The following is a 72,089-nucleotide window of genomic DNA, read 5'->3' on the forward strand; positions in this document are numbered from 1 at the left end:
TCGGCGGTGAGAGTGTAAGAAATCAAGTTCTTGATGTTGGAGAGAATGAACTTTAGTGTCGGCGGGATGATGAGCTCCGGCGTGACTGTTGGCGCAGTGGTGGTGGAAGCGGGTTGGATGTGGGAGGTAGATTCTTGATCTTCCATCCTAGCAATCTGATACCATGTGAGAGTAGTGGCGAGAGAGAGAGTAGAGACGACGAACAGTAAGGTAGAAAAGAAATGTAGTCATTATGCTGTCTTTATGAAGGCTTATTACAAGTATATATATAAGTAATGGTAAGAGAGATATAAACAGTCGATACATGTGGGACTAAACTATAGCTGCTTATGCTTATATTAAATCCCTTGATTTTAAAGCTAAAATGATCATGAATCCAGAGGTTTTTTCGAGAAGATATATACTGAACAGATCTAGCTTGGCCTCTCTAAAACAATTATGATAGTTCATTACATTATACAAGTAATTACTACATTTAACTCTAATTTATTTCAATTAATTTTTGGCTCAAAAAGAAATCACAGTGTAGATAGATAAATTTGGGGCTTTAATAGATAACATCGTAAATAAAGAGAGAGAATTGCTAAGTAGCAATTAAACCGAAGTACTATACTTCATATAAATTAATTGCCCAATACATATGAGCAATTAGACCGTCTCCGACGGAAAATCACATTTTTCACTCCAAAATATCGTGAAATCTAAAAAGTGCCGTAATTCATCTTCGATCAAACTCCATTTTGGGAAGGAAACGGTATTTCTTTTCTTTTCCTCTGTTTCTTGGCAAGTTCGGTAGAGTCATAAAAATAGCGATGATGAACAGTGCAACGTCAATATTGGCGTCACACTGTTCACCCGCAAGGAAATAGCAGAAATTTTACGGTTCCACTAGAGCTCCGAGGTGACGGCATTCAAGCGCTTAAAGTTCCGTTGGAGAGATGCTCTTAGCGAGCTTTGAGAGCGGCAAACTCATTATATAAATAAATAATTCAAAATCTTATATTTCATTATAAAATATTATTTGAGCAATCTTATAAAATTTTCAACTTATTTATTATTTTTTTGATAATGTTTATTAACTACTTTCAAATATGTTTTACAAATTCTATCCCTCACGTTGATTTCATAAATCCAAATCGAAGGTAGAAGTTCAGGTTCAACACAGGAAGGCTGTCAATGTAAATTTCTACTGTTCTCTTCTCTTCAAATATAGATCAATTTATTAGACCTTAAATAAATAAAAAATTCTGATGTTAATGTAAATAATTGGGAATCCGTAATCAAACATCTATATCATAAACATTAATGCCAACTTAGCTAAAAAAGAAAAAGAAAAAAAGATTAAAAATAAAGAGCAAGAAATTATGAATAATTTTAGATAGATAAATTGATGTTAGAACTAAAAAAAATTCCTACGTCAACAAACACTGATAAATATTTATCTTAACTTTTTGTTATTGTTTAAACACAATTTATTTTCTCGATATTTTTTTTAAGGAATTATTTATAACTTTGTACTTTATTAAAAATAAGTTAAAAGTTAATAAGTAAAAAAATATTTTCCTTATATACTTTCACCTCAAAAGTATACTTTCACATTTTCTATGTAGAGCGAAAAAATCTTGATAAAATTATAATTTTCTCAAAAAGGTTAGAGCTTTTATTTAGGGACAAAATTAGCTAAAAAAACTATTATTTATTATTAAAATTATAATTTTATTCCTCACCCTCAGCCCATGTGATCACGTAAAATATAACTCACAAATGTTTAATTTTTTTTATATAGGGTTTAAATAGGGTTATTCAAAGACTTAATAGCCATTATTTAAAAAAAAAACTAATTCTATTTATGTGCATTCAATTTTGTACATTACATACATGTTAAATTGTTAATGATGCAAATTAAATATGTATAACTTTTATAATATATTTATATCAACAAATACTTGTCAGGCATAAATGTACTATAAGCATGATGATTAGTATTATATATTTATTTGAAATGATGTAAAATAAAAATTAATATTTGTAAACTTAGGATCTATTTGTAGTTTTCTCACTGATTTGTATTTGTAGGCGGTAATCATACTTCTATTTGACTACCATTTTATTTCTACTTTTTTGTTGTTAATTTTCTAGAAATTTTTATGGTGGGAAATTTCTTCTTAAAATCAAATTTACTAATGGGTAGTGGCTTTAAGAAAGCTATTATTTGATTTTTTAAGAAAATAATGTTAGGATTTAATGGAGACAAAAAGTAATTTGATCGTCTCCGAAAGACATGCCAAATCATCGAGAAAAAAATATCATAAGCATACTCGAATCCATTGAAATGCGGAATCAATGTCTTGCGATCTTCCATGTTTAAAGCGGCGCCAAGAGAGCGAGAGACTCATTATTTTCACTCAAGATGAGAAATAAGGAAAATGAGAACTTCTACGCTTAAATTGGATACCATAACCTTTTTATTATTTCAGTCGATCATTAAAATAAAAATAAATATTTGATCTCTACACAAATAATTAATTCCATACAAATTTAAATGAGATGCCACATACGACAAATAATAACTTAATTCATAAATAGATTCCAAATTCAATTGCCTCAATTTTAGATAGCGTTTAATGTATAATATTTTATTTATATGTATAAATATGTAGGCACAAATATAGAAATTTCCCAACAAAGAATATTATAATTATAATAAATAAATAACTTTCTCCATATAAACTTTATAATTATATTTATAAAATGCTACAGCAATCTCAAATACTCCCTTAAATTTATAATTTTTTATGAAATAACATTACTTCATAAGCAGGTCACAATCACCCGTGCCCTCTCCTTGTTTCGTTATTTTCTCTTAGAACCTAACTCCAACGCACACACTCATTCACATTAGAAACCTCATCGCCAATAGGAGATCTCATCCCCTCACACGTTCAAAATTGACCTTTAGATTTACACACATCTATTTCTCCAGTAATTATCCTAACAACATCATGGAGTTCCCTTGCAACTTCTTAGAACTGCAACCAAGTTCTATTATAACATTCTCCAAATGCTCTATATAAGAAAGCAAGGCATCGCTTCTTAAGCATAGATCGATACACCCACTCGAACTGTTCGTAGTTAACTGAGATCATCAATCAATGGCTTCTTCAAGGATTGCTCTTTACATGATGCTTGCAGCTGTCTTCTTCATTATCTTCTTTGTCCAGGCCGAAGGCCGCCGGTTTCTACCGACGGTACCTGCGACGGGTTTGGCGGAGAATTCGCAGCCAACTACAATGAAGTCAGGAGAAGTATTCGAGATGAAACCCAAAATACATCCACCGGGTGGGTCGACGCACTCGGACTGCCACCACGGGCCGGGTTGGGGCAACGGGCCATGCCCGCCGCATTAAGAAGGTTCAAATAATATTTATCGTATGATATTTTTTGTGTTTGGAGATGAATTGGGCACTTGTAAGAAAATAGCATAGATAATGCTAGTAAATTTAAAAACAAAAGAAAATAGAATTAAAAAAAATTATGATAAGCAGATAAGTTATTGTTATTTTCCATTAGTATTTTAGAAAAAAATCCTCCTAGACAATCTTTGTTTATTTATTTATTTGTTATAAAGATACTTGTTTCGATATTTATCAGGAGAATTGTCACTAGCCCGTCTGTTGACTTTGAAACATCAAAATGCTCATAACCATAGCTCTCATCCACAAAAGGCTTATATGAAAAGTAAAATAATCAAATATTTACATACTAATCAAATGAGCAGATCATGATGAATTATCTAATTAAAAAACTTCAATTAGTAAATGATGAATATAATCAATATAAAATACTTTTTTTATTAATAATTTAATGATATATAATTATTTATTACTAATTTAAAATAATTTTAAATTTATGATTATATTAATTAAACTAAATATAATATCTACAATAATGTTATGTATTAATTATTAATTTTTTTAAATTTTATTATATTATTTTTCGTTATATGTGATAACATATAGAGAGGCGGTCTTATGTGAAGAAAACGTGAAGTCTGAATTGATGTATCATTATTTGGCAAACGTGAAGAATTTTTTTGGTGGAAGGCGTATCGAGCTAGAAGATTGGCAATTTTTTTTTTTTTTTTTTGGCTAGAGAGTCTGTAACAGGTTTAGATAAAGATTATTATTATTTTTTTTTTTCATTCTACCATATTTGAATTCTTTGTTTAGTGCCACTTTTATTTTATATTTTTTTTCGTGAATGAGTTTGTTTGATAGCTCAAAAACACTCACCAGATATATTCGTGAATGAGCTTATCACATAGATCGAAAATACTCGCCAGATATATTTGATAACAGACTTCTTTGAAAGTTTGAAAACTCTCACTAGATATGTTTGTAAAAATATCTTCATTTGGTAGATGTAAAACACCCGCTTGATATGTTCATAAACATGTTTGCTTGGTAGTTTAAAAATGCTCGCTAGATATGTTCACGGCAGGGGCGGAATCACATTGGCATTGGCCCCCCGATTTTTTTTTTTTTAATTATAAGGGATGTGTATTTAAGTAATTTGCCCCCCTAAACCTCTTATTCTGCCCCTTTTTGCCCTAACCGCCCGTAATCCCCCTCACACAGCCGCAAAAACTTCACCCGCTTCACTCGCAAAAGATGAATGCGACGTAAGTACTTCGCCTCCCTCCCATGGCCTCATTCTCCTCCCTCCAATCCACACCTCTCCCACCTCCTGAGCGTTCCACTGATGGGTCCGCTTCCTCCGCGTTCCACTTACCACTCGATAGAAGTCCAAAGCGACTGTTTCCGACATCACGATCAAAGTCTTTCCCGAGTGGAGAAGAGCCATCACCGGAGGAATTTTGATCTGGACTGGGATAGGGATCTGAATCTCATTGTAAAATAGAATTTTTGCTGTTCAAGGTAATGCAGAGGCCTGATATTGTAAGGATCTAGTTTTTCTGCCCTTGCTTCGGCAATGTTTGTGCTAATCTTATATAATCATGTGATTTCTGTCATGTGTTCTTGCAAATCTCCCTTCTGTGCATGTGATCCGGGATTTATCTCTCTCTTACCTAGAATGCCTTGGAACCTCCCTCTTGTTCTCTTTCCTGTTCACTGTTCTTTCGTTAACATTACCATTTATTTTAACTTCTTTCGCCGATTTTGAGTTGATGGGCTGTAAGCCATTTATGATGTTGGGCAGAAGAAAAATTCTATAGTTCTGAGATTTTTTCATATACTTTTAAGCTAATACACTCAATAGAAGCATCATCTTCTCATTCTTAGTGGGAAAAGTTTTTGTTACTGAATTTATTTACTTTACAAAGGCTTATCATTTTAAAAACATTCATTAAACTCGTCTCCATAAAGAATATACATTAAAGTTTTTGAAAAGTTGAGCTTTGTGTATCAAATATATTTATATAGGTTTTTGTTGTTGAATCTAGTTTATCTGTAGAAGATTGAAACTAATATGTCTTTTGAGTTGATTTTTCTTTTCGATCTTTATTTTTCATCGTTTGGGAGGTAATTACATCCAATGCATCGTTCACATCTCTAATTTTAGTTGCTTTGTTTATTGTTTACTTGTAGTAACTTTTAATCTATCTATTATAATGAAATACGTACAAGATTTTGCTTTAAACTATGTTTTCATTTTATTTTATTTTATTTTATTAATTATCCATTTATATAAAAATTTTGCCCCCCCCCCCCCTAAAACGGAAGGCTGGTTCCGCCCCTGGTTCACGGACAAACATATAAATAATTAAGAATTAATCAATGTGAATTTAATTATTACGAAGGTTTGTTAGGGCTGGCTAGATATTTTATAATTGTGATTGTGAAGCTGTTGTAAGAATTTTTAAAATTTAATGTGGATATATAGTATAAATTTTACTAAACAATCTATCAACTATTTTCTTAAAGTTAATACCTGTCCCGATTTTTTAAAACCGGCCAATTCAAATTTCCCGAATAAATCTAATCATCATGCATATAGTTCATTACGAGTTATGCTTGTACTCCTTTCTAAGAAGCGCTTGTTGATATACATATATTAAAATGTCATGCGTATTTAGACTTACATCTGGGTCGGTTTTTTTATTGTTTCTTAAAGAAGCTTTTTTAGTACGAAAAATTTAATATCGGCTTTAAAAAACATTAAAAAAATGTCGCAAATGAACACTTAATTGCCACCATTTACATGCTATGCTTGGGTTGGAGGTGAGCTGAGTGTGTTGCTTTTTGTGGATGGTCGGTTGGCTTTGTTCCTGTTAGTTGGTTGGTTTTTTTTTCATATATTAAAATGTCATGCGTGTTTAGACTTACATCTGGGACGGTTTTTTTATTGTTTCTTAAAGAAGCTTTTTAGTACAAAAAATTTAATATCGGCTTTAAAAAACATTAAAAAAATGTCGCAAATGAACACTTAATTGCCACCATTTACATGCTATGCTTGGGTTGGAGGTGAGCTGAGTGTGTTGCTTTTTGTGGGTGGTCGGTTGGCTTTGTTCCTGTTAGTTGGTTGGTTTTTTTTTCCATTGCAGGTTATATGATGATTGATGCTTCTCTGGGACCTCTCGTGGTGTTAGTCTTATCGTTCTTCAGGTTTCCCTCTTGGGTCTATCTGTTGCTTCCCTTTATTTATGTTTGATCATTATAATTGATACGTAATAAAAAAATTATCTTTGATCGGGCACGAATATCAATGCAAAATCAAGTTGGAAACTTCTAAAATTAAAATTGGGATCATCCAAACTTTGATTTTAGCAAACTTATAGTCAAACTGAACGTCTCGGAAATACGAACCCAATGACACCAAATTCGACTCAATCTGAGCACAAATAAGTCCAAATCAAAGACCCGAAGCGTTGTTGGAAGGTTCAAACCACAATTTGGATTACCAAACGGGTTTCAAATGTGACGTGCTTATAGTCGAATCGAGCGGCTCGACAAGACAAATCCAACAAGCCAAAAATCACTGAATTCTGACATCATTAAGACATTTAAATGTCCATCAAACGGTCCATGATCAAGGGATTCAACATCGGTTGTCCATCCAACCACTCCCCATTTACCCTTGATCTCTCACCTATTTACGGGCCATGCCACTCCAAAAATCTATAAATAAACCCCTCATTTCTCTTGAAAGGGGATCCAAGCTAGAAGAGAAGAAAAGAAGAAAAGGAAGAGAAGGAAGAAGCTCATCCTTGACCACTGCAAGAGTTTTGCCGGACCACCACTTGAGGCCCTCACTTCCGCCGGACCACTGCCTGACTTCGTTGCTCTGCCGGACCACCACTTGAGGCCCTCACCTCTGTCGGACCACCGCCTGACTTCGTTGCTCTACCGGACCACCACTTGAGGCCCTCACCTCTGTCGGACCACCGCCTGACATCATTGCTCCGCTGGACCACCACTTGAGGCCCTCACCTCCGCCGGACCACTGCTTGACGTCGTTGCTCCCCCGGGCCACCACTTGAGGCCCTGTGCTCCACTAGGCCACCACTTGAGGCCCTCACCTCAGTCGGACCACCGCCTGACAACGTTGCTTCGTCGGACCACCACTTGAGGCACTCACCTCAGCCAGACCACCGCCTAATATCGTTGCTCCGCTGGACCACCACTTGAGGCCCTCACCTTTTCCGCACCACTGCTTGACGTTGTTGCTCTATCGGGCCCCCACTTGAGGCTCAGTGCTCCATTAGGCCACCACTTGAGGCCCTCACCTCCGTCGAACCACAGCCTGATGTCGTTGCTCCGCCGGACCACCACTTGAGGCCCTCAACTCTGTCGGACCACCGCCTGACGTCGTTGCTCCGCCAGACCACCACTTGAGACCTTGTGCTCCACCAGGCCACAACTTGTAGCCCGAAATTCTGTCGGACCATCGTCTGACGTCGTTGCTTCGCAGGACCACCACTTGAGTCCCGAACTTCCACCAGACCATCTTTTGAGGCCCGGACTTCCGTCGGATAACCACCTGATGCCCGGACTTCCATCAGACCACCATCTAACGCCTGGACTTTTGCCAGACAACCACCTGAGGCCTTGACTTCTAACAGGCCATCACCTGAGGCCCGATCTTCTGTCAAGACACCATTTGATGCCCAGAGTTCTACTAGAGTACCACCCTACTACAACGATCTTTCTGACCCTCGTCTCTTGCAGACTACGGTCCTTCTCACCTCTATTGCCTACTATGGTCCTTCCGACCTCCATCACCAGACAACAGTTTTTCTGACCACAGTCTCCTACCAACTACAGTCTTTCGGACCTCTCCCTCTATTGCTGACTATGTTTCTTTTGACCTATGTTGCCTACTATGGTCCTTCCGACCTCAATCACTTACTATGGTCTTTCTGACCTCCATCACTAGACAGCGATCTTTCTGACCTCTATCCTATCGACTATGGTTGTGTCAACCAAACAAACATGTATATATTGTTTCTCCCACCATGTAATGTGCTGTATATGATGTACATTTGTACCATCAAGTCAAGGCCTTCTCCCAAAGAAGGGCCTTATTTATAATCGACTGTAAATACTAGTGAATTTATTTAAATTGGGTCAGACCCTGTGGTTTTTCCCCATTTTCAGGAGTGTCCACATAAAAATTCTGGTGTCTCTTATGAACACTACACCCTCTCTCCTATCTGCTTGTGTGCTGGATCTTCGTACAACGCTAAGGCATTAAACCATATATTACTCTACCGCCACGAATATTCCAGGACGCGACAATAATAGGTTGGAAAAAATAGCTCTTAGATTTTATTTCAAACGCTTTATTTTAGAGAACTTATGTTACATTAAGGACATTAATCTGTTTTTCGTATCAACACATAAACTCCTATGTGAGTTTTAACAACAAAACAATGTGCTAAACTGAGTTCACATAAATAGAAAGGGTTATTTTTTAAAATAATGATTATTAATATTTTGAATAACCCAATTTAAACCTATATAAAATAATAGGAGACATTTATGAGTTATATTTTGTTTATGTTTTCATGAGTATAGACCAATTTATATGAAGTATAGTACTTCAGTGTGCTCCTCGCGATTTTTTTCTCTCTTTATTTATAAAGTTATCTATTAATTACAAATTTATCAGTATACACTATCAATTCTTTTTTCGATCCAAAATAAACTGAAATAAATCAGAGTAAAATAGGAGTAATTAGTTCAATTAATTATCATAATTGTTGGAGAGAGGCCAAACTATATCTGAAATTAATTAAATTGAGAAAATATAATAGATATTTAATAATAATAATTTTTAAAACTCTTATCACTCAATGCTACTATATACTATGTTTTTTATAAAAAGAATTCAAATATATTAATTGAAAAAATAAAAATTAAACTAAAAAGAAAATAAAGATAGAGAGTAATATAACAGGTAAAAAAGGGACGGAATTTTTGTAGGGCGAATTTTTTGCTGAAATTTTTGATGAATTTCCATCTGAGAAATTTCAACAAAATTTCATCCAATCAAAGTTTTCATTTTTTTTTATCAAAACAAATTTATATTAAACCCAAAAACAAATACAAGAAGCAATGTAGCTAAAGACAAAAATAAAAGAATATATAAAAAGAACTAATATGAATGGCTCAGTAAATGGCCGAGGCTCCAGCTTCCCCGAAGCCAAGCACAAACCCTACAATTTGGTGAAGGTAGACACGAAGAAATCAAACCAACCGAGCAAGAGACCAACACCAAAGGTTGCCATGAGCCAAGACGACGAGGAAACGAGCCACAGCCACATCATCGCCAGCACATCCACGGCCTACAAAAAATTCGATGCACCACCCTATCATAGTTAATGTCATTAGATAGCTTGATCAAGACATTAGACTGGTCCAAAAGAGTAACAGAGAACTCACAAGATAATTTGAGGTTGAAAAAAAACCTTCGAATCGAGTCCAAAGACGGCCTCCTCAATGGAAATTTTCCACTGAAGCGAAATTGAAGGGTTTAGCGAGATGCAGGATTTCATCCTCTGAGATCCACAAAGCCGTCATACCCCGAATCGTAAAAACTTGAAGATCCAAAAAAGCCTTAGAAGCAACAGAGCAGACAAAACCTCCTTGAAGGATTTGGAACGCTTACCCTCAAGAAAATCCGGATCAATCTGTTTATTTGTCATAAGGAGGACGGAGAAGACTGAGAGAGGCGGAGACGGCTAGGGCAAAAGTCCTAGAAGAGCGGCTTCTCCCAAATCGCAAGCATAGGAAAAAAGTTTTTTGATATTAAGAGGAGATACTACACGAACAAAATTCTTGAAATTGAAAATCCATGTGTCCAATCAAAGTTTTCATGGCATGCTATGACGGTGAGAGTTCCTGTAGCGATAGGATGGTTGACATTTGGCAATTGTCAAAATTGAAAGGTAGTGGGGCCAATGCGAATTTCTACTTCGATGCTTCCAAAGAGCAGCACGCACAGCTTTGAATTTGAAAGGCTAAGTAGAGGACTAAATGAGTCAAGTTGACTTGTGAACCGACTTGATCTTGACACCATAAATAACTAGTGAGTCAAATTTGATAAGCTAACGATCTAAATTTGAGGCAATCTCGAGTCATCTTGTTAGCATTTTTACAATGTTATTATAATAATTATTTAAATTATAATAATCTTTAGTATTTCATAATAACCACCAGGCTCCTGCGCCGACTCAAATTTATAGAATGAAGCTCGAACTCGATTAAACCCCTAAGCTCAACACTATTATTGCTTGAGTTCCCTAAGATATTATAAAATAAAAAAAGAAAGAAATCGGAACGTCGGGTTATGAAGAAATTATTCTGTGCAGACACCGGATGGTCTGGAGACCAACCAGAACGCGCCATGTCACCCGGTACACAGCGGTATCGAGCACCGGTACCGAGCAAAAAAATGAAGTGGCGCGTTATGATTGGTCTCTGAGATAGTTTAATTATAAGTAGATAATGTATTTATTATACATATTTTTGCATGAATGGGATCATCAGTCAATAGTTTGAGTTACTATCATCCCTTGTTAAGCATAAATGATACATTTTTTATTGGACAGTCAATAATATAGAAATACAATATTGGACTAAATTACTATTGATGCTAATTGCTAATTATTCGATGTAATAGCTTATTATCCAAACCCATCTCTTAATTGAGCCATTCCAAAAATTTAGCTAGTAGTATAGCTCGTTGTACTCAATCGGAGATTAATTCAACAATCTTCAATAATCGAGCAATAGTTAGTGCTTTCTATATAATATAATAAATTAGTATAAATACTGATGATTTTTCTTCTTAAATATAAACCCTGTGGCATGAGCATGGTTGACATTTTTTAGAATTTTAAGTCAAAAAGTGGGGCCAGCGAACAATTTCTCCTTAAATTTGTCAAAATTACAAAATATATTATAACAAAAAAATAAAAAAACAGATTGCCAGAGGATTTTTTTTTTCTAAAATACATAGAAAGGAACAATATATACTTAATTATCTGCTTATCATTTTTTTTTTTTTGGTTCTTAAATCTACTATATATAATCATCCTGACTTATTTTTTACAAGTGCACAATCTATCTCCGAACATAAAAACTATCTTACGATAATGATTATTTGAACCTTCTTAATAGTGACGGGCATGTCTCGTTGCCCCAACACCCGGCCCATGGTGGAAGTTGGAGTGCCCACTCGATCCCGGTGGATGTATTTTGGGTTTCATCTCGAATACTTCTCCTGACTTCATTGTAGTTGGCTGTGAATTCTCCGCCAAACCCGTCGCAGGTACCGTCGGTTGAAACCGGCGGCCTTCAGCCTGGACAAAGAAGATAATGAAGAAGACAGCTGCAAGCATCATGTAAAGAGCATACCTTGAAGAAGCCATTGATTGATGATCTCAGTTAACTAAGAACAATTCGAGTGGGTGTATCGATCTATGCTTAAGAAGCGATGCTTTGCTTTCTTATATAGAGCATTTGGAGAATGTTATAGTAGAACTTAATTGGTTGCAGTTCTAAGAAGTTGCAAGGGAACTCCATGATGTTGTTAGATAATTACTGAAGAAATAGATGTGTGTAAATCTAAAGGTCAATTTTGAACGTGTGAGGGGATGAGATCACCTAATTGCTCATTGCTAACTGAAATTTCTTTGGCGATGAGGTTTCTAATGTGAATGGGGGTGTGCGTTGGAGTTAGGTTCTAAGAGAAAATAACGAAACAAGGAGAGGGCACGGGTGATTGTGACCTGCTTATGAAGTAATGTTATTTCATAAAAAATTATAAATTTAAGGGCAAAGTTATTAATAACCCCTTAAAAATAAAAAAAGAGAGACAATAAATTGAGATAAATTTATCTATATAAAATTATTCATAATTTCTTGCGCTTTTTTTTTTTCTTTTTAAGCTCAGTTGGCATTAATGTTTATGCTATAGATATTTGATTACGGATTCACAATTTCTCACGTTAACATCAGAATTTTTTTGTATTTAAGATTTAGTAAATTGATCGATAATTAAAGAGAAGAGAAAGAGTAGAAATTTACATTGACAACTTTCCTGTGCTGAACCAGGACTTCCACCTTCGATTTGGATTTATGATATCAACGTGAGAGATAGAATTTGTAAAACATATTTGAAAGTAATTATTAAACATTATCAAAAAATAATAAATAAGTTGAAAAGTTTGTAAATATTGTCCAATTCATTGATTATAATGAAATATTAAATTTTGAATTATGTCCTATATATATAAATATACTATCATAATTGTTTTAGAGAGGCCAAGCTAGATCTGATCAGTATCCTCTAGGAAAAACCTCAGGATTCATAATCATTTTAGCTTTAAAATCATGGGATTTTACCGCTTCAATTTTCAGACAGAATAAGCATTCTAACCCCCAACAATTACCTCAAAGGTGATCAGTTTGGAACGAGAGATCATAATGTACGGAGCCCAGATCCGGACGTAGAAAATCATTTGATTTTATAACTGTGAATAGTAAAAGTGGTGAACAGTAACTGGGCTTTTATTGTTCGTAATAATAAAACCGAACGATTCTCTGCATTCGGACTCCGCACGTAATAATCTCTTTTTTGGAATAGCTGTAAGCTTTTATAATATTAATTATAAAATTTTTATATGAAAAGAAAACTAACTTCTTAGTACATAAATTTTTTAAGCAGCAATAAATTTTTGCAAGGGCGAATTTTGGCCAAAAATTTTGATGAATTTCCGTCCAGAAATTTCATTGAAATTTCATCCGATCTAAGCTTCCATGGCCTGCTATGGTGATGAGGATTGCTGTAAGATGGGTATGGTTGACATTTCGCCATTGTCAAAATCGAAATTAAGGTGGTGGGGCCGATGAGAATTTCTTCTTCGATGCTTCCATGGCTTGAGCAGCACGCACCGTCTTAGTTAGTTTGAAAGGCTCAACACTGTTTGGGCTTGACTTCCCATTATATATTATAAAATAATAATAATAATAATAATAAAATCGGAACGTCAGGTTATTGGCTGTTCACTAGTACTGCATGGCTCATTTCCTTAAAGAATAAAAAGAAATATGAACGCAGCATTGGAATAAAAATAGAAGCGCTTGTTTTTTTTCTTCTGTTTTTTTTTGTGAATGTGAGGTTATATTTGATTCGGAACATTGGCGACGATTTCTATGAATTTTCTCAACCAAGTTAACTGGCACCTCTATGCTTTTCTTTTCCTTTTTTTCTGAATGTTATGTGATATTTGATTCCGAATATTACTGATGATTTCTATGCACTTTCTCTATCAAGTGCATTGACACTCTATGATTAACTACACAAAATTTAATGCTTCCGCTGAAGTTCATAGTGACGACGGTTTGTAAATCTTTGCTATAGATAGGTATAGGCAGCTGCTAAATATATTACTAAAAATTAATATTATTCGAATCCTTAAATAACAATATTTTCAAAACTGCTATAAAAACTATTTTAAAAATACCTTATTTTAATATCTCATGATTTATCCTCCTCTTCCTCCCATGCCCTAGCACCCGCTTGGACGTTGTCTCGCAGGCGCACCTCATTCTCCTTCCTGTGCTCTAACTCCCACTCCTCCGACAGCGAAATCGCTCTCAAAGGCAAAATCCAATGTAAGGTAATTTACTTGGTAAAAATTTTAAAATGTTTTGTCCCCTCTAACATTTGAATTTTGAGATATTTTATATTAATGAAATGTGTAGTGTTAAATAATGTATGATGTACCCATTCACATTAGAAAGCTCATCGCCAAAGAAAATTAGGAGATCTCATCCCCTCACACGTTCAAAATTGACCTTCAGATTTACAAATCTATTTCTTTATTAATCGCATCCTTGTAATTATCCTAACAACATGCATCATGGAGTTCCCTTGCAACTTCTTGGAACTGCAACCAAGTTTCTCTATAACATTCTCCAAATGCTCCATATAAGAAAGCAAGGCATCGCTTCCTAAGCATAGATAGATACACCCACTCGAACTGTTCGTAGTTAACTGAGATCATCAATCAATGGCTTCTTCAAGGAATGCTCTTTACACGATGTTTGCAGCTGTCTTCTTCATTATCTTCTTTATCCAGGCCGAAGGCCGCCGGTTTCCACCGACGGTACCTACGACGGGTTTGGCAGAGAATTCGCAGACAACTAAAATGAAGTCGGGAGAAGTATTCGAGATGAAACCCAAAATACATCCAGCGGATGGGTCGACGCACTCGGACTGCCACCACGGGCCGGGTTGGGGCAACGGGCCATGCCCACCGCCATTAAGAAGGTTCAAATAATCATTATCCTAAGATAGTTTTTGTGTTCGGAAATAGATTGTGCACTTGTAAAGAATAAAGTTGGATGATTATAGTAGATTTAAAAACTAAAAAATAAATAAAAAATTATGATAAGCAGATAACTAAGTATTGTTCTTTTCTATGTATTTTAGGAAAAAAAAAATCCTGTGGCAATCTGTTTTTAATTTTTTTATTATAATATATTTTGTAATTTTGACAAATTTCAGGAGAAATTGTTCGCTGGCCCCACCTTTTGACTTAAAATTCTCAAAAATGTCAAGCATAAAGTATATTTTAAATTTAAAGTATATAAAGGAACCCTAAACTAAATATTTTAAAAGTGATACATAATAAAGAAATTAATCAAAATTATTTTTTATTTACATATTGTAATATATTGATTTATAATAAAATTTTACAAGTAAAAACATTGGATAATATATGCCTTTTCTCTATGATATGCTAATTTATAAGTAACACGTGTAGATTCTTTTCATCAAAATTAATAAGAGAATTAAAGTTGTTACATATAAAAAAACACAAATTAATATTTTTTAAGAGATACCAATTTTCTCTGAATTTTTTGTTATTTGAAAGCGAGGCAGAAAGTGAATAAAAATAAATAAGCATGAGATTAGATACAAACTTTATTTCACATAGGCAGATAATATATACTAAATTTTAAAAAAAAATCCCTATATCTTATTTGGGATATGAAGGAAAAAAAAATTAATTTTTGATAAGAAATCATCCACCACTAAAGCTTCGTTTGGGACTGCTTTCTTATTGCTTCTTAAAGCAAATTTTTAGTATAAAAATTTTAATTTTTGTACTAAGAAGTTGCTTTAATTAGGAAGCAGAAAGAAAACAATCTCAAACGAAGCCTAAGACTTTTTCAAATGGATTGGTCTTAAAACCTATAAAATTGGAAAGCCAAAACATTGCGATTAATTGAAACTTCCAATATCTTAAGACAAAAAGGAAGGAGGTGAGGCTTTTTCTCCTACATAGAGAACTTAGAAAAAAAAAATAAGTTTTTTAATTTTTCATTTAAAAAAAGTGAGGAGATTGGTCCTCCATCCCATAACGAGTTTAATTGGGCCTTCCATCACATAGGGAGTTTAATGAATTTATCTATTAGGGTTTTGGCAATAAAATGGATGCCCAATAAGTGAAGGGAGCCAAGAAAGTTTTCTCTATAGCTTTGCCAAACATCAATGACAATAAGCGGTAAGATAGTCACAAGGAGATTCCATTGGGATCCCATTGGGGATGGAAATCAACAAAAATAGTGGTGGCACCCTATGATGAAAAGATATGAGGAAATTATAAAGGGATCTCGCTGGGAAAGAATATGTGGACTGTGTGAAGGACATGAGCAATTCATGTATGTGATAAAAAATTTAACAGATGAGAGAGCGAAATTAGTATTTTTAATTTCAGATATTGGACGTGTAAATAAAGATTTTTATATGCTAGGTATATAAGCCTGAAAATATCATATAAATGTACTTGTCAAGATCTTTGCAAATAAACAAATTAGTAGACCATATTCTTTCTAGCTAATTGGTTCATTGCAAAGATCTTGATTGACATAATTAAGTGGGGATTTATATAGCAAGCATGAATTATTCTATAATTTTGGGAATTCTTCACAGTTGTCTATTGTAATTGGACCTCATGTATTCGGTTTTTGGCCAATTTTTCATATCCATTTTTTTGTTGTTTGAGGTTTTTGGACGTGTAATCCTTGGAATCAATCTTCGGTTGCATTAAATCTTAACTATTAGACAATGATGAGACTCACACACCCTTATTGGATATCTCTTCTAGTAACCAATGCGTGAGATTTTATTTTATTTTATTCCTGTAATTAATTTTTTTCTTAAGGATTTTATCCATAAATAAAAAGGGAGTACAAACATAGGCCAAAAGAGGCCACATCACGACAATACAAGGCTAAAATAACCACAAATAATGATAGATTAGAAATCCAAAAACAAAGAGAAAGAAAATAAGGCCCTGAATGCATTCAGACTCAGAAAAGCCACTCGGTCATGCTTGGATCATTCATTTGAGACAGAGAAAAAGCAATAAGAAATATCAAACACCCACCATAAACCAATCAGAGGAATCAACCACCAAGGTTTCCAACAAGCCAATGCCATCCAAGGAGAAGCAGAAAACCTTCCACATCATTCCTGTAATCAACTATGTATAATTGTACATATTCATTTAGGCTTTTCAAAGGTACCTAATATGTTTAGATTAGGGATCAATTAAGACAATTGTCACAACTCAACTTGAAACGATCCACAGATACATATCATACCTTGTTGGATGATCACAAAATATATCAAATTTTTCATTCGAAGAAATATCATATTTCTTTTCGATGACAAACATAGAAGTTTCTAAAAAATTTCACTATACATAAATTTAATCATCCTCAAGAATTATTTCTTTTCTTTTATCCACAAAAGCATACAGCATAGATTCTTACTATAATACTCCCTAAGAACATATAAACACAAGGCAAGAAATATAGAAATTTTAGGGTTGTCCAAACATCTAAACGAAAATGAAAAATGTACCTACATATCAGACAGACTAAGAAAATTAGCCTCAGCTACTCAATCAACTCTAACCTGAAAATAAAATACAAAGCACAAAATGAGCTAACACATTTCAATAAATTATATTACCCAAATCATTTATTGATAATTGCAAAACTAGTAACTTAAAATAAAATAATTATTCAAATCTTGCTGCTTACATTATAGTGGTGTCAGAATAATACAATATTTTGCAGATAACAAATTAGGTTACAGATTTCAGAGCACAATATGCTGAATAGAATGTAAATAAACACAATGCAAAGTAGAAAGTAATAGAACTTCATCTCTTATGTCTCTCATTTAGAACTCCAGACCCGTATGCCTTCCGTCCATAACTCCCGACTCTTAGGCCTCTGATTACATTCAACTCATTCAAAAATTTCACAACAGAACTCTACATATATATAATAGAACTTCCCTAAACTCCTCTGATAATGACAGAATGCCATGCAAAGATGCACAACATGTTAATTATGATGTATACTAGTATAGTTAAGTAGTTAAACATAAATTATGCTATTTATAGAATTTAAAAAATTCTCCATGACAAACGACATTTTAGCAGTCAAAACCAATAGAGTGCCGGAAAATTTATTGACTTAGAATTTTATCAAATTATTAGAGATTGTATAGAATTATATTTTTGGACTTATTCTACAATACTATTTTTCATTGTACGAATATTTTCCTATAATTTTAGAAAAGCAGAGTGTCAAATATACCTGACATAAATTTTACAGAGAAATGCCTAAATGTCCAGATTTACATTCTCTACAATGTATAAGAAATTACGCAGTAAAAATTTTCTCATTTAAATGTTATCTCGGTTTGAGCACCATAAATTCATAATTTAAATCAGAAAAACTTTAAAACCGTCAAATAATTGAAAACTGAGATATGCAAAATACAACTTACCTTGAGCCGGACAACTTTCAGAATTGGTTCGTCAGCAGAAAAGACCAAGCTGCTCAAAACTAGCACTCTCTCTAAAAATTCTTCTCTCTCTCTCTAGCCACTGCTTCTAAGGGAAAGAATGAAAATTCATTCATGGAAAATGATAAAAAATATACTTCAAATATATTAGGATTCAAAATTTTAAGTACAAATTAATGAAAATATTCAAAAAATATATTCATTTCCCTATATTAAGTGATTCTTTATTTTTTTTTATTTTTTTATCCAAGAGTGATGCTTTATTATTTTTTAAATAATTTTCGTTCTTTTTACCATTTTATTATAGCAATTATTTAAATCATAATCATTTTTTCTTTTTCATAATAAATGTAAAGCTCAAGCTCAAACTCGACTAATTAATCAAGCACAAGTTCAAATTAGGAGCGACTCAAACTCAACTCGACTCATTTACATCTCTAAATCAGACCAACTAACCTGTTGATAGGCCACCGACTCTATTTTGACATATAAAATTTTGTTTCCATTGTCTTATATTAAATTAATAAAACTACCGTTTTGTTTAAATTCTGCCGCCTAATAAGACTTTCGTGAGAAACCTCCTCACTAAGGAAATTCCAGCAGTCAAGAAACTAGCGGATCCTATCCACTCACAATCTGGGAATTGACTCTGAAGCTCTGACCTCAACAGAATTCCCTCATAACTTCTTGGACAAGTTTCATGAAGCTCTCCAAACTCACTAACCACACAGTATAAAAAAGCAACTATGGCCTGATTGAACTCTTCAAGCAGAATAATTGATTTGTTGTTATTAGAGATCAATGGCTTCTTTCAGTAGAGTTATTTTATTGATGGCTATAGTCTCCTTATTTCTCTATCATCTAATGGCCGGAAGTGGTGGGGTCTTGCCGGCGGCGAGTGCGAGAATTTTGGGAGAGAGAGAAGTTAAGGATCTCTCATCAATAATGCAGTCTGGATTAATATTTCAGTCGAAACCGAAAAGCCAATCATCGGCAAGATCGGATTCATCAAATTGCCACCATGGGACTGGTGGGGGCAACGGGCCGTGCCCTATCCCATGATGGAGATTCAGGCTTCGTTTGAAACGGCTTTCTCACTATTTTGTAAATCAATTTTTTAATAAAAAAAAAATATTAAATATGGAGGGAAAAGAAAACGAAGCCTAGCCTCGAATTTGGACATATAATTTTGATCGATCATAATTAGTTTAGAGGTCATGACTAATGGTAGTCAGATATGTTGATATGCATGCTCTGCTGTGTAGAATCCTCTGCTCTGATCAAAGCTTTTGAGTTGTATAAATGTTGATTGACTTATTTTTTGTAAGAACTTGTATTGAATTTTATTTTTGTAGTGAATTAATGTTTTGTTGTATGTTAGCGTGAGTTATAAGTTTTGTATGGATGTTGACCTTAGTAGTTTTGGTAGAGCTCAATCCTAAAGAGATTTAAAAATGTAATGAGCAAGTTTAAAATATTATTAAGAAAAGATTTGTTAAGATCAACACTAAACAAATAATTATTTTAATTATGTTATGTACAGTACATCATTAGATTAAGGCGGGACAACTTTCTTACTATTTTTTAAAATAACTTTCTGGTATCAAATTTTATTTCTTTATAAAACAATAAAAAACTATTCCAAATGGAGACTAACAATGTAAAAAAAAAAAAAAAAAAACAAAAAATTTATCATATTGTATGTAAGTCACCTTCATAATTGAAAATTATAAGTAAAAATATGTAAAATCAAGTGCATATATATATATATATATGGTTTTAAAAATATTAGTATTTGACCATAGTCAAATATTAAAGTATTTGAAATTATTCTCTACTTCAATTTTGGTATATTTTAAAATCATTAGAATTGATCGATTTTTAAATATAATATTAATTTTGTCATTGTCATCACCCAACCAACTCTGGCACCGATTGTCACCATCAACTGCTACTGCTATCAGCCAACACCGCCCGCCACTAACTATCGTCCGCCACACACCATCACCACTATCATCCACCGCACCCAATCGCAACTATCGTCACCACTCATCGCCCACCATTGCCACAAATGGCCACCTCCCTAAGTTGCCGCCATCGTTGCTTATGCCGCCATCATTGTTTATGCCTATTCATCTCATATTGTTCATTGCCACTGCAACTATTCTACCAACCATTGATCACTAGTCATCACCATTATTAGACTTTACATTCTTTTAGTTTTACTCTATGACAAATAATTAAGTAAATAATATCATTCATTTATTTTATAGTCATTCAAATCATTCAAACACTTTAATTATGTTGTATTCTTTTTATATTATATTTCATTTTATTCTACATTTTTTTTCGTCCAATCAAACAACCCTTAATTAAAAAACATCTAATCTTCTTTCTATACTATTTAGTTAATTTTTTTGTTTATTTTGTTTTTTGATATACTTTAAATAGAAAGAAATTAATGTAGCATAGATGCGAGTTTTTGACAAAAAAATGATTATGCTATTTTAATAGGGGGCTACATGAAGCATGAAGATTCTGATCTTGGAACATTCCTAAGAATTTTTATTAAAATTTGAGAATAAATTGGATCGAGAAAAGTAAACACTGATTTTTTTTTTAATTTGAAAATTTTATTATTGGACAATTAAACAAAATGGACCTCTCATGAACTATCTATAATATTTATTATAAAAAAAAAAAGTGAAGCCAACTCTTTAACAAATGATTATGATTTCATTTAGGACAGCTTTACTATTGATTTCTAACATAAAATTTTAATTAAAATTTTTTTTGTAATAAAAAATTATTCTAAAAAATAGTAAGAAAGTTATCCCACATTAATCTTATGTATTTATAAAAAAATTTGATGCAAATTACATCAAAGTGGGATTAAGCCTTCATTTGGGACAGCTTTCTTACTGTTTCTTAAAACAGCATTTTAGTACTGTTGCGGGCTAAAATATATGCGTCAGTAGAGTCGGAATTTTACGTCTCAGCATTGTACGAATATCCAGCACACAAACAGAGAACAAAAAAAAATTTATGTGAAAAACACTGGAAAGGGGAAAAACCACGGGGTCACGCCCAGTTGAAATGATTCCATTAGTGTTTGAGTATATTACAATTAATTAAATCGTCCTTAAGGACGATCAGATTACAATGATCAATATCTGGTTGAATCTAGTGACAAATAGGGGTCAAGTAGAACTCCGGCATCAATCGATGGTCTGACAGAATTACTGTGTCAATCGGAGGTCCGGCAAAACTCCAGCGTTAGTCAGTGCTTCGGCAGAATTTGGTAATCCAAATTGTGGTTTGAACCTTACAACAACGCTTTGGGTTTTTGATTTGGACCCATTTGGACTCGGATTGAGTTGAATTTGGTGTCGTTGAGTTTGCATTTTTGAGTCGTTAGATTCGAATGTAAGTTCGCTGAAATCGGAGTTTGGATGGTCCCAATTTTAATTCTGAAAGTTTCCAACTTGATTTTACCTTGAAATTCATGTCCGATCAAGATAATTTTTTGATGATATATCAAGTAAAAAAGAAAATTTCTTTAAGAAATAGTAAGAAAGCCATCTCAAATGAAACCCAAATGTTCCAAATTTATATTAAGCTTAATGTATTTAATGATATCATATGTAAATATCAATATCAATATATATGCAAGAGTTAACTTATTTGTGAGTAAGAGTTGGTGTCGATGCGATGCCATGCATTGACCTTATAGGTAACCACAAGCAACAAAATTAGCTAGCATTGATGTAGTTGATGACAATAGCCTCAAGACTATAATGATGTGACAATAGTTATGAGATTGTAGTCAAGATGATGATTGCTAGAAAACGTGGTTAGAAAATTGTTGTATGGTGATGGTGGTTGGAAGAATGTAGTCGGACAACGGTGGTCAGAGGACCATAGCCAAACGATGATGGTTAGAGGATCTAGTTGGATGACAGGGGCTAGACAACTATAATGGAGCAATGGTGGTCGAATGGATTCAAGTGACTGTGGTTAGGAGATAGTAGTTGGGCAATAATTATCAGATGACCATAGTTAGGCAAGCTATTCAAAGGACCATAATTAAGTGACGATGATCAAAGAACCTAGTTAGATGATGTAGTCAAATGACCATTATGAGTCAACAGTGGTCAAAGCATCAAAATTGACGATGGTGGTTAGAAAATAGTAATCAAATGACAATTGTCAGAGGATCATAGTCAAACAATGGTGGTTGAAGGACCGAAGTAGGGCAATAATAGTTAGGAGAATGTAGTTGGGCGATATAGTTTATTTGTATATGTGTAACAACACATATACATACGATATTGAGGGGCAACTCACACAATCGATTAAATAAGTTAACAAACTAGACATAAGGAAAATTGACTCAGTCGCTTAATCATTTACATCCCCACCCACAAGGAAAACATTATCAAACGGATCTTAACTGTTGTAAAATATAGAAATAAGAAGCACTTCTGGCAACCGGATTTGGCATAAGTGTTCTGAGCTATTGTTGATTATTGGGGAATCAATTAATCCTATGAGTCCTATATTTGGTAATCTTTCTTTTTATTTTGCTGTTTAATTTCAGAGCTATTATTTAGCTTTTTATTGCTTTAGCTTTTCTTCTTTGGACTTCTCCATGTTTTTGGGATGAATTTGAACCTTATATGTATCCTTGTAATTAGTAAATGGTATGGGGTAGTCCCTTAATTTTCCAAAAAAAGAAAGAAAGAAGCCGAGTTTAACATTGGTAACAATTTACACATGCAATTAAAAAGAACTCTAAAAACAGAAGATGAAAACTCTTCAAATGAAATGAAAAAAAAAATTAAAAATTCACTCAAAATACAAAATTCATGAAGCAAAAGAGACTAACTTCAAAGCGCCGGCTTATTGAGTGACATTTGTGTATCCTCATCATAAGTTTTGTTTTGGGAATCCAAGACAGAAAGAATATGATTACCACAGAAGCGTCCTCTGAAGAAGCAAGCTGGATGTCAGTATAACTTTCCATGAGCTGCGGATCAAATAGGATATCCGTAAGCATGAATAGTTATATAAACAGTTCTAGCAGATGATGAAAAAAAAGATGGCAATCAGTGTTAATAAAATAAGAAATTGTTTTTTTGACAGATCTCTACTGCGTTTGATTCATTCAACCCGAGTGATATAAATCTCAAAATTTATCAACTTCTGAGAAGCAAGATGAGTGTGTTGATACGAAGAATCTAAAAGATTGAGGAGTTTTATGACTCCAATCCCTAGATTAAGATCTATATGCCATATTTTGATACTTACACTTCTATTCTTCTACAACACAAGTTACAACAGACCGGATCAAATCAAAGTTTAATGCAATAACTCTCATTAATAAATTCTTATATCAAGTTAACATGACGAATATCACAGCAAAAGGATTTCTAGGAATTATAAGACGACCTATTTGAAGTTATCACATTTTCGTATATAGCCAATGATAGCCATGATAATTTTCAAGAAAGGGCTTTCTTAAATTCCTGTGACGTGGATAGCACCTGGAGCTTAACTTGTTTGAAAAGCATGGAAAGGTTGGGAGCAAGTTCAGGATGTAGAAGTGATTGAGATGCTTATGTTTACTGATTTGTTTAGTATGGGCAATCCTTCCAGTACTCTTTGGGTTCTTTATGAGATACTCTGTTTAAGTACTTTTCTATATTTATCAAAATCCTTGGAGGAAGATAAGACCTTCTTTGATCTTCTTGGATGAGAGGGAGAAGGAGAGGGAGAGGGAAAGGGAGAGGGAGAGAGGAGGGAAGAGGATTTTGGAGGAAAATAAAACTCAACTTTATTCAATTTTCCCCAAGAAACAAACTAGGCAAATGAAGTATATATAGATTGGATATAAGTGTGGTGTCTTGTGGAGCAACTTAAACTAAAACTAAATAGGGATCAAACCTAACAATCTCCATCTTGGTCCAAATTTTACAATCAAAGAAAAGCCTTCTACAATGCAAGCTCCTGTGTGGCACACCCATGCTCTAATACCGAGCACCCGCTAGCTTGCTAGTCTTCTCCAGGCACCCGTGCGCGCTCTAACCAGCGTCCAGTGCGCCGCTTCTAGAGCACTACTGCGCGTGGCTTCCTCCCATGAGATCAATCCCGCATGCTCCGCTCTTAGGTTCTTGATTCACTGCTTTTTTCTTTGTTGCTTCGACACACCAAACCCGATCAACACTGCTTGTCGATCTGCCAGTGTTCCGACTCGGATGCTCCACCTCAAAAGATTTAAACAGACCTTTAATCAAAAATAGAAAGATCCTACTTCCAACTGGTCCCACGCCCAATCTGAAGCTCGATCCACTCCCTTGCCCGTGTAATAGCCTACATTTTGTCCCCAATGTGTGTGTGTGTGTGTGTGTATAATGGCCAAAATAAGGGAGTCAGCCGACTTTGCTCATTTACAGGAACAAACTGATAAAGAGAAGACAGTTTATGATCAAGTATCATAGACTTTCCATAAAATTCTAAAGTCCAGTGAAAGATTTAAAAATCCTCAAGCATTAACCGTAGAAACTCAAGAACAGAACCAGATACAAGAACAGAGAAAGGATTGTGATAGCAAGACAGCAAGATTGATTTCATTCTCAGAACAAGATGTACAGGCGACTATATATAGATCACCTAAGGGTGCATTACACGTGTAGATATATTATAGGTCAGCATTAGCTAAAGTTATAATGCATATGTTATTGTTATTCTAATAGCCCCCCACAAACTAATGGATCTTGGATGATTGTTAGTTTGTCCCATAGTTGCTTGAATCTTGGCGTGGACAGAAGTTTTGTCAAAATGTCAGCTATTTGATCAATTGTTTTGATTGGTAGAAGATGAATGTGATTGGTGTTGATGTGTTCTCGAAGAAACCTATGATCGATCTCTATATGCTTGGTTCTGGCGTGGAACATCGGGTTGTTCGCCAAAGCAATTGCGGATGTGTTGTCACAGTATAGATCGATGGGTCGATCATGAGCAGTGTGAAAGTCAACAAGCAAACATTTGAGCCAGATAGTATCCGCTGTTGCGGCGGCAAGAGCATGGTACTCAGACTCTGTAGACGAACGAGAGACCGTAGTTTGCTTTTTGACGGTCCATGAAACAAGCGTGCTGCCCAGAAAGGTACAGTAGCCAGATGTTGATTTGCGGGTGATGGGATCACTGGCCCAGTCGACGTTCGAGAAAGTGTGAAGAGTAAGATCTAAATTTGTGATTGGTAGTCTGAAGTTGAGCGTCCCTTTGATGTAGCGGATAAGTCGTTTAAGTAGATATATGTGATTCGGCTGTTGATCATGCATATGCTAGGATAGAGCGTTGACGGCATAGGCTATGTCCGGACGGGTGATGGTGAGATATTGAAGGGCACTGGTGATCCTTCGGTACATTGTTGGATCCGCAAGAGTGGAGTCTAGTTGAAGCTCGGACGGCAGCTTGGTACAAGATGGGTTGGCTACAGAGTTACAGTTGGTGAGAGTAGATTGTTGAATTATAGAAAGAGCATATGAAGTTTGAGATAGGAAGTGCATATCTGGTGTTGTTTGAATCTTGATGCCTAGGAAGTGATTAGCAGTACCGAGATGTTTGACCGCATATGTAACGTGGAGTTGTTTGAAAAAGGTAGAAATTGCAAACTCATTGTTGCCGGTGACTAGTATATCATCTACGTATTAGTAGGAATATTTGAATGTGTCCTTGGCGAAACGTGAGTAGAGAGGGGTCGACCTTGCTGTGTTGAAACCCGAGACTGACCAAATGATTGGAGAAGGTTGTATACCATTGTCGAGGAGCCTGTTTAAGTCCATAGATGATTAGATGGCCTTGCGAAGTAGGCAGACATGGTTTGGATGAATGGACTCCTCGAAGCATTTTGGTTGTCGCGTATAAATAGTTTCATTGAGATTGCCGTGTAAAAAAGCGTTGGCCACATCGAGTTGTTGAATTCTCCAGCCGTGATGGAGTGCTACTGTAAATAAAACTCGAATAGTTGGTAGCTTCGCTACCGGACTAAATGTCTCACCATAATCGAACTCATATTCTTGCTGATTACCTTGGGCCACTATACGAGCTTTGAATCGAGCTATCGAGCCGTCTGAGTGTAGTTTATTGCGGAAGGTCCATTTACACCCTAGGATAGATGCATCTTGAGGAGGAGGAGCGAGTTTCCATGTTTCGTGTTTTTGGAGAGCAAAGAATTCGGCAGCCATGGCTTGTCTCCATTTAAATGATTTGTTTGCCTCTGTGTAGCTCGTTGGATCCGTAGAGAGTGACTCATGGTGAAGCAGATTGAGACGACGGATGGGTTTTAGCGATCCTGTTTGAGCTCTGGTTGTCATAGGGTGTCGAGCTACAAAAATGGTAGGAGAGGACGTTGTAGTTGTTATCTGTGGCACGAAGTAAGGGAAGGTGGTAGGCTGAGGAGATGCTGTAGTGTGAGCATGAGGTGGAGGTTTAATAATATAATTATTTGGTTGAGGCTGAGCAGATGGGAGTTGATTTTGAAGCATAGAGACGGGTAAGAGAAGAGATGTGGGCAAGTCAAAGTGAGAGGGCTTGTTTATTTGTTCAGTTTGTTTAAAGGGAAACGATGTTTCAAGAAACTGTGCATGTCTTGAGACTATAATCTTGTTAGTTTGACGATTCAGACACTTGTAGCCTTTTTGGCTATTTGCATATCCCAAGAATGTGCAGGATAGTTTGTTGCGAGAATGACTTGGTAGAAGCCGAAAGCATTCACATCCGAACGTTCGAAGATGCGAGTATTTAGGGGTAATGTGAAACATAAGTTGAATAGGGGGTATGTTGTTGGTGGTTGGTGTGGGCATCCGGTTGATGAGATAAGCAGTAGTGGAGACAACATCCGGCCAGTAAGATGGTGGCATGGAGGCCGTGTGAAGCAGAGTTCTGGCGGTGTCCACTAAGTGACGGTGTTTGCGTTCGGCGATACCATTTTGCTCCGGGGTGTAGGGGCAGGATAACTGATGTTGGATACCCTTGGATTGAAGAAAGGTTTGGAAGTTGTGGTTAACATATTCGCTTCCTCCGTCGGTACGCACAGCTTGAATCAGACTGTTCGTCTATTTCTCAATGAAAGTAATAAAATTAATAAAGATTTGCGTAACAGCAGACTTAAAAGCAATTAGAAATATCCAAACAAAATGAAATCATCTACGACAAGAAGATAGTATCGGAATCCTTGGTGCGAGGGGACCGGAAAGGGTCCCCATACATCAGAATGGAGAAGAGCAAAAGTTCTTTTTTTGTTTATAGAATTTGCAAAACACTAATTTGTGACTTTTGCAAGTCTTACAAGAAACACAGTTATTGAGTTTATGCTGTATACGCAGTAATAGATAGTTGTGGGAGATGGTATTGAGTATTCTTTGGTGAGGATGTCCGAGTCTTTCGTGCCAATTCGGCTTCATCACATGGATGGTGGAGAGGGCGTGCTTGAGTGCTTCGGGTTTCTTGATCGAGATCGGATATAGGCCTTCTTTACATGGACCTTAGAGTAGAATTTTGTGAGTCTGCAAATCCTTAAAAATAAAGCCTTTAGGATCAAAAGTGATAGAGATTTGATTGTCAGTGACAAGGTTTGAGATAGAAATTAGATTATGTGAAATAGAAGGTTTATGAAGTAAGTGAGATAGAAACAACTTACGATCCGGGGTAGGAAGGATTCCCGTGCCTGAGTGAGCAATCGGAATAGACCTTCCATCCCACATCGTGACTTGATCTGAGTCATTGTATGACGAAACCTGAATAAGGTTGTCTGAGCCATTTGTCATGTGCGATGACGCACCAGAGTCAAGATACCAGTCCGTTCATGACGTATCGGTTGTGGAAAGAAGAGCGTGGCCGTTGTTATTGAGGTGGGATGATGGCGGGGTGTAGTTTACATTAAGCCGATGCCAGCAGATGTCCGTCGTGTGACCACGTTTTGTGCATATTTGGCAAATTAGAGACGATTTTGATCCAGGTTTGGATGTGGAGTTGGAGGTTTGCTGTTGTTGGCCTCGCCCGCAGCGTCCACGCCCACGCGTTGAATGGAGAGCTGTATGGACGTCAGGTGTGGTAGAAAAACGTTGTGTCAGCTCAGAGATGAATCTCTTCGCTAATTAGCATAGCGTAGAGATTGTCAAGGGAGATCGGAGTTTGCAGTGTCCGGATTACAGTTTTGAATGATTGGTATGGAGGGGGAAGACCGTTTAGGATGTATAGGATGATGTCTTCGGTATCTAAGGTAGATCCGGCGGAGACAATATGATCGACGAGTTTCTTGATTTCCATCAAGTATACTTGCATTGACATGTTGCGCATTGATATATTGTGGAGCTCATTTTTTAGCTGAATTGCCTTGGATCGGTTGGAGGACTGAAAGCGAGTTTGAAGGGCAGTCCAGATTTCATGGGTGGACTCAAGATGCATAACATAGGGTAGCACCGGAGCGGAAATAGTGGAGCAGATTGCTGCGGCGAGATTCTGGTCAGTGATGAGCCATTTATTGGTTGCAGGATCAAGATCGATGTGTTCTTGGTCGGAAGTAACCTGAGAAGAAACGGACTCGGATGATGATTCAAGAAACTGGGCGAAGCCATTCGCCTTGAATAGTATCGGATAGTTGTCCGTGGAGAGATGATGAGGAACGAGCATTTTGAGATTGGAGACGATGAATTTGAGAGAGGGATAGAGGAGAGGCTTGTCGGATGAGTCGCCGTGCACCGCTATTGTGCGCGATGATGCCGACGCCGAAGATGAAGATGCCATGGATGGTCCTCAGAATGAGCCCACTACTGATACCATGTAGAAACTCAAGAACAGAACCAGATACAAGAACAGATCAGAAATGATTGTGATAGCAAGACAGAAAGATTGATTTCATTCTCAGAACAAGATATACATGCGATTATATATAGACCACCTAAGGGTGCATTACACGTGTAGATATATTATAGGTCAGCATTAGCTAAAGTTATAATGCATATGTTATTGTTATTCTAATATTAACAAAATGGAGAAATAAATGCTTCTATGACAAAACATGCATGCATTAATGTAAGAAATTAGGACATTAATAATGACTAAGTAGAAGCACTGCTTGAGACCATCTAATTGATTACCTTTAAAAAGAATGTAAGAAGTTCAAGCTTTTACTTGCTCTCTTTGCGTGGAAGCAATTTTTCTAATTTCTCGCAAGTGGGTAGCTATTTCCTGAACAAACTGTAGCCCATCTTTCCCATTTTTAAGAGAGTTAATAGTACGCTCAAGGAAATCTCGATCAGCTACAAGTGCCTCCAACCTTGCATGCAAGTGTTCAACTTCATCACCAAGAGCTACTAAATTATGTCTTGTACTTGTCTTTGGGTGCTTCTTTTTCTTGAAGGAAGAACTTAGCATATTCTCTTCTTCATTTGAATTGATCTCAGAATCCCGTTCCTCAAGAGAAAGGCTTTCAACAGATACTGGTAGATTTTTTACATATGAAATTTTTTCTTCTAATCGATTAAATTGTCGAGTCGGACAATCCTCATCAATTTTGTTCAGAGAACACAAACAGTTTCTAGATCTTTTATCTTCATTTAAGCATTGATTTTGGTGGTTTTCACTTTCAGTATCACCTGCATAAACTTCATCATTGAACTCATCATCCTCTTCATTACGTCTAGATGCATCCGCACTGGAGAACAGACGAAGATTTTTCTCCAACCTTCTCAGGCATCCTAAGATATACTCCCTCTCATCTTCAAAATCCAACACAGTTTCTTTAATTGAACCTGAAGCAGGAGGCCAAGCAAAATCCTGGAATGTTATACCTGTCAAGTGATGCTTGTCCCTTCCCCTGGGTTTTAGGACATGAGGAGTACTAGTAGTACTGTATTCACTTTCATCAGAATCATATGATGGCTGTAAATTCTTCCCTGCAAATGATTCATCCCAGCACCGCTTCCTACAGCTTTCAAGTTCTGCTTCAAGATCTTTTATTTCTTTCTCCCTTTCTTTGAGCTGATCATTTAGTTTCCGCTGCTCATACTCAGCTTGTTCTTCCATCACCCTCAGGTACTGCATAGCCTCCAACTGCATAGCAGCCTTTTCCTCTTGCAACTTATTGATCATGGCCATAGCTTGATTTGCAGAAATAGCTGAAGCATTTCTTTCTTCCTCCAGTTCTTTGTATAGATTACTCACGAACTTGTGGTCAATTTCAATCTGCCTTTTCAAACTACCAACTGAACCCTCTCCTTCAACTTCAGAGACAAGGCTTCCATCAGTAGATTCCACAAATGATAAATCAGAATCCAGTCTCTTAGTAACACTATGTAACCTATTACAACAAGAAGTATCAGATAATTTGTTTTCATCATCCTTGCCAACACTGAAATTGAAATCAGTCCACGAGGATTCAAGGCTACAAGAAGTTGGGAGTTGGAACAGACGTTGCTTCAGATCTTCATGGATCCTACCAGATTCCCTTGACATTGACAGGGTAATCTCAGTAGATGTAGGTATTCGCTGGGCTACTTTATCGCCAAAAGGAAGATTTCCATCAAGCTTGCTCAAATGTTTGTCAGGTTTGGAACTTGTATCAGTTAAATTCAAAATACTGATGGCTTCAATCTTTGGAGTAGAAGATGTTCTTGAAACATCAACTTCTGCAACCTCGGTTTGATAATGAAAAGATGCAAAACAAAAAAAGGAAAAAAAATGAGATGTTTCACTATTAAATCATTTGGATTTGACAAAGAAGATGGTAGAAATAATGTTGTCTCACCTTCAACAATCGAGATTTCAGTAGGAACTAATTCAGATGTGATTTGAGATGATAGTGGAAGAGTTGGTTTCACTTCAACATTAATCCAGTTGATTTCCTCCAAGCCATGACGAAGGCCATTAATGGATTCCGGAAATGAATTTAAGCAAGAACCACCTTCATTAATTTCATTATTAGAAATTGAAGAAACATCAGATATAATAGGATCAAGATGAATTAGCTTCTCTAGGACCATATTGTCTGAAATCACAGATAAATCTTTTAGGGCATCAGTGAGACAAGTAGATGACTTCAGATTTTGCGCAACAGATTCTTCCTTGACTTCTTCAGTTCGGGGGACCTTATTGCTGCCATCAGCATCATCACCCGAGTATGCAACTTCTAACTCCGAGTCAGAAGAAAACTTCAGCTCTCTGTACGAGAAATGAGGATCAAAGCCATAATCTTCTCCAGGCTGATAAGCTAACTGCATGGAGAAAATTTTTCTGTCCTTGCTCAATCTATCAGGAAAATGTGCTCTAGAATGTAGCCTTGCACTGGATAACTGGATAGCAGGGTGAGCAAGCTCTTTGAAAATTGGCTTGTCTTCAAATGGCCTGTATGCAGATCGTTTTATATTGCACAGTTTCGAACAGCATGAGCAAGGCTTTTTGTGCAGAGAACTACCTTCTTGATCATTTTCTAGCAGAGGAACTTTCACCATCTCATCATCTGGGTTTACACATTGCTTACTCCACAAAAATTTACATATCTCCATACTCGATTTATTTTCGGCAAATGAAGGGAGGCAGGTTTCACACATTTCCCTAGCATCAGCAAGTTTTTTGTGTACATGACAAAATGCAAAGGTGGATATCTCCAACTTATGCACATCACAAAGGAAGTCATTATAAAATCCCAGCTTTTCATTTCCTAAAAGATAGGTAAACCTTGAGCAAACTAAACATGGAGTCTGCAACTTAGAGTAGCGAAATATCTTTATCAGCAAGTATAAACAAAATGCATCAACGAGCAACAAAAGAATTAGCAGCCATTCTGTGAAAGCAGAAGAAAGAGCTGTTGAAAACCGGTGAAGTTCACTTCTCTCTCTGGTGGAACTTCTTGCAGCCATGACACAAGAAGGCCAGATCAACCTCTAGGAAAAAAGAATGACTCCAAGCTCCCCCTATCTGATCGTAAAAACAAGAAAAGAAGAACTATTGTAGACATTAAAGTGCAATATGAATCAATTTAATTCTACAAGGGAAAAATTAAAGCCTTCTATAGTCAGCATCCATAGAACAAGTCAAGAATCCATCAAAAGTTTGAAACAGAAAGAGACAAAAGAGGAAAGATAATTTAAAAATCTCATCTCAACCAAATTGCCGGTGAAATAGTACTACCAGTACTTTCAAGCATTTCAATAGTACCAGAAAATTACCGATAGTTTCAGGCATGAAAAAAACCGAAATTCAAAACCATAACCCCGATCTTCGAAGACTTGTGCAGGGAACCCTGCCTATCTTGAATCGAGAAGGGAAGTTTGAAAACGAACCAATCTAGTAAAATGCATTACTATAATAATAGATAATCAGAAGGAAGTAAGATCGGGGAGTGAGAAGAACAGGGATGAAAACTTTACCCTAGAATTAAGATATAAGATTCGAGTTTGGATCTCGCTTCTTCCTTGCGATTGCCTCAAACGGCCGGCGACCGCGCAACTCCGCCCCCAGAACTTCAAATGGAAACGACCAAAGGTATAAAATACAGCTTTTTAGGAAATCAAACGGCAAAGAATGTGGAAAAAGGGGGGGAAAGATCAGAGAATTCGTAGGGTTTTGGTGCTGTTTGTGCTGAAACATCGGAGGAAGGAGCGGAAGAAAAGGTGGCAACACAAAAAATTGAGAAATGAAACAAATGAGGAAAGCAAATTATTAAAAACAAAAAACGAGGAGGGATATGGGAACTCATTTTGCGACCGTATGCATAGAAAATTTTATGAGACTGGAAGATCGACCGTTCATTATGCTGGAGGATGCCAGCATAACCGTGAGATTTGGCCAGTACTTCGCTGATCGTTACACGACAAGTTGGTGGCCGTTAAGAGACAATAGTATACTTTTTGCGCAAGAATACCACTTGTTTTTATTATAAGAAACGAACATACGAAGTGATGAAATCCATATTGTTCTTTTAATTGAGAGTTTTGATTATTAATTAATTAAAATTTTATTTATATGATATGTATGTGAATTTAACTTAATTTTTTTGAATATATAAAAAAAAATAAGTGAAGTGTAATTTAATTAAATATTAAATATTAATTTATTTTTAAATTTGGGGGATTAAAAATAAAACATTTTATGAATTATTCTACTCATTGCTTCATCTTATAAAAGTCTTATGTTTGAGGTTGGTTGTTTGAAATTATTTAGAATGCTAGTTTATTTTTAATGTAGTTTAAATTAGATATATTTTATTTTAATTATTTAAGATTATTTGATTAATTGTAAAATAAAATTATGAATTTTTTTTTGTTTGGTTACTATCTATAAGGAAATCTAAGGCATTGTCCGGTTGCGGGGAGCAAGGGTCATGTGGAGTGAGTTGTAGTGTTTGTTGGATTTTCAGGTTGTGGGGTTCGCTAAGTTGCAAGGTTTATAGGATTGCAGTGAGCTCCCGTGTCATTGAGGGTTGCAAGACGTTTCTTGACATGTGGTCACAATCTTGTTGCACTTCTTGTTGGATGGAGGGTAGGTAGATACCAATGTTACCCTTGGGCACAACACTAATCACATTTAGGAAGGAAGTCATGGCGTGATTCTTGTCATGCAAAAAGATCACTAATTGTGTCATGCAACAAGGTCATTAGAATGCAGAACACGACGTATTTCAAACTTTTCTCCCTACTTTTTAGCACTTTCAATCATGTTCAATGCTCCCCTATCTACAAAGCAATCATGTGTGGCAACTTCAAGTCATGCCAAAATTTCACTTTTATGATCTAGCTCAATTTCTATATGTTATAGGATTATTAATCATATAGTAATTAATATGGTGCTTTATTTTCTTAAACCCTCATATCAATCAACTTTAACCAAATACTTCCCTATTTATTCTTTACAATGGTGCACCATTCATGACTTTAAGTTTGCATACCAAAGTAACATAGAATATATACATTATGGTGTAGCTCTATCCCCTTGGAGAGATGTAAATTGGTGCTCACTTCACTAACTTACTCGACAATCTATTTCAATAAGCCTTCTTTGTAATTGATCATTGTCCTTATAAAAAGCTAAATAATTTTTCATAGTATTGTTTTTACTCTGTGGTGCTTAGATTCCAATTTTGACAAATTATTGAATGATAAAGTCTAAATGCTACTCATTCCTCTCAGCAAGCTTTATGGCTTTAAAAACATCATTCTTGACTTTGAAGTCTCTTATCTACCATCCATTGGGCATGCTAACACATGTTTCAATAATAGCCTAGGTATGCTTACCATATCAAGTTTGATAGGGCTCATGAAGGCTTCATTTGACACTACTTTTTTACTGCTTCTTGAAGCGATTTTCTAGCACAAAAATTTTAATTTTTATAATAAAAAACTGCTTCAAAAAACAATAAAAAAACGATCGAAACAAAACCAAACTCCTCTTGATTTGTTCTTTTTTATATATCATATACAAAAGCATTGCTTCTTCTCTACTTAAATTACCGCCTTATCAACATTTTTAATGGATACATAACCCTTTCTATCATATATTAAACTTTACAAATTTTTTGGCGCCTCACAACAAGTTCAATGAAACCATTTATGCTTAGGCCTTCAAAGCCACAGTAAATCAACTTCCTCACACAAACTCCAACACAGAATAACAAATACTGATTTGCTCTGAACCTTCACAGCCTATCCTCAGGTTCCCAACTGCATCAGATTCTAATTGAATCAGAAAATACTTGAAAAAAAATATTTTTTTTTATACTATAATTTCAATTTATTGATCAAGCTCTGATATGTACATAGTAAATCATATATTTTGGCACACATCTAATGCCCATATATTATCCAAAGATTTCATCTATACAGAATTCTATGTAAAAAATTCTTCAGCATAAAAGGATATACACTAATCAATGTTTATATCAACAATAGAAGGCTTTACATAAATCTACGCAATACCAGGATATGTAACTAAGGCTTCGTTTGGGACGGCCTTCTTACTGCTTCTTAAAGCAGCTTTCTAGTTTAAAAAATTAATTTTTTACTAAAAATTTGTTTTAAGAAATAGTAAGAAAGCCGTCCCAAACGAAGCCTAGGAATAAGAAACTGGGAATGAATTCACAATTGAATGGAGCAGGAAACAGCCGTTTTGAAGTCTATTGGGTGATGAAAAGGAGGATTTGTTGTGAAGAACCTCCACTTCTTTCTCTGTGGATCATAAGCTTGGATCTCTAGGGTTATCCTCTTCCTGAAAACTTTACCGGGCTCTGAAGGGTCAATTAATGGTATTGCTTTGGTTAGCACACACAGCTCTCCATTCATGGCAACGAAGCCGCAAGAATCTTCTGATGGCAGTTTTCGCCTTAAGCTTGACTCTTTAAGCCAACGATTCAATGCAAAATTATATCTGCATATGAGAATTTAATAAAGTGATAAGGTAAGGCATCTTTCAAGTCTGCAACAAATTTATGCCATGATTGTAGAACGAGTAAAATATATCGTATATTAGCCATAAAATATTGAAAAACAATTCATACAAGGAATCTTCAGAGAGTTTACAGCATGGGATAGCCCGATGGTCATAATAACGAAAAAATTATTCTGTGCGGACGTCCGAAGACCAATCAGAATACGCCACAAACCCCAGCTCGGTACCGCGGCTCGGTACCGCTGACATGGCTGCACCTGGTTCGTCTCTGGATGTAAAGCTGTGTCCGGCGTCCGCACAGAATAATCTCTTATAACGACGGGGCTTGTTTGGCCCTTTGGATAGAAAGATAGCCAGCCATTCTTGAGAGAGGCCATATTGTAATCAATGCACTGCTGACAGTGGATCAACAACAATTCATGACGGCATAGATAGCTTCAAATTCAATATATTAATTCGGGTGTCAATTACTCATCATCCCGCAAATTTCCTTCCAGAAATTGGATGATGAAGTTAAAACAGTATTTTAAGGATGGAAGGCGCTGCAAATGGCTTAATCTCATATTAAGCAAATTTAGAAAAAAAAAAAAAAAAAACTACAGATTTAAATTAGAATGGATACTTCCCTATAAAGTATTAAGTGCCGATTAATCTCGTGAGTCCAAATAATGGCAAGAAAATTCGTATTTCTACTATCTTTAAGCAAACAAACGTAGGATGAAGCAACCGTCATTGCAGATCTCAACCATAAGATTGCCTCAAGGTGTAAAAACCTTTCCATTAAATCAATAAAAAGTCAAGCACTAATCTTGAAACATGAAACAGATCACACCAAACACAAATCACATACCAATCCTATCACATGATTTCATCTCCAAGGGCACAAATCTTAAAGCCTAAGTGTTCTGTGTCGACGTATCCATCTCTCCCCCTAAAGGGCAAGATAAGCAAGTCAAGTGCTTCGCTTCTTAAGCCCCTAAAAAGGGATAGAACCAAAATATTTTTCAGCAGGGGAATTTCATCTGGCATAGATCTCTAAAATGAGGTACCCAATTCATCCAACGTTAATCTCAAGAAAAATGTTAAATTATCCTTCACCTTCACTTTTATATAAGTAATCCGGGGCAGTAGGATAATGATGACTTGACCGGCAGTCTGTTCAAGATTCTAAACTCAATGGTGGCAACTAAACATACGAGTTTCGCTCATAGTTTTGTGCAAAATATGATTGTGTAGATCAATCGGATTGTATTATTGCCTTGGACCTCAATTCCATCAGCCGAGCTAGTCGGGGGGTTGCAAGTATTCCTCCCCTTGCTTGGGGTTCGGGTGCAAGGTACAAGATTTTTTCCGTACAACCGTACAGTGCTACGATATTGTGTACCTGAGTGTTGTGACGTTGTATTGAGTGGTTGGAGGTAGATGGAGAATGGAGCACAGTGGCACTCTAAACCTCAGCATCATGGTGCTACGAGTCAAGCAAGAGATAGAGAGCAATGCGTTGCGGCACTCCAGACCTCGATGCACGTTGACAGATTTAATAGGGAGAGTAAGCACCACTGTTGGAGCGTGACGTTACGAGACGAGCTGGGCATTTTTTTTTCTCATTTTTTCTTTAAGGATTGCATCCTTTTGGATGTTTTAATGAGTATCTCTTTGTATGTTCTAGTGTAAGAAAGAAAAAAGAGAGAAGAGAAACAAGGAGATGATGAGAGAGAAAGAGATATGTACAATTTTTCTCCAAATTTTCATAGTGAATTTCTTGATGTACTATGGCCTCATGGTTTTGTTTCCCGATTTCGAATTTTTCTATGTAGAATCCTAGTGTTCTTTCTTTTCCGCTACATTTCCTCTTTCTTGTTTGTGTTCGCAGTGTGTTTTTACTTCTCCAACAAGGCTTGTTGCATGATTTAATCCAACATCTTAAGGCACAAGCTGATGACAACCATGCACCACCTACATCCACATTTTCGAAGGCACCCCATTTTCAAGATGATTCATGGCATGTCAAGCACTGGTAAGATTATTCACTTTGCATCGAATTAAACAACATACTCCACTGCTTGTGCAGGCCTCGTCCATTCTTGTGAGTTTCATTCTTGTAAAAATACTCCCCATGCGGAATACTTAATACGTTAGTTACAGCACTACACCCTTCACCCACCATCCAACATCAATCGCAAGAAAAACTTTAAATTAACCTTCACCCTCACTTTTCTATAAATAACAATATCCAATTAAAGGAAACGTCCATTAAAATAATATCAAGCTTTATGAAATCCCTTTGAAATAAATCATGAATGCTTTTCTTTTTCTTTTCTAAGCTTTAGAATCACACTAACAACAGATTTGAAGGGTTTTCCCTGAGAAACATTTCTCAGGATAGACTTATCGTTTTTGGTTGTATGAGCAGGAAGCAAGTGTCAATGTGATTAACATACCCCAAAAATTAGGAGGGTTTTACTAGTGATAAAATACAGAAATTGGCTTGTTGAGCTCTTATTTTATTATTTGTGTGCAGGCATAACATTGAGCTCAAGATAATTAATGAGGACATCAGGCCTCGGAGAGTCTATCATATGAGAGATTATTTTGAGCGGACACCGGACGGGAGAACCGTCCGGTACCACTTGGTACCGAGCGTGATACCGAGCAGTATCGATGCTCGGTATCGTGCTCGGTACCAAGTGCGGTACACTTTTGAGGTGACGTAGCACATTTTTATTGGTCTTTGGACGACGTCCGGTATCCGTACCTAATAATTTTCCCTACCAGAGGTGGGACCGACGATCGACGGCCACGATTGCACCGATTTACTTTTGATTATTATTGTATTAGTTTTATTATTGTATTATGTTTCATGAGTATATTGTATTTTTTTCATTTATGCCCTCGTTTAAGGGCCTAGACCTATGTATGCCCTAAGGGCAATTGAGACTTTTGTATTTTCTTTATTGTTTTGGGCTATTTAAAGCCTTTCCCTCCTTACTTGAGGGTAATGAATGATATTATGAAAAATTTCAGCCTTTTGTTTATTGTCTCTTATGTGTTGTGAGAGAGAGCTTTGGAGAGATTGAAGTCCTTAAGTGAGGGCATCGCAATACCCACCAACTGCAGGAAGAGTCCGAGTTTGTGGTCACCGACGTCGTTCTCCATCCTCCCTCCCTTCCCCTTCCACCGTCGACCAAAGCCCCTCCTCCCTCTCCTGGCTAAACCCGCACCCACCCCTTCTAGCCGCCGGTCAACCATAACCCCACCCCCTTCTCTCGGTCAAACCCCACCACCACCACAATCCAACTGGCCATCCCCTCCCACCTCCACGCCACCAACCCAAACCTAATCCTAACCCTAGCGGCCGCCCCCCCTGCCCTTCCCTTGCCTCCAAATTCAAATCTTCCATCATTACTTTCCTTTCTCTATATGAACTCCTTTGGAAAGCCTTGATTTCAAATATTCAATCAATTTTGAATTTTGAAATCCTTCCTAAAACAGACAATCTATTTTAGGTAAGTTATTTAAATCAAGTCAAATCAAATTTCAAATGGGATGTGAGTTAAACAATTTTTCCCAATCGGATATTCTTGTTAGGCAATCATTAAATCCCCTTCCTAAACTCCTCTCCCTCCAAGCATGCCGCCGGCCTACCCCTCTCCTCTCTAAATCCTACATCATTATTAGTCCCAATTAATTCCCCGTTAAATCTGAAATCAAATTCCATATTTGGGATATTTTCTTCCATCAATTAACACCATCTCCTGGAAATAGAATCCTTAACTTATCTCCCCATATGGCCGGCCCCTCTCTCTCTCCTCTTATCTTTTCAAAAGCTCATCCCAAACCTTCCGATTGGCTGAAACTCCTCTCCCACTCCTCTCCTAGATTTCTCTGTTGCTGTTTGAGAATTTCAGCAAACCCTTCTGCTGTCCCGCCATCCAAGGAAGCTACACTTGCTGTCCGGAGGTTTCAGTTTGCTGTCCAAAGAATCCAGAGCCAGTTAGCTTGCAGTCCACCATCTAAAAATTGTCAGTGTTGTCCAAAGGCAGCTAGGAAGTTCGTGTTGCTGTCCACTCTTTCTCAAACATCCAAACGACCACACTGGAGCTTTGTATCTTCTTTCATTTGGGTAAACTCTTCCTCCAACTCTTATATCCTCTTAGCTGCTTTCAATTGTGGCCTTATTTGATTCATAAGGATAGTGTTAATGTTTCTTCGCTTGTTAAGAGATGGATCTTTTCATAGTGATTAATCTCATTGTTAGTGTAGGGATTTTTTGTTGGAAATATTTCATGTGCGTTATGTTTTGAACCATTGATTATTTTGCGATCCTAATCTCTAGTCGTGCGACTGGGCATAAGCTAATATCACCTCTATCTTGTTTTATTTCCTCGTTTAATCACTACAAGTATTTTAGTTGATAAAGCTCCCTAAATGAAATTGTGCAAGATTCTTTCCTAACATTGCTTAGACATTTTAGTCTTGCATCAATAATCCACTAACCCAAACCTACCAACATTTGAAGATCATTTCAAACACCCAGTTATAACTATATGATTTGACACTGAACAATAACCCCAACAACAACAATAATAAACCTTTATCCCAGTACGTGGGGTTAGCTCAGAAAAAAATAACCCAATAAAGACAAAATAATGTAGCACCAAGAACACTTCAAACTCTTTTCAGCATATATAGTTCCCGTGGGACATCTAGAGTTGAAAAATTTTAATACACGCCTAACATGCCATGTTGATTTAGATGCAAAAATAATAATACAATAAACATGCAATATTTGTAAGACAAGCGATCAAATTAAACAACTATTAGATTTCTTCAATAAAAATTGAATATGTAAGGCTTATCATCTTCTATTCTAAATTAACAAGAGCTTTAAGGATCAAGAGAGCAACCATACAATTAAAATATCATATCAAGAGAACAATCTAACAAAACTCAATCACACTTTCAATTAATAACCAAAAATAATACTTGGGAGGGGAAGAAAAGAAAAAGAAAGGGGAATAAGACCAAAACTATAAGCTAGTTATATTTTTGGACTCGAGATTATCGACTAACCCAAACTAACCCAAACCCTATCAACATTCAAAGACCCTAACTATATGGTTTGACTAAAGAACAATAGCCTTGTGAAGACAAAACAATGTAGCACCAAGAACAAACTCTTTTGAGCTTATATGGTTCATGTAGGACATCTAGAGTTAGTACTTTTTAATACATATCTAATGTGAAATGTTGATTTAGATGCAAGAAAATAATATAATAAGCATACAATAATTGTAAGGCGAGCTATTAATTTCAAACAACTATTCAATTTCATTAATAAAAATTGAAAGTTGTGAGGCTAATCATCTTTTACTCTAAATTAACAAGAGTCAAGAATTAAGAGAGCTACCATATGATTAAAATCTCATATCAAAGAAATTCAGATTGTAGCAAATCTAACAAAACTCAATTACACTTTCAATTACAATAAAAAATAATAATTAGGAGGGTAAGAAAGGGGAAAAAAGAGGAATAAGACCAAAAATATAGGTCTCATGCATGTACAAAGAGATAATCCTCCTCAAAATTTTCAATTCTCGCATTTGAACAAAGAATTGAATCACAATGAGGGAAGGATTTTTCATCTAATGATGAAGTGATAGCTCAAGCAAATCATGAAAGCTTTGAAGTTAAAGAGGAATGAATTGTCCTGAGTAATGATGAGAGTGAAGATATCATTGCTGACATTGAAGAAACTATTGAATTGGATGCAACTCTTATTTCACAATCAATTAAAAAAACAAAGTTTAGTTGGAGCATCGATGAATTCAAAAGATAATTAATTATAATTGTAACACTGTAATACATATTGAATTTGGTATAATTTTTGCTTCATAATCATCCAAAAGAAAAAAAAAACAAAAGAGTTGGAGAATATAACAATTCAAAAGGTTAAGTTAATTATAATAGATTCTTTAGTTGTTATATTAATTTCTTATTTTATTTTAAATTATATTGAATGTAATTTTAATTGACAAAGAGATTAAGAAGAAAATGATAGTGATTGCATAAGATTTTCAAGATTGACAGTAGAATTGTATGAATGATGATTCTTTTGAAGATACTAAAGTGAAGAAGAGGACATTCTGAATTTTGATCCTAATGATGTATTTAAGTTTTGATAGAAGAATAACTTGAATCTTGTTTCACTTAAAAATTAAAAGTATTATAGTTAAAATTTAAAATTGATACTTGCTTTATTTTTCTTATTGTGTGATTTTGTGATCATCATGAACCAAGTTGAATTTCTTGACGATTTATGTCATAGTTTTTTTTATTATTATTATAAAATAGTACCTATTGTCACCAGGTTCTTTGGCAACAATCATCAGTTATAATAGCTATACTCACCATCATCGTTCCTTCTCATGTTCTTTAAAAAAAATACAGTAAATAAAGGGGTCTAAGAGAAAAATTATTCATCACAAAAATAAAACTAAACCCGTGAGAAGCACTGGAGTCGTCATAAATTTTATGAAAAATCTGAAGAGACACTACAAGAAAAACAAAATGGAATTGAATGGAAAACATGATGCCGCCAAGTCAACACATCTATTTAGGGGAAAAGACTGTTGAGAGATAAAGCAAAGTGAATAGCCAATATATTTATTGGACATGAAAGAGGAGCATGGCTAAGCTAAAATCTCCATTTAGCTAGATGCAAATTGCAGGAGGGCACTTGCGCATATCAATCGATCATTTATACTATCAAGAATACAAACTTTTGGCAACTCTAGGTATTTCACATCAACAACAATCGCAATCATCTGAGTTAAAAAGGCTAGCATGCCACATGCAAAATGGGAATCTATGGCTCAAACTTCAAAATTTATGGTATAATTCATGGCTCAATAATGTCTGAAGCAAACTTTTCAGAAAATATCTGCCAAAACAATTCCTTCGAGAACCACAAAGAGACGAAGGAAAAAGCCAGCATACATCCATTGTCACGAGATTCAATATCATCAATTTTAAATATACACTCAATATTATGATCTAGAACTTCTACAGTTAACTTTCAGTCTACCATCAGAAGAATAAAAAGCTCTTATATCCAATGCAAAGAAGAATATTCACGGAAAATACAAGATTCCATAGAATAATAAGAGTTCAAATATCTAATAAAAACTCCAGGCAATTCCCAAAACAAATGGCAATCTCTCAAACACTCTCAGTAGCTCGAGCAATACTTTAGCATATAGTTTCATTAGAATCGTAAAAAAATTTATGAGAGCTTACAAATTAGATCTTACAATGATAAGTAGGAATGTAAATGAACTGAGTTAAGTCAAATACTGCATTGAAGTCTGTTCATTTATTTTCTTGCTTAGTCTAAGCTGAGCTTGAACATGATCTAAAGTTTTAAATCTTGTTCAAATTTGTTTATTAATTTTCTTATCGAGATAAAGCAGAAATCAAAATTTAAGCATAAATAATTATATTTTTTATGTTCATAATCTAAAGATATAGCCTAATAACTAGATGTTATTGTATTTATAGATATATTAAAAATTGACATAATTATTGAGGTGTTATTTAAGTTATTTAGTAAAGTTTAAATAAGTTTTAAAGCATATAAATTTTAGGAAAATTGATATAATCACATAGAATAAGTCATTCAATTAAAAATTAAGTCATTGCTAAATGAGTATTTTATCGTGTTTTTAGCAAACTAGTTATTAAACAACAAACGAGCATCTTCGAGAACATAAATGAACAAGCAAGTCTGTATTCAAATTTGTTCATTTATATGATTAATTTTTAAAATTTTATTCAAGCATGTATAATTATATAAATAAAAGAACATAGGCAAGCATTATATGACAGGTTATGGAGTTGCTCATTGAGTGCAGTTGTTCGGTTACAACCCTACTGAGAAGAAAATTTAGACATGGAATATGACATTTAAAAAAAAAATGTAATCAATGAAAAGAGATATTTTGTCAAAGAGTGACAAAAAATTGATTAATCTTGAGCCATATATGATTATAAAAAGGCTAAAATTCTGGCAATGAGAATAATGAGTGAAGCAAAAGATGTACTTGTTGATATTTTATATGTTAGAATAATTACAAAGGAAAGAGAAAAAAAGATAAATAAAATAACTAAGGCATGAGATTAAAAAGCTAGAGACTTCGATCAAGTTAGAGGCATTGGGGTGCAAACGAGCCGAGTCGAGCTCGATTCAAGAGGTGTTCGAGTCGAGCTCAACTGTCAAACATCGAGCTCGAACTCGAGTCAAGCTCAAAAATCAAGCTCGAGCTTGACTCGTTCCACCATAAACGAGTTTTCGAGCTGCTCGTCGAGCCTCCGACGTGGTCGGGCTCACACACTAGTGCACTCAAAATACTTGTGGGAGGAAGAGAGAGCAAGATATTTATTCTCTTTCTTCAAAAAATTTGATTTGATTGGTTGTCTTCTACAGCTGCAGCGGGAGGAAGGGAGAGAGAGTGCAGATTTTAGAGGTTGTCATTTATTACTTGCCATTTATTTCTCTGTTGATGCCAGAGAAGAGAGAGAGATCAATTTTTTACTTTTTTTGGTTTTGCCATTATTACTCTGTTGCTATCAGAGGAGAGAGAGGGGGTTGCGATTGACATTTGAGCCAGCATAGGCGGGAGTTTAAAAATCAGGCGGTAATTTAAAATGAAATTATTATTAATTTTTTAAATATTTAAATTTAATAATTTCGAGTCGGCTCGCGAGCCTTATTAAGCTCGAACTCGAGCTCGTTTGTTAAACGAGCTCGAGTTTGAGCTCGAGCTCGTGGCTCGATAAGTTCGGCTCACGAGCTCGTTAACGAGTCGAGCTTGAGCCGGCTCGGCTCACTTACACCCCTATAGAGGCATAATTAAATATGAATATATTAAGGAAAGATGAAAATGCTACTTTGATACATTAAGGAATGAATTACTTTGAAAAGGTATAATGAATAATATAATGATGCATGTTATATACAACAACAACAACGGCATCAAGCCTTTGTCCCACTACGTGGGGTCGGCTACATGAATTCTTTTTCTCCATTGTGTCGTGTTAAAAGTCAAATTCTCATTTAAATCTAACAAAGAAAGATCATTTCGAATATTTTCTAACCAAGTCTTTTTAGGTCTACCTCTAACTTTCTTAACATAAGTCAAATCTAATACCTCAACTTTCCTAACCGGGTCATCGGAAGGCCTCCGTTTAATGTGGCCAAACCATCTAAGGTACTCTCTCTAATCTTATCTTCCACTAAAGCTACTCCAACCTTTTCACGTATATGCTCATTTCGTATCCTATCTCTAAGGGTAAAGCCACTCATCCACCTAAGCATCCTCATCTCTGCAACACTTAACTTAGTATTATGCTTCTCTTTTAATGACCAACATTCGGCACCATAAAGCATTGCAGGTCTCACCACCATCTTATAGAATTTTCCTTTAAGTTTGAGAGGGACTTTTCTATCGCACAACAAGCCCGATGCATTCCTCCACTTCAATCATCCAACTTGAATTATGTTGATAATATCACCATCTATTTCACCATCACTCTGAACAATAGATCCAAGATATCTAAAAAGTGTACTCTTATTAATGACTTGATCGCCCAAAGTTACAATCCCCTCACTAGGTCTATTGCTACTAAAATTACACTCCATATATTCAGTTTTAGATCTACTCAAGTGAAAACCTTTAGACTCTAAGATTGACCTCCATAATTCAATTTTACCTTCAACTCTCTCTCTAGTCTTATCAACAAGAAGAATATCATCAGCAAAAAACAAACACCAAGGTACATCCTCTTTCAAATGTCTAGTCAGAACATCCATGACTAAAGCAAAAATATATGGACTTTAGACTGATCCTTGATGTAATACAACCGAAATAAAAAAATACTTTGTCAAACCACCTTGTGTTTGAACACAAGTAATAGCTCCTGCAAACATATCTTTAATTATTTGGATATAAGCGTTATTAACTCCTTTCATTTAAAGAACACTCCAAAGTACTTCTCTTGGAATTTTAGCATATGCTTTCTCTAAATAAATAAATATCATATGTAGATCATCCTTCTGTCTATATTCCTCCATCAAACCTCTCAATAAATGTATGGCTTCCATAGTAGACCTACCCGGCATGAATCCAAATTGATTTTGAGAAACATTAGTATCATGCCACAACCTATGCTCCATAACTCGCTCTCATAGTTTTAAAGTATGACACATTAACTTAATTCATCTATAATTCGCACTCCTGTGCATCACCTTTATTCTTAAAAATATGAATTAACACACTCATTCTCCACTGAGCTGGCATCTTATATAATGATGCATGTTATATATTGATATTAAAAAAAAAGGTGATGTGGAGTTAGCTCTAAAAAAATGCATAAAGGTAAAGCTCTAGGAACCTACACAAACAAATTTGGAGAGTTATGATAGATATTACAATGGTTTAGTTAATAACATTTTTTCAATAAATTTTTGAAGACTAAGAGAAATATCAAATAATTATAAAAGAAGCATTTTAGTACCAATATTTAAGAACAAAAGAGATTATTAAAATTATATTAATCAGAGGAATCAAACCTATGAGCCATAAAATGAGGGAATGAGAGAATGTAATGAAGCACGTGCTTTGAAAATTATGTCATTGTTGGAGAACTAATTTGATTTCATACTAGAAAGATCCATAAATGTGATTTTTTAAGACGACTAATGAAAAAATATAGAGAATAAAGAAAATATTTTCAAATTATTTTTATTGATCATGAGAAGACATGATCAAATATCATGAGAATTAAATTGGTGTGCATTAAGGAATAAAAGGAGAATGTCAAGGGCATACTAAAGTGATTAAAGATAAATATGATGGAACACAAACAACTATTAGCAGTTGTTAGTGACAAAAATTCATTTTTAATTATAATAGAATTATATCAAAGATCAACATGTGTCCCATATCTTTTTTGTACTAACTGCAGAGAAACTTGCAAAGGATGTTCAAATTGAGGTGCTTTTTGTATGCACTTTTCATATGGCAAAAGCATGTTCCAATTGAGGTACCTTTTGTATGCACTTTTCATATGGCATAATTCTACTTGATATGACACCCATTAAAATAAGTGAAAATTTAAAATAATGAAAAAACTATTTAGAAAACAAAAGATTTAGAATTAGTAATATAAAGCACGTACATATGATATACATTTTGATATATGTGATGAGAACAATTATTAGAATATAAAATGATATCTAAACATGATATTTTAAGTATCCAGAATTTATGATATAGAATAATCGAGATATAATTAGAGCATATAATGAGTAAAGGTTGGTAGAACTATTTAAAATTGCATAATATGAGGGACGCCTCAGATTTTTCTTCTTCTTCTAAAATTTAGCCATGAGGCACATGCCTGATGGCAAATAATGTGAGTCACACCTCGTATCAGTATTTCTGAGGTATACGCAATTCAAAGTCAGTCTTTTTAACAAATATTACTAAATAAAATTTAAAAACCTTCTATTATCTAATCTTATCACTCATGCCTCACGTTGAAAGTATTCTCAATTTCATGAAATACCTGAACCATGGTGCTCAAGCTCATTTCCTCTCACGCCTTCCCTTCTTCGATCCTTTTCAAGCACACCTCCGCCTCCGTCTATTGCAATCGTTGCCACCGCCACCTCATTGCCAAGTTCTCTTTCTCCAAAAGATATCTTCCTCCACCACATATGTTCTTCTTTTGGTGAATGTCCTTAAACCCTTTTTTTTTTCTTTCCTACCTGGTTTCTTTACTTTGTTTATTTAGAGTTTCTTGATTATTTGAACATCCACATGTTTAAATTTTTTTAATTAAAATTTTCATTCTAGGGTTTTGTAAGAAATGGTTAAAAAAAGGAGAAATTCACAATGGGTCATAAAAAATAATTGGCATGGAAACATAGTGTGCAAGTTGATTTTGGAAGGAATGACAAGACTTATGTTTAACTAAAGTGTAAAGATTAAGAAATGGTTAAAAAAAGGATAAATTCACAATGGGTCATAAAAAATAATTGGCATGGAAACATAGTGTGCAAGTTGATTTTGGAAGGAATGACAAGACTTATGTTTAACTAAAGTGTAAAGATTGAGAAAATGCTGTTAAGATGGGGTGTTAAATGAATGATCAAACATCTTTTTGGCTCTCACAAGAATAATGCACAATCTACCACGATGCCGACGGCTGTGAAAAAGAAGATTCGTGCATATATAAATAAGATGACAATGTCAAAGCATTTAGCACAACTACAATTCGATGATATATTATATGTTGGTTCTTTCAACGGCTAAGGGACTAGTGCAAAGATTCCTTATCTTCTTAACCATAAATATCAATAGAGGTGCAAGATGACCTATGAATCACTACATGATAAATTTAGAGAATAAAAAAGATGATGGCACTGGGGTAATCCATAGGAATCTCCTAGAAATGCTAGAGATGTGCATAGGCACGTTTGTATGGATATTGTAAACTTCTTTTATGAAAATATCATTCCATTTAAAGTGACAACCTCTACTTGTTTCAACATGATTCATTCCATAGGTTCCTATAATCAAGGCAAAAAAACTGGTCTATTTAAAATTTGAGAATTTGGGTATTGAAGGAGTCGAATAACACTAAAACGGTCATTAGGAAGTTTAGAAGAACTTGGAATCAAATTGACGTGACAATTATATCTTATGGCTGATCAAGAATAGAAGTTTGATCAATATTTTAATTAGCAATCCCCACGGCACTATTTTCTTCAAGTTTGTTGAAGCATAACATCAAGTCAAGGATGCATACTACATATTTGAACTTCTTAATGGCATCATAGAGGAGAATATAAAGCATTTAATAGTATAAGTTGTTACAAATAATGCTAGTGTTTTTGGGTAGCTACAAAAAAAGTGATAGAGAAGAGAGAATATCTATATTTAACTTTTTGATAAACTTGGTGACATGCATCAGCATAAAAAACATTAAACAAAGCAAAAAAGATAAGTAAATTCATTTATAATCATTCATAGGTTTTGGCTTTTATGGGAAGATTTTCAAAAAAAGAAACTTCTATGACTTGTTACAACTAGATTTGCTACAGCCTATTTGACTCTACAAGGCAACCTTTAGATACTATTTTCACATTCACATAATGGCTTAATAATGCAGAGGAAAAAAAAATAGAAGGAAAGAAAGTTAAGTTGTTTGTTTTGAATGAAAGATTTTAGTGTTATTTATGCAATAACAACAATAAAGTCATTGTTTTAAATTTTACGAATGGTTGATGCAGATAAAAAATCAGCTATAGGCTTCATTTAAAATGCAATGGATGAGGTTAAGGAGTTCATAGTCCTAAATTTAGGAAGAGATGAGGTCAAACTAGATAGAGATTTAAGAAATCATAGATGAGAAATGGGAAGTTCAGCTCAATCGACATTTGCATGTCACAGAATATTACCTTAATCCTTAATTTCAATATGCCAAAAATAATTTGCCAAATCCTGAGGTCAAATTAGATTTATAATGTTGAATGGATAGATTTATAGCTAACTCAACTGAAAGGGTTATAGCTGATATGCAACTTAATACTATTTAGAAATAAGAAAAAATTCTTTGGATTACAATAAGCCAAAAATACATTTGCAAAATATTTTGTGGGTAATTTTAATATCGATGGGTTGAAATAAGGAATGATTTTTTTTTTTAATTTAGTAAAATGGTAGATCCAATTTGGTGATTCACAAATTGAGGATAGAAAAAATTCTTTGCATTCCCTTTAAATTTTGTTTTGAGATATATGATATATTTCAACTTCTTTCTCGGAAAAGTCAGGTAGGGTTCTTCTCAGCTGCAATGATTACCGAGGCCCTTACAAGCAAATTCTTGGACAAACAAGTTTGGATCCTTGCAAAGAAAGATGAACTCATGCTTTAAGTTATTAAGCAATTCTATGTAAATATTGAGAAAGAGGACTGATTGACACTCTTTACGACATTGTAACTATATGTGAATGTTTTATATGAATAAATTGAGGATGAGTTAATTGATTTCCTCTAAAACTAACAAGTAACAACAAATCTCTCATCTTTCAGTTATAGCATAATTTGCCAGATAAGACTTATAAATGTTTATATTTTATTTTGATGATAACAAACGTCTATTAAGCATACTTATGTTCATAATTAGGATGACGATGATGATGATTATTATATTTCTGTTGTAAGATTCAACTCCTTACAATCATGTATACTATACTTCTAAAACAAGCTTTTCATTTCATCAAGAGTGAATCATTATATTCATTAATTTTATTTTAAATAAATGAACATTTTTAATGTAATAATATTAAAATACTCATTAATTTTGCATTTTATCATTTCTTAAAATCTAGCAATGTGCACCAGTGCACATCCTATCAAACTAGTGATCAAAGAAAACACTTAAAAGTAAATGCTCGAAGACAAGGAGATGGTGGATTTCTACACGTTCTTAACTTCTTATTCTAATCAATGTTAATATTTCACGAGGATGCAGACAAGCCAAATAAGATATGTTGACAGTAGAATGAAAAACCTGAATATGGCGTTACGATCCAACATGAAAACCTCCATCTGCTCTCCATCCACACCATCCATGACCACCACAAGGCCAAGCTTCTGCCTCTCCCCATCCTCCCACATATCCCCAGCTTCCCTCCACTTGCCACTCCTCAGCCCAAGCACCAATACATCCTTATAATATACATTAGCCGGCACCACGCCAGCCACCGGCCGGTAATCACCATAACCTCCCATTACCCAGAACTCCTCCTCACCCTCCTCAGCACCACACCCTTTGATCAAGTGCCTCCGTCGCAGCCCCCGAAAGAACCCAACGCATCCAGATCGATACCTCGGCAGCCCATTGGAAGGTGCCCACTCCCCCGAATCAACATCAAAGATCTCAACGGAGCTCATGCGGGTGCCGCTGGAGGGGAACATGGCATGACGTGAGCCACCACCAGCGACGATAATGGCGTTGGCACTGGCGATCGGGGCGCAGGCGAAGCTTCCGCGTGGAGAAAGCATGTCAGGAAGGCGAATCCATGGGGCCGAGGAAGCAGAGAGATCCAGGCGGTGGACAGCGGCGGAGGGCAGGGGTAGCCCGAGGGGGTAGGAACGGGCGTCAAAGTGGGAGCCGCCAAGAACATAAAGGTGATGGCCTATAGCGATGGTGGCGAAATTGGAGAGGCCATAAAGGTAAGGGTTGCAGGGTAGAGGGGGAAGCGGCGCCCAGGCGGCGGCGGCGGGGTCGAAGAGGAAGGGGCGGACGACAGACGGGTCGGAGGGGAATAGACAGAGGATGTGGCGAGGGGGGAGGCGGAGAAGGCGGCGTAGAGGGGCTACGGAGGCGTAGGAGAGAAAGACGTACCAAGCGCGGGTGGTAAGGCGTAGGCGGGAGCGGTGGGAGTAGGGGAGGGAGATCAGAATTAGAGCTGCGATGTCGTCGGGGAGGCCGGGAATGAGAGTTAGGGTTAGGGTTCCATCACCGGTGGAAGTAGATGAGGATGATTGTGGCGGATGGTCCATGGCGTGGAGTAAGACACTTACGAGGGATTCCCGTTCGCCGTCCGCCGTCCGCCGTCCGCCGTCCGCCTGCTCTTCGCGGTTTGGTGGGGTCAAAACAGAGCGTGAGAAGTTGATATGAGACTGAGAAAATGTTTCGGGAACTGAACAAAAATCTCAAAATAAAGCGTCCGTTTCGGTAGAAATTATTACGGTTGCACACTCACAGTCCACAAATAGCTCGAACTTTTAGTTGGTTCGGTTGATCGGATGCAAGAAACATTCGGTCTAGTCTAAATACTGTTTAAATCGAGCAGTATATAAGGTATTTTGACTAGGACCGGATGTTCCTCTGCATCCGGTCGGAGGACGTAATAACGTGATACTTAGGTTTTATTTTGGATAATTTTTTATTATTTTTAAATGAAATTTTAGAATAAAAATTTTAATTTTTATTCTAAATTTTTATTTTCATATGTAATAATAAAGTTGTCCAAAGGAAGCATTAATTGAAGATGTTAATTTGAAGACCGTGAATATTCAAATTAATTTTCATTTTTAATTTTTATCTTATCAGCCCGATCGATCTGGCTCAGAGATTCAGCATCTCATTCAAATTTAGGTTTTAGGATTTGCGCTTCATATATCATCAAAAAATTATCTTGATCGGGCACGAATCTAGAGGAAAAATCAAATTGAAAACTTACAAAATTAAATTTAGGATCATCTGAACTCCGATTTCCGCAAACTTATAGTAGAACTTAACGCCTTGAAAATATGAACCCAACGACACCAAATTCGACTCAATCCGAGCCCAAGTGGGTCCAAATCAAAGACTCTAAGCACATTTAGAAAGTTCAAACCATAAATTAAGCGATCAAATGATTTCCAAACCTAACATACTTATAGTCGAATCCAACTACTCAATGAGACAAATCCAACAAGCACAAAATCCATTGAATTTTGACATAATTAATTCACTCAAATATTTTATAAACGGTCTATGATTAAAGGAGTCAATATCAGCTATCCATTCAATCCAATCCCACCATACCCTTGATCTCCCTCATATTTAATGGTCATGTCACTCCTCAAAAATTAAAAATAAATCCATCATTAGCGTTGACCTTGATTTTGCCAACCCCTTGGACCAAGGGGTTGACTTGGTCAATTTGACCAGGCTAGACCCCAAGACTCTTTCTAGTGGGTTTAGGGAGTCAAGCCAAGTCTGCTGAGCCCAAACCCAGGTTCTGGGAACCTGGTTGATCCAAATTGACCCTGATTCCCTTCTACTTGATTTTTTTAATCTACTTAAAGCCTTCTTGGCTCAATCCCTCACCTCCACTAGACTCAGAGGGGCATACCAACTTTGTTGAGCTCAGACATGAGTCCTGTGTCAACTTTGTTGAGCCCAGGTCGACCCATTTAGCTTGTTTGAGTCCAATCTGATTTTAAATCCATTCAAACCTTTCCTTGGCTCAAACCCCACCTAACTTGGACCTATTTGGCCAAGTCAACGATTGACTTGGTCAAACCAAGTCATAATAGGTCAAAATGACCTATTTAAACCTATTAAGAGCCTATTTAATGCTTTAATTGATTCCCATTGATTCTAAATTCAAAATCACGGCTAAATCCCTTGGTTTCCCTCCTATTCAGCTTGAGATCTAATCATACTCGCATATCTAAGGGTTATGGCATTTAAATAGTGAAAATTAGGTTGTTTAGGGGATCTTTTTGTGCTCTTTCTCTCTCTAGACCTCCTCAGCCTGAGATCTTTGAGGTGAGAGCTCCCACGACTTCCCTCCATTGTTTCCAACTCAAACACGACCGTTCTAAGTCGCTGGCGGCGAGAAATCCGACGAATCAAGGCCAAAGCGTTCCAAGATGATTTCATGTCGATCCATCGCGTTTCGAAATGCTATTTCTTCTACAACTAGGAGCGTGGACAGCCTACAAGTGCAACATGCCTACATACGGGTCAAACCGTCTAAAAACGGAGGTGAAATCCCTAAACCTAAGTTAGGGCACTTAGATCTAATTAGCTTTTCATACAGTGCGTTTTAAAATTCAACATCACCTCCCCACCGATGCTCTTCATACATAGATGTTGTGTTTAAAATTTTATTTGATTTCGTTTAGTAAATTGCGAGAACGGGATGATTTTCCATTCTAGGATTTCGGTTTCCGTCCGTGTGAACTGTGCATATTCTAGGATGTTGATCCTCTGATCAAAGGCCCAGATCGCGAAGCTTGATTTGAATTTCTGACCGCAGATCTGATCCCATGGTTCGCTCTTCTGTCCGACGCGATCTTGGTCGACATTTAATCCCGACAACAGAGGATTGAGCTGACATGAGACCGCGCTGACGTGGTTAATGAAACCTTGTCTGCGGTCTCTTCATGCTGCAATGATTGCAGGAGCTCAGACATGAGTCCTGTGTCAACTTTGTTGAGCCCAGGTCGACCCATTTAGCCTGTTTGAGTCCAATCTGATTTTAAATCCATTCAAACCTTTCCTTGGCTCAAACCCCACCTAACTTGGACCTATTTGGCCAAGTCAACCATTGACTTGGTCAAACCAAGTCATAATAGGTCAAAATGACCTATTTAAACCTATTAAGAGCCTATTTAATGCTTTAATTGATTCCCATTGATTCTAAATTCAAAATCACGGCTAAATCCCTTGGTTTCCCTCCTATTCAGCTTGAGATCTAATCATACTCGCATATCTAAGGGTTATGGCATTTAAATAGTGAAAATTAGGTTGTTTAGGGGATCTTTTTGTGCTCTTTCTCTCTCTAGACCTCCTCAGCCTGAGATCTTTGAGGTGAGAGCTCCCACGACTTCCCTCCATTGTTTCCAACTCAAACACGACCGTTCTAAGTCGCTGGCGGCGAGAAATCCGACGAATCAAGGCCAAAGCGTTCCAAGATGATTTCATGTCGATCCATCGCGTTTCGAAATGCTATTTCTTCTACAACTAGGAGCGTGGACAGCCTACAAGTGCAACATGCCTACATACGGGTCAAACCGTCTAAAAACGGAGGTGAAATCCCTAAACCTAAGTTAGGGCACTTAGATCTAATTAGCTTTTCATACAGTGCGTTTTAAAATTCGACATCACCTCCCCACCGATGCTCTTCATACATAGATGTTGTGTTTAAAATTTTATTTGATTTCGTTTAGTAAATTGCGAGAACGGGATGATTTTCCATTCTAGGATTTCGGTTTCCGTCCGTGTGAACTGTGCATATTCTAGGATGTTGATCCTCTGATCAAAGGCCCAGATCGCGAAGCTTGATTTGAATTTCTGACCGCAGATCTGATCCCATGGTTCGCTCTTCTGTCCGACGCGATCTTGGTCGACATTTAATCCCGACAACGGAGGATTGAGCTGACATAAGACCGCGCTGACGTGGTTAATGAAACCTTGTATGCGGTCTCTTCATGCTGCAATGATTGCAGGAGCTCAGACATGAGTCCTGTGTCAACTTTGTTGAGCCCAGGTCGACCCATTTAGCCTGTTTGAGTCCAATCTGATTTTAAATCCATTCAAACCTTTCCTTGGCTCAAACCCCACCTAACTTGGACCTATTTGGCCAAGTCAACCATTGACTTGGTCAAACCAAGTCATAATAGGTCAAAATGACCTATTTAAACCTATTAAGAGCCTATTTAATGCTTTAATTGATTCCCATTGATTCTAAATTCAAAATCACGGCTAAATCCCTTGGTTTCCCTCCTATTCAGCTTGAGATCTAATCATACTCGCATATCTAAGGGTTATGGCATTTAAATAGTGAAAATTAGGTTGTTTAGGGGATCTTTTTGTGCTCTTTCTCTCTCTAGACCTCCTCAGCCTGAGATCTTTGAGGTGAGAGCTCCCACGACTTCCCTCCATTGTTTCCAACTCAAACACGACCGTTCTAAGTCGCTGGCGGCGAGAAATCCGACGAATCAAGGCCAAAGCGTTCCAAGATGATTTCATGTCGATCCATCGCGTTTCGAAATGCTATTTCTTCTACAACTAGGAGCGTGGACAGCCTACAAGTGCAACATGCCTACATACGGGTCAAACCGTCTAAAAACGGAGGTGAAATCCCTAAACCTAAGTTAGGGCACTTAGATCTAATTAGCTTTTCATACAGTGCGTTTTAAAATTCGACATCACCTCCCCACCGATGCTCTTCATACATAGATGTTGTGTTTAAAATTTTATTTGATTTCGTTTAGTAAATTGCGAGAACGGGATGATTTTCCATTCTAGGATTTCGGTTTCCGTCCGTGTGAACTGTGCATATTCTAGGATGTTGATCCTCTGATCAAAGGCCCAGATCGCGAAGCTTGATTTGAATTTCTGACCGCAGATCTGATCCCGTGGTTCGCTCTTCTGTCCGACGCGATCTTGGTCGACATTTAATCCCGACAACGGAGGATTGAGCTGACATAAGACCGCGCTGACGTGGTTAATGAAACCTTGTATGCGGTCTCTTCATGCTGCAATGATTGCAGGAGCTCAGACATGAGTCCTGTGTCAACTTTGTTGAGCCCAGGTCGACCCATTTAGCCTGTTTGAGTCCAATCTGATTTTAAATCCATTCAAACCTTTCCTTGGCTCAAACCCCACCTAACTTGGACCTATTTGGCCAAGTCAACCATTGACTTGGTCAAACCAAGTCATAATAGGTCAAAATGACCTATTTAAACCTATTAAGAGCCTATTTAATGCTTTAATTGATTCCCATTGATTCTAAATTCAAAATCACGGCTAAATCCCTTGGTTTCCCTCCTATTCAGCTTGAGATCTAATCATACTCGCATATCTAAGGGTTATGGCATTTAAATAGTGAAAATTAGGTTGTTTAGGGGATCTTTTTGTGCTCTTTCTCTCTCTAGACCTCCTCAGCCTGAGATCTTTGAGGTGAGAGCTCCCACGACTTCCCTCCATTGTTTCCAACTCAAACACGACCGTTCTAAGTCGCTGGCGGCGAGAAATCCGACGAATCAAGGCCAAAGCGTTCCAAGATGATTTCATGTCGATCCATCGCGTTTCGAAATGCTATTTCTTCTACAACTAGGAGCGTGGACAGCCTACAAGTGCAACATGCCTACATACGGGTCAAACCGTCTAAAAACGGAGGTGAAATCCCTAAACCTAAGTTAGGGCACTTAGATCTAATTAGCTTTTCATACAGTGCGTTTTAAAATTCGACATCACCTCCCCACCGATGCTCTTCATACATAGATGTTGTGTTTAAAATTTTATTTGATTTCGTTTAGTAAATTGCGAGAACGGGATGATTTTCCATTCTAGGATTTCGGTTTCCGTCCGTGTGAACTGTGCATATTCTAGGATGTTGATCCTCTGATCAAAGGCCCAGATCGCGAAGCTTGATTTGAATTTCTGACCGCAGATCTGATCCCATGGTTCGCTCTTCTGTCCGACGCGATCTTGGTCGACATTTAATCCCGACAACGGAGGATTGAGCTGACATAAGACCGCGCTGACGTGGTTAATGAAACCTTGTATGCGGTCTCTTCATGCTGCAATGATTGCAGGAGCTCAGACATGAGTCCTGTGTCAACTTTGTTGAGCCCAGGTCGACCCATTTAGCCTGTTTGAGTCCAATCTGATTTTAAATCCATTCAAACCTTTCCTTGGCTCAAACCCCACCTAACTTGGACCTATTTGGCCAAGTCAACCATTGACTTGGTCAAACCAAGTCATAATAGGTCAAAATGACCTATTTAAACCTATTAAGAGCCTATTTAATGCTTTAATTGATTCCCATTGATTCTAAATTCAAAATCACGGTTTCCGAGACGCTCAGTTTGACTGTAAGCTCGCTGAAATCGGAGTTCATATGCTCCCAAAATTAAATTTTGAAGTTTCCGAACTGATTTTGCCTCGAGATTCGTGCCCAATCAAGATAATTTTGTGATGACGTATCAAGTATAATTAGTAAGATATTATTTACTTATATTCTGATATGGCATGGATCTCAAGACACGTTTGAATTTGAAACATCTAAAATTAGATCATCAAAGCTTCGATTTCAACAAATATATAGTTGAATTAAATGTCTCGACAAAACAAACCTAACAACACTAAGAGTGGTCCAATATGAGATTGAATGAGCCCAAATCAATTGTCTGAAGTGTAGTTAAAAATTTCAGGACATTAATTGGATAACCAAATGATCTCCAAATTTAGCAAGCATATAATCAAATTGAGCTGGTCAAAGAAAACGAATCCAACGAGTCTATGCTCACTTCATTCAAACATCATTAAGGCACATTAATGCTAAATAAGCAATTTATTATCATCTATGTTGGATCTTCGAAACCTAACCTCGATCTACTATTGAACCTCCGTAACTTGACTACAATCCTCGTAGCTCCACCCTCTAAATACAATCATCTAACCACCATTGCCCTCATATGGTCATCCAACAATCGTCGCCAAAGTACAATCCTCTAAAATTTCGCCCGACTATAATATCTTGACCACCATTATCTTACTATAATATCCTTATTACCATCGTCTAACAACGATCCACCAACCACCGTCACTTAACTATGGTCATTAGACAAGCATGATCCAACTACAATCACCCAACTACTATCACCCAACTACAACCCTGTAATGACCATCACTAAACTATAACCCACTAATCATTAATGTCGCCTAGCTAGCTTCACTAATTCCGACTAACTTCGCCACTTGCATCACTAATAATGCATGTCATTATTCATAAAGTCAGTGCATGCCATCAACACCACCTACTACGGTAAGCACTAAGATTTATACTAGTTATTTAAAAAAAAAAAACCCTATATTACATGTCTTTTCCAACTTCCACCATTCGATTATAAAGGTCGTTATATTTATAAGATTTAGCATCACATCTTTAAAGCGCGAGAAAAAAATATTATTTATAATACATCATAAAACTTATGAAATCATTTCATCAGGTGGGGCTTGCACCATAACTTTTTTGATTTTTTGTTTGTAAAAAAATTAATATTTTTATAACATTAATAATATATATGAATATTCTGATATATAACAATATAATTACAATTTGACCAGAAATAAGTTGATGCCAGCTACTCATCTCTGCTTCTCTGCACTGCAAGCTTGTGTACCTCTCAACATATCACGTCATCGTCTATATTCGTTGAACAACAATATCATCTACGTTAATTGACTGCATTTGATTTCTCTCTACGTGCATGGATCTCTGCCATTTCACAGCTGGCTTTGGCTAGCTGGCTTCTTCATCCTCATTCAATTCGCTTTCCCCACCAACTTTTTCTCTTCTTTTGCACAGTGACTCTGAACTTTCTCGCTTCATATAAATTTATCCCTTCGAATTTTTCTGGCTTTCACAAGTCAGAACCGACTATTTCATAATTTGCAGAGAAAAAATGAGCAGTCAGTAATAATGACGAAATTTGTTTTGCAGTACACCATGTGGTAAGAAACGAAACTCAGAAATCTGAATCAGTTGTGGTTTAGGAAGAACGATTTATGGCTCTATGTTCTCACAAAAAGCTTAGATGGAAAAGGCCAGGGGGAGGTGGAAGGAGCGGCCATGATTTATTGATCATTTACTGCATTGGTTCATGCAGCTTATTTATGAAGATGTGTACGTACGCTGATCCACTCACAGTGCATTATTGTACTCAAGATCTTAAGTTTCATAATAAAATAAACGGGGATTTATATACATGGCACTTATATTATGATATTATATATCTAATATCTAAAATTTTAATATCTTATGTCTACAATTTATAGATTAAGATTTTATTTGGGATGTCTTTTTATTGTTTTTTAAAGCAGTTTTATAGTATAAAAAATTTAATTTTTAAATTGAAAACCTATTTTAAAAAGTAATTAAAAAATCCTCCCAAACTAGCTAAGCCTAAATATGACTGCAATGCATGAAATATTAAAGTTTTTAGGATGACAGAAATAAAATATAGGAGTAATATATTTGATATTAAAGTTGTCTATGAGTGGTAGACATGAAATATTAAAATTTTGAGTATTATATATGTAAATAATATGAAATAAAATATTATGTATGTAAATCCCCCTAAAATAAATGGTTAAAGATCATCCTTCGTTTTTTATTAATTTGGGGTTAAAAAATATACAATTAATAACTGAAAATAAGTTTTTCTTTCTTTTAATCTCACCACATTAAACTTCTAATCTAATAATTGCTAATAATTAGTGTTGTATATGTGATAGTTGTTGTAGGCTTCTCCTTCACAAACGAATAATCCCCAAGAGAGTGCTTTAACTTGGTACCTATTTTCTTTAAAGGCTTAATGATATCATAAAATTTCTTTTTTTTTTTTAGGAACAGGAAGTATCGGCCTTCGGCCACTAATCTCCCCGGTCGACCTAGCGGACTACCCACACCAATTCGCCCGGGCCAACACTTAAGGCTTTCGTGGCCGCCCATGGGAATCGAACCCGAGACCCAGGCTTTGCCAAGGAGGTTCTTTCCCACACGAGCTAAGCCACGGTGGGTATATCATAAAATTTCAATAGATAGGAAATTGTAATAAGATAGGTGGGTTAGTAGTTACAACACTAGTTTACTGATTTATTAGGCACAAGTTCTTTAGTTGAAATATGGGTTATTTATTCTTATTACAATTTTGTAATTATTTATTAGGCACAAGTTCTTTAGTTGAAATACCAGTTTACTGATTTAGGATTTGCAATAAGCACAATTCCAATTTATTACGATAACACTAGTGTCATTTACATTTCAAAAACTCATATTCAACATTATAGAACCAAACATATAGACATAAGGTATCATTTATTGGATCATGGTCACAATGGATTCTTCTCAGTTTGCTAGCATTTCCGTTCCTTTCTTTAGGTTGTTTAAGTGGGTTATCAACTGGTGGTTGTTTGTTTATACCTTAATAGTTATTGTGCCTTTTAATACTACCATATGAAAGTTCATTAGGGATGTTAAGCCCTTAAGAACTATCCCGAGGCTAACCAAGAGGGGGGGGGGGGGAGGAGGATTGCTTTTTTATTCATTTCTTGCCAAATGCTCCCGCCAAGTGTGTGAATGTATATATATAATTGATATATCATCAAAAAATTATCTTGATCAAGCACGAATCTTGATACAAATTTAAGTTGGAAACTTCCAAAATTAAAATTGGGACCATCCGAACTCCGATTTCAGCAAACTTACAGTCAAACTGAGCGTCTCAAAAATACAAACCCAACGACACCAAAATCAACTCAATCCGAGCCCAAACGGGGCTAAATCAAGGGTTAGAAATGTTGTTGGAAGGTTTGAACCGCAATTTGGATTATCAAACGGTTTCCAAACATAACGAGATTATAGTCGAATCGATCGGCTCGACGAGACAAATCCAACGAGCCTAAGATCATTGAATTCTGACACCAATAAGACGTTCAAATGTCCATCAAACGGTCTATGATCAAGGGATTCAATATCGGCCGTCCATCCAACCACTCCCTATTTACCCTTGATCATTTCTTGCTAGGTAAAATTCAATAAATATTATAGTTGAAATATCCAAGATAATAAGTAAAAAAAAAATACAAATAATTGTATGATAAAAATTCAAAAAATCCAAAAAATATAATAAAATTAATTTTAGAGAGAATCAAACATTTCAAATTAAAATATTTAAAACTAGAGATAGGATAATAGTCACATACCTAGATATGAACAATTTTTGTAAAAGTGGCAAAATAATTCGGAGACTAAAAATCGGCTTTTTCTCTTTCTCTACGTGTGGCTGTAATTCAAATAGGAATTTATATTTTTCCATTTTCAATTATTTTTAGAAATTCGGATTGTTACATAAAAATACATAAAATTCTTACAGTATGTAAATCCCCCTAACTTATATTAATTTTATTATGTTTTTTTATTTATATGCTCACCATTAAAAAAATCTATTGTGATTGGTGGATTAATCAATAGAATGATTATAATGCTATTACAAAGATGTACTTGAATAATATAATTGAATCTTTATATATGCACGATAAAATAAATGTATATTAAGTAATAATAATATAACAATTTATTTATTCTTCAAGAAAGAATCAAATATATATCAAAATTAAATTTGATATACCATTGTTGCATTGCCTTTTGATCATCAATGAATGCAATTACTTTCATATATTAAGATTACTTTTAATTATATGATGTGTGATTAAGTCTAATGCATTAAATTACTTAATACTCCTTCACATAAGAATTTTATGAATTTGTAATCACTTCCTCTCATATGAGAGCATTTCAATATTATCAAATATCATATATTAAGAACTCTCTTAATCATGCGGACACATCATAGAAGTCACCTACTCTTAAATCTTGATCATTCTAAAAATAGAAATAAATCACATTAATCATCAGAATAAAATCATATAGGAAGATCAATAATATAATATTTTTTCATCAATTTATTTATTAACTATTCAATATAAAGCTAAATCTAAAGTCTTGAATGCCTTAACATTAATTAAAAATTACTGGGATTTACATACGCACCATATAATTCTTATCTATTTAATTATGTGGCATCATATTTTTATATTTATTTACTAATACTTTAGTGTATCAATCATATCAAAATATGTGTAAAAAAATGTTTATTTCATTCTTAAAAAAATAATATTGGTGATAATTTTATGTAATTTAAAATTTTTAGAATTATATAAATAAATATAAAAATTCTAATATTTGATATATAAATATATTAAAATTATATATATTATGTATATAAATCCCACTAAAACTAAATTTCCAAGAGCTTGACATGTAAAATTAGGGTTGCCAAAACTTGTAAATAGATTGGTTTCAGGTTCAACCTTTTGATGTAATGATTCAAATTTCATTAAGAAACTGTGCATGCAGTAGGGGTGTCAATTTCGGGTCACGGGTCGGGTTCGGGTCAAACCCGAAACTGACCCGGCGCTATTCGGGTCAACCCGAACCCGACCTGTTTATGCAAACTAGTCAGTTTTTTGGACCCGAACCCGACCCGCTTCGGGTCCGGATCAATCCGACCCGCTTCGGGTCCGGGTCAATCCGACCCGACCAAAATGACCCGGGTCGGACAAAAAAAACTACTAGTTTTCGGGTCCAAATCGGGTCAAACTCTGCTTTTCGGGTCAAAACAGGTCAAAATCGGGTCAATCTCGGGTTCCCGTGTCAGGAACGAGTTTTTGGGTCAAAACGAGCCATTTTCGGATCAATTTCGGGTCAACATGTCAACCCGAACTCGACCCGTTTCGGGTTCGGGTCAACCCAAACCCGAAATTTTCGGGTCAGGTCCAATATTAACACCCCTAGCATGCAGTTTAGCGTGCTCATTTGGGAGAAATTTTGGGATGAGTGACCTTTTGGAAAGTTACATCAATAGAAAAGAAAAATCATTAGGCCCTTAGACCAAAGCGGACAATATATTGATAGTTAAGAATTTGTGATGTTATAAATAATATCATAGCAATACACCAGTTGGAAGATGGAAACTAAGTGTCATACAAGATAAATTGTTATGCCATAAGAGCCACCTCTTGAACCCTGTATTAGACAAAATGCTATGTGGTGAGAGTCGCCACTTGAACTTGTAGGGTCACCTCTGGAATCCTATCTATCTGGTTGATGATTTTGGGATAAATATACTGACGAGGATGTTAGTTATTTAAGTGAGGGTGATTATGAAATCCCGTAAGTAAAAGAACCTAAACTCTTAAACATAGAGGTGCATTTTGGTGTAATTGTTAAAATTTTATTAAGAAATTTCACAATTAAGCGTGCTCATTTTGAAGAAATCCTGATATGTGTGACCTCTTGGGAAGTTACATTAATATGACAAAACTGTGAGGCCCTTAGGCCAAAATCGAATAATATCTCGACAATTAAAAGTTTGAGATCATGTTACACAATATGCTACCTTGTGTCCTTGCCACCCATATTAAAAACATCATCATGCCAATATGTAGTACATACTTGAATGCCTTTCTTTCACAATTAATATATTCACTATAGTTAAAGGTATATGCTACCAATCTTATGGTACTGGAGCTGTAATATATGTTCATTTGGTACATTTGCTCTTCTATATATATATATTTTTTTCTTTTTGTTTATCTATACATTTGCTCTACATTTCCTCTAGCATATTTATTTCAATTGTTCACTTGCAAAAATTCTGCTTTAATAATTCACACATACAATCAATTATGTATGCAAAATAATACACCTTAATCTATCCAATCTTACCTGACTCATAATTAATTACTACAACTTTAATAATAATTAAATTTTTCATATAACCATTGCTCTGATATCAAGTTTGTCACACCATAAAATTTAATTAAAAAGAATTATTTCTTTTTTCTTTAATAATAACAACTAAAGCCATCAAAATTTCCTTTAAAAATGAAATACAATTGAAAGTAACTTTTATTGATAAAAAAATCAATATACATATGTAATACTTATGAGTCATATAATTACAATAATTATTCTTTCCACTTATGAGTATAAAATAATAACTAAAAAAAAAGTAAAACCTAAGTTATCCTATAACTAATTAGTCTCATACTCATTATTCTCTTTCATGACCTAAAATTATTAAACTAAATATAATGAGTTAAAAAAATTAGCATGGCATTACATTACCATCTTACAATTGAACTCAAAATAATATGCAAATAATAATTCAGTTCATAATATTATTAGTCAATATGATCATAAATTTGTGAAGAAATAATAAAATGTATACTACATGATAAAATATGTGAATTGGTAAATCAATACAGTACAAAGACAAAAAAAGTAGTGCAATACCAAAAATAATAAAATCTATAAACCAGTAAATCCAGTACAAATGTAATTCATACGAAATGGTAGTGCACTAGTGTTATCCAATCAATAAAAAAAATCATATAAATCAATAAAATTGAAACATCTATGAAGACTGTCAGATTCTATAACAAGGCAATACTATTAAATCAGTATACATATGATCTTCAGCCATTTTATATATGTATCAAATCAATATCTTATATGTGATATAAAATTAGTTAGCTTCTATCTAACATCATTAAATAGCTAGTCTTTACTTATTTTAGTATTTATATTATCAAAAGTAATAGCAACTAAATATTAATCAATCACATATCCCTATTTATTCGCAATGCTTATATTGACAATATACTTGTATTAAAATACAAAAAATAATATTATGTGTGAATAATGTAAAGTGTAATAATTACTATTTTAAATGGTGAAATTTTAAAATCAACCATTCAAAATGTCCAGAATAATCAATACTATAACATATAAAAAGTTACATAGTATAAGTTAACTAAATCTATGAAAAATGCAATTCAAATCACATTTAGAGGAATCCAACGGTGAAATCAAAATCTTTGATAGTGAAAATATGAGAGAAGTCATCTACAATGATATAATCAATTTTTATAAAAGCGATGAAATGAATCGATGGTAAAAAAAACCAAGCTTTCTCTTTCTTCTCTCCTTATTACTTCCCTTTATCTTCTATCATTCCATGACAAAGCCACAACATGAGGTAAGGATGGGAGGAGTGAGTGAAAAAACTCTTGATTTAATTATATAAAAAAAAGTATATTAATTATGCATGGTGCCGCAGCGATCAAGGAAGCCAACACCGTCATGTTGCATGCTGAATCTAGAATTACTATGCAAAAAAACCTTCGATGTCGCGACGGTAATTTCTAGCACCACTGCACTTTAAAGCACAGTGCTGTAGTACTCAAATTTAGACAAAAATTTAGATTCTCTTTTTAAATTTATTTGAATAATTATCAGGTTGTTACATTATTAATGCTTATATTTTTTGTTACGACTTCTGCCCTTCCAAAGATTGGTTGTCGGTAATGTTGGTGGTTGGTAGTTAGAAGATTTAGGGTAACTAAAGCCATCATTTGCAAAAGTGTCATAGGCATTGAAAGGTGTTGGGTTTCTTTCATGCAAAAATGACTGAAGGACACATTTTCCTTTAATGGTTAGGGTTATGTACTCAAATAATATAGATTAGATAAAAAATTGAACACTGACTCAAGCAAGGGTCAACCTAGCCCATTTTTCTATGAAGGGGTCGAGGGTAAGAGGATTACAACTCTTATTTAGGGGTGTCAATTCGAGTCAACGGGTTGGGTTCGGGTCGAACTCAAAACTAACCCAACGCTATTTGACACGACTGGAATCCTACCCATTTTTGCAAACGAGCCAGAAAATGCAACATGGACCCAACCTATCGGGTTGTCGGGTTGACCCGACCTGATAAGGATTTATGTGATCTAAGCTCCTATCGTTACTTCCGCCTTTTGGTTTCTGATTCAAGCTGGCGACGAAGCAATGACGCATCGGCCGCAACGATGGCAGCAGCAACAACAGCGCCGACGGTAGCGGCAACAACAGCGCCGACGACAACGACATCAACGGTGGCGGGTCGGGCAAAGAGACGGAATAGACGCGGCATGGCGACTGAGTCGCATCAAGAAGAGACGGGACACCATGACGTGACTCGACGAGTCAGGCAACACGGGCAGGGCAGGCAGGCCATTTTCGGGCCATTTTCAAATTTCTGTGCAATCTAACCCAATTCTTGAATCAATCGAATTGATCAACTCGAATCCAGATTTTTTCATGTCGGATTCAGGTTGGATTCAGTAAAAAATTGACTACCCATACTGTCAAAAAAAAAATAGAAGGTCCACCATTAAAAATCATGGACCTCCATCGTTAAACCAAGTCTATATTAACTACAATAAAAAATAGAAGCCATTTGGGATAGAAAGAAGTTCAAGAGTACCTTCGATTTTCACAGTTTCTTCACTGCTTGAAGGAAATTACCCTAAATGGCTCTTCCTGCTGTAATCCGGACAAAAACATTAGTCGCTTGACGTAGCTAACTTGCGTCAGTCTCACATGTTCGCCTACGCCCCTTCTCCTACCTTCTTGCTATATAAAAGCAGACCTAGAGCTCGAACCGTCACTGCAATCGAAGTCTGATATCGAAACCCTAGGAATGGCGGCTGAGACGTCGGCGATAATTCATTCCAGCCACGACATCAACAAGCTTAGCTACGAGATCTTCTCCATTCTGGAGAGCAAGTTTCTATTTGGCTATGACGATCCAAACACTATTGTCGCTGCAACCCTGCCAAAGACCCCAGGGAAGTTTCCGAGGCCCTTAAGCGCCGGCAAAGTCCGTATTCTCTCAATTGACGCCGGCACTGGCGTTTTCGCCGCCGTTGCCCTGGCCCGCCTGGAAGCCTCCCTTGCTAAGCAATGTAGGAATCCCGAGGCCAGAATCGCCGATTTCTTCGACATTGCTGCGGGATCAGGATCCGGTGGAGTCCTCACGGCAATGCTTTTCACCCGCTCCCCAAGCGGCCGTCCACTGTTCTCCGCCGGCGACGCGCTTCGATTCATCATGAAGAACCGACGGAAACTCTCTTCCGCTGGAAGAAAGGGAATTTTCCGTCGATCGGGGGGGATTTTCCGGCGATTGTTTGGGGAATCGACACTTCGGGACACGATCAAGCCAGTGCTGATCCCCTGCTACGACCTAGCGACGGGGTCTCCGTTTGTGTTCTCGCGGGCCGATGCGGTTGAGGCGGACGCATTTGATTTCTCGATTCCCGAAGTGTGTGCGGCGACGTGCTCAGAGAAGGCGAGATTGGTGATACGATCGGTGGAGGGCAGGACGCGGATTGATGCCGTCGGCGGCGGCGTTGTAATGCGGAATCCCACAGCGATGGCGATAACTCATGTGCTGAACAATACGGTTGAGTTTCCCTTCGCCGCCGGTGTTGAAGATCTTCTTGTGGTTTCGCTGGGAAATGGCGCGGAGGATATTGGACCGCCGGCTGCGGCGAAGCTTTTAAAAATTGCCGGGGACGCCGCTGCAGAAATGGTATGGGACCCAATGTCCATAATAAAAATAAAAAAATAAAAAAAATTAAAATATTAAACTTACCTCATCAGCAACTTTTACCTTGAGGTTTATTATTATTTTAATAATTATTTTTTAGCACAAAATTTTTATATTAAATAGCTACTTTAAAAATTAATGAGAAACTATCCTAAACAAAACTTTATCGTTTCACTTGAAAAAGAATGAAACTGATAAGTCTCAGTTGAGACTGCGATCTATGATTGTTTTTAAGATGGGGAATATTTTTCCAAAATTGTTCGATTTCTTAATTAGCATGTAATTATAAATTAATATTATTTTTTAAAAATTTTCTCATTTTTTAAATAAGAAAATAAAATCTTTTGGTTCTTAGAACATATTTTTTTTAGCTATTAATATTACAGACATATCACTTAATTTTAGCTATTTATTTTCTTAATTTTAGCTATTTATATTCTAATATTTAAAATATTAATATTACATATCTGTCATTCATATAACAAATTTGAATGCATAGAAGGAAATATTAAAATTTATAGGATGATATGAATGATAGAAAATATATTATAGGAGTGATATATTTGATATTAAAGTCGTCTATAAGTGATATATTTGTAATATTAATATTTTAAATGTTAGATATATAAATAGTATGAAATAAAATGATATGTATGTAAATTTTTTTTTTTTTTTTATTTACAATCAATCAAATGAGCCCTTACCGGAAAGGGCTGTCTCCTTACAGGTCGATCAAGCAGTGGCAATGGCCTTCCGACAAAGCAGGCTGACGAACTATGTCCGCATTGAGGTGAAGATCACAAAGTGAAATTAAATTAAGCATTCATTGATCAAAATTTATTTATTTTATTTATTCAATAGCATATTAAAAAATAATTTGTTACCAATTATAGGATTTTAAAGCAATTCTTTCGAAATAATTTTATTTTCAAAAGGAAAATTTTAATTACGGAAAAGTTCTCATGCGGGGTATTATGGCAAAGTCAAGAGCTGAATATGGGGGTATTCCAGGCACACCGCCCTGCAAGCGCAGGAAAGTCACCGTCGCCGCCGCCGCCGCCGGTGCCGGCCGTGGAGGAAATGCTGCTAAGCCAGCGGAGCGTCGATTCGGTGCTATTTAGGGGGAGAAAGGTATTGGAGAAGACCAATGGAGATAGATTGGAATGGTTTTGCGGTGAGCTAATCGCGGAGCACGATAGGAGGAAGGGGAGCAGCATACCGACGGTTCTTATCAAGCCAACGTTAATGTCTCGGACGTCGTCAGCGACGAATACCACTACTTCTACAGTGGCGTCAACGTAGCAGTTGGCGGCATCTCTGTGATGTGAAAGGCTGTTAATAATGTGACAATGTATTTTAGCATTTTCTTTGTTGATTTTTAACGCTTTCTGTAGGTTTAAAATTGAAGAAATTATTTTGTGAGGAATCCCGACGAAGAGTTGCATTTAGATGGTGAGTAACTGAGTATCATAGTGTGCATATGCTATATATTTTTATATTTTTGTAGTGTATATACATTATGTATATTCATATATTCAAATGCAACTCTGCATCCATATTCCATATAAAATAATTTCTCTTATAATTGAGAGTGGTCGTTGTTCCTTATTTGGAGAAATTATTATGTGCGGACACTGGACAATTCAGAGACCAATCAGAATGCTTCATGTCATTAGGTACACAATGGTACCGAACACATTATGATTGGTCTTTGGATGTCGTCCGGTATCCACTCAGAATAAATTTTCTTTTATCTGGTTGTGATCCGTATTGTGGTTCTCAAGAATTATGAAGATAGGGTAGAGTTTAATGATCTCTCTCTCCCCCTCCCCCACCTCTCTCTCTCTCTCATTCAGCCTTATATGATTCATTATTTTGAACCAAAAGTTATTTTTTTAGAGACAATTATATATATATAATATTTTAAAATTTTATTTTTTATTTATGTATTATTATTTTTTAAATACTCACATAAATATTAAAATTCACAAAAAAAAAACTGAACACTTTTTTTTTAATATAATTTTTATCAAATTTTCAATGAAAAACAATGTAAATGTTATAGGATGTTACGCACTGTTTGAAAATTTTGCCACTTTTAGTGTGATTAAAAGAAAAATACATAGTACAATGAATACAATGTATTTAGAATGTTTAGAAGTATTTTAGATTAATGTAAGAAATGGAAGTATTTTTATTTAGTTGATAGTAAAATAAATGCAATGCAAAGCATGACAATAGTGGTGGTCGGTAGAGGCATGTAGCAGTCCACAGTAGCAATGGAGGTAGGGGTGCATGGCAATGGTGGAAGGTGATGGCGAGTGGCCATGGTGAGCGGTAGTGAAGAACAATGTAGGCGGCAATGACGAGTGGCGGTGATGGATTGTTGCAGCTGCAACAAACAAGTAGTGGAGGTGGTTGGAGGCTAGCCAGGGGTAGTGGTGTTTGGTGATTGACGACGAGAGCAGAATTAATGTGCAATATATTTTGAAATTTAGTAAAAAATAGATAAATTTGAAATTCATCAAAATTTATTTTAAAGTAAATCAAGTTTCAAAATATTTTGAATTCATAAATTTAAAATAATTTGCAGTTCATTTTTTTATCAGCTTCCAAAAAAAAAAAGCAGCAAAATATTTGGTCACATATTATTGTGAGCAACTTTGGTCTCCATTTGCTACGCATGTCACAAAATGCCTAAAAAAATTCGAATAACTTAAGCATTGTTATAGTTTTTGCGATGGGGGCGAATCGTAAATGATTGATATTTCTGACCGTTTGAATGTATTGCTTTAGGGTTTAAATACTTTTTACGAAACTTCATTTTTCTACAGATTTTCAAAGCTTTTTTTTTGTATGTGCTTATCCGTTAAGAACCTTCGTTCTCTCAATAGATGTTTTTAAAACTATCTTTTACAAAAGGTATGAGGCAACCATATAAGGCCTCAATGAATTTTGAGTTATAAGCATCTGAATTGAAAGTCTGAACATAAGGTAATATAAAGTTTAATGGTATGCACCCTTTCAAATAAAAAAAATAAATTGAAAAGCATGATTGTCAAAAAAATGTTTAATTTGAAATTTATAAAAGAAAAAAATGTAAATTCAAAATACATTGAAAAAAAAAACTCTTTAGTCATCCTCATCTTAACACTCATCATCATCATCATTATGTTCCTCATGTTCTTCTTCGACATCATCCTCCTTCTCAGCGCCTGAATTATCTAATGCATTTTATTGTTGCAAACTCTTTTAGCATAAGCGTTAAATCATCACTCTCATGATTGTTGGTTGTCATTATTATTTTCCTCTAGATCAGTGTGACATTTAAGGTAGGCTGTCAAAATAGGGTAAAAAATCGGGTTCAACTCGAATCCGAAATTGACACGATATTATTCAAATTGACATGAATTCGACCTGTTTATGCAAATATGTTAGTTTTTTGAACCCGAAACCGACCTGCTCCTCCCGTCGTCGTTGTTACTTTCGAGTTTCGATCTTGGGCCGAACTGTCGAAGGGTTAATGCGACGACAAGGCAGCGGCCAAGCGGAGACCACTTGATGCGACGACGAAGCACCGGTCCTGCGAGGGCACTCATGGAAGCAAACGTGTGAGGGCAGCGAACCAGCGATTAGTGACGGAGGCTTGAGCCGCTTGACGCGAAGGCAGCCCCGGCCCCACGGCAATGTCAGACAGTGGACACAACTAAGAACAAAAAGGGTGAATGTAAATTTAGAATTAATCTCCACTATTGCTCCACACCCTTTATGTAATCTTCTCATCAATGTTGATATATTATTCAAGGATCCATGCATTAGTCTCATTATAAAATTTGTTATTAAAATATTAAGAGAAAAGTTAATATTTTAAGAGTTCAAACCTTAATCTACATGACCACATATTGGATGGACCTAAGCAACCCCTTTGAATTGAACCTAATGAGTTTGACTTGGTGACCAAGGCTACCCCAACCTTGGCATTATGGAGGCTACCTCCATGAATGAAAAGTAGAGTGAACTTCATCCACCTCAACCTAAAAAGAAATTTTTAGTTTGTTTTATCCTAACCCATCTAACCAAACCATGCTTAAAACTAGAAAATAACCCTATAATATTCATCACTTAGATTCATCTACTTAAATATTATTAGATCTACTTAATGCCAACCATGATCTAATGTATTCATCCCTTAGATTCATCTACTTAAATATTATTAGATTTATCTACTTAAATATTTTATGAACATATTTTTAAAATATTTATAAATAATATTTTAAAATATCATATAGATTATTGGTGTAAGTAAAATAAATAAAAAATTAATCTTTTTGTTAATGATTTGATTATTTCCAAATTCTTTCACATTCCACACCAGGCTAAAAGTTTTATTTCGAGATTTAAGATTTTATGTTGAAATTAATTAGGAAAACAAAGTAAAGCTATCGTCCACATTAAACTTTGCATTAGTTGTAAGTTAAAATATCCATATATTCAAGAGTTAATAAATGAAATGCCTCTAAAAAAATTCATCTAATAGGCATAAAGCACTAAAAGATTCACAAGAGTTAAATAATAATATAAACATAATATGAAGTGCTGTTTTTTTTTTCTACATGTATTCAACAAATTTCCGGTAAGATATCC

General features: G+C 35.7%; 3 protein-coding genes across 3 annotated transcripts; 1 reads left to right on the forward strand and 2 right to left on the reverse strand.

Annotated features, from left to right (window-relative positions):
• Positions 1 to 23,086: 23,086 nt before the first annotated feature.
• Positions 23,087 to 33,032, reverse strand: LOC110116132 (myosin-binding protein 1-like). Its single transcript, XM_020849616.2, has 4 exons — positions 32,796 to 33,032; positions 31,175 to 32,343; positions 29,526 to 31,055; positions 23,087 to 23,392 (listed from the first exon to the last, which is right to left on the reverse strand). Exons 2-3 carry the CDS (start codon positions 32,283 to 32,285, stop codon positions 29,548 to 29,550), a joined length of 2,619 nt encoding a protein of 872 aa, XP_020705275.1. The 5' UTR covers positions 32,286 to 32,343; positions 32,796 to 33,032; the 3' UTR covers positions 23,087 to 23,392; positions 29,526 to 29,547.
• A 2,106-nt stretch (positions 33,033 to 35,138) lies between these two features.
• On the reverse strand, positions 35,139 to 51,594 carry LOC110116217 (F-box/kelch-repeat protein OR23). Its single transcript, XM_020849718.2, has 2 exons — positions 50,449 to 51,594; positions 35,139 to 35,787 (listed from the first exon to the last, which is right to left on the reverse strand). Exons 1-2 carry the CDS (start codon positions 51,441 to 51,443, stop codon positions 35,499 to 35,501), a joined length of 1,284 nt encoding a protein of 427 aa, XP_020705377.1. The 5' UTR covers positions 51,444 to 51,594; the 3' UTR covers positions 35,139 to 35,498.
• A 14,942-nt stretch (positions 51,595 to 66,536) lies between these two features.
• Positions 66,537 to 68,747, forward strand: LOC110116244 (patatin-like protein 3). The gene is made up of 3 exons (XM_020849757.2): positions 66,537 to 67,427; positions 68,173 to 68,235; positions 68,457 to 68,747. Exons 1-3 carry the CDS (start codon positions 66,537 to 66,539, stop codon positions 68,745 to 68,747), a joined length of 1,245 nt encoding a protein of 414 aa, XP_020705416.1.
• The last annotated feature ends 3,342 nt before the right edge of the window (positions 68,748 to 72,089 follow it).

This window comes from Dendrobium catenatum, unplaced genomic scaffold (genome assembly GCF_001605985.2).
Source record: "Dendrobium catenatum unplaced genomic scaffold, ASM160598v2 original_scaffold_101648, whole genome shotgun sequence".
Taxonomy (NCBI): domain Eukaryota; kingdom Viridiplantae; phylum Streptophyta; class Magnoliopsida; order Asparagales; family Orchidaceae; genus Dendrobium; species Dendrobium catenatum.

Coding starts and splice junctions, on each gene's coding strand:
- LOC110116132 (XM_020849616.2), bottom strand. CDS start 32,285: ATGGCTGCAAGAAGTTCCACCAGAGAGAGAAGTGAACTTCACCGGTTT. Junction 31,056..31,174: donor TGAAATCTCGATTGTTGAAG/GTGAGACAACAT, acceptor CCGAGGTTGCAG/AAGTTGATGTTTCAAGAACA.
- LOC110116217 (XM_020849718.2), bottom strand. CDS start 51,443: ATGGACCATCCGCCACAATCATCCTCATCTACTTCCACCGGTGATGGA. Junction 35,788..50,448: donor GATCGTAACGCCATATTCAG/GTTTTTCATTCT, acceptor TCTCATATGCAG/ATATAATTTTGCATTGAATC.
- LOC110116244 (XM_020849757.2), top strand. CDS start 66,537: ATGGCGGCTGAGACGTCGGCGATAATTCATTCCAGCCACGACATCAAC. Junction 67,428..68,172: donor GGGACGCCGCTGCAGAAATG/GTATGGGACCCA, acceptor GTCTCCTTACAG/GTCGATCAAGCAGTGGCAAT. Junction 68,236..68,456: donor CGAACTATGTCCGCATTGAG/GTGAAGATCACA, acceptor GGGGTATTCCAG/GCACACCGCCCTGCAAGCGC.